General features: G+C 41.8%; 1 long non-coding RNA gene across 1 annotated transcript; it reads right to left on the bottom strand.

The window, feature by feature from the left end:
* Nucleotides 1–38,683: 38,683 nt before the first annotated feature.
* Nucleotides 38,684–65,053, bottom strand: LOC130146434 (uncharacterized). Its single transcript, XR_008820910.1, has 4 exons — nucleotides 64,942–65,053; nucleotides 63,164–63,238; nucleotides 41,608–41,730; nucleotides 38,684–39,475 (listed from the first exon to the last, which is right to left on the bottom strand). It is a non-coding gene; the product is annotated as an uncharacterized LOC130146434 (long non-coding RNA).
* Nucleotides 65,054–72,089: the final 7,036 nt, after the last annotated feature.

Raw genomic sequence — 72,089 nt, 5'->3', positions numbered from 1 at the left:
GAGTTTTCCCAGGAGGGCAGTTCAGATGGACAGGCACACGCAGCTCTACAAGCACACAGGCAGTAGTTTTGGCTCATTTCTTTAGGAAATCCAGAAGGAGAATAAATCCAAGCTTAAAGATAGGCTGAGAGTCCTCTGCTAAATTGGCCTGAGAGCATTAAATGGTCGGATCATTAAAGAAGATGTGGCCAAGGTTTATGTAACCCAGCCATGTAATGGCATTTGACCTACTACTTAGCTGAGCACCAGCTCTACTGATGGCAGGAACAACAACCAGGAAACAGGCAGGTGGGAGGAGACAAGGAACAAAAGGAAAGAAAAGAAGAAAAAAAAAAAAAAAGGCTTTGCTAGCTGATCTGGTTGATTGATGTGATTAATTGCCACCCACACAGGTAGGTGTTGCTACTGTTTATTTAGTATTCTGCCAGCAACAAATGGTTGGGATTCCTTCTGGTTGCTCCATAGACTTTGCCTACCCAGAAGTCAAAACCAGTTGTATCTTATGCATCACCACTGACTAAACAAACTAAAAGCATAAGATAAACGATCCTAAACAGCTGGATGGCAGGGACACTATATGCTTTCCTCACCTGACAGGGAGCCATGAGTGGTGGGATCCAGCCAGCTCTCCCTACAAGGCTCCTTCTCTTCTGCTATACCTCCTTCCTCAGAAAGATGCTAGTATAGCACTGGGGAACTCATAGCTATGTATACTGTTGGAAACTTGTGGGCTTGAAGATTTAAAGGCATCTGCTTTGTGTGCTGTTATGGTTGGCAAAGGCAAAGTGATGGGGGAGGGCAAAGGAGAAAAAAATTACATATCAGGACTGTTCTACCGGGGAAGGAAGCTTAAATTCAAGAACATATAGATCACGCAAAAGATGTTTGGAGCAGGAACTGCTTTGATTTTGTTTTCTGGTTCTGTACTCATACATCCTGCTCAGACTGAGTTTAATAGGAACTACGGCATTTACAAAGAATAGTTAAAAAGGAAGACTGTAAAATACTCTACCTTAGAATAAACATATGCATTTTCACCCCACAAAGAGAGATTTCAAGAAATCTTTTTCAACTTTAGTCACATTTGAGAAATACATTTTGGATACATCCATGTGAATGTGCAAAGGTTGAATGATGGTTCTCTTTTACCCACCGGCATATGCAAAGATAAGTTACTGCTCCTCTGTCAATTAGAGCACTTAGCATTTCAAGTATGAGTAATCTTGCTAGCGATCTGATTTATTCTTGCCAGTTTCCACATATTAAACATAGCAACAGTATGCACCAAGGAAACAATAATCGCTAGAGACATGTCAAACATTTTCCTAAGGTTTCATTTTCAGTCTAGCTAGCAACATTTTGTCATCATGTCAGGACTTCCCAACTTCTCACCAAGTCTGTGAACACATAGCTCCTTTAGTAACACGCACAGCTCCATGTCTTCTCAAGAAGCAATCAGTACATAGATACTCAGCTAGTGCAAAAGAAGAATCTACAGACTATAGGAAAACACACTTTCAGTCAACAGTCAATGCTTTGGAAGAGGGAAGACATGGGAGAAAAAAAGGTAAGTTGATCAGCAGATCTGTTGAAAAAGAAAAGCCATGGACAGAGCTTGGAGCACTTTGTGTCATGCTGCTTCAGTGCTTTGTCTTGGCCAGGGAACATACCGAGTGTGGCTTTCCCAGCTGAAAATAGGTGTCTATTGTTTTCACTTTTGGTAAGAAGCCAGTTAGTTGTCAAATGGGGTCATCACAAAATTGTTAGTGTGCATGGCAAAGTAAAAAAATACTTTACTTACACATTCACTTTGTCAGAAACAAATTATAATGCAAGAATTTCCAGTGAGGATAGAACAAGGATTATATCCTTGATCACAGGGTAATCAAGATGCAAACTTTTATGTTAAGGTAGGCTTGAACTGATGAGGAAAATGGGTGAGGATTTATAGAAGACTGGTCTGTAACATGCAGAATAGGCATTACACAGAGTGTTTTAAATACTACAGGACAACTCCTCTTACATAATTACACCAGCTCTTGATCAGATACATAGTACTTGGGATCCAATATAGTCAGACAATAAGATTTTTCTTTTTGTTCTCAATGGTATTTGAAGAGGACATGAAGAAAACCACATTGTCACAGGTGCATGAAGCCAAAGTTGCGCAGTGTCCGAAAGGATAGATCTGCACTAGGGCTGAGCAGCAACAACAGATTTGAGATATATCACATGCCTGTTTCCACCTATTAGCATTGCAGCATTCTTTCAGTACATAATTAACACTGCTTCCCCCTCTTAGTCAATAGCTCTCTGCCTAATATGTGGCATTAAAACTAATCACCCAGGCACTGCAGATGCCACGTTTCCAGTTCAGGGATGTACACTGCTCAACCACCGCATCCTTCAAACCAGCCAAAACGACAGTGAGCAGAACAGTTTTCAGTAAGAACACTCACAGCACCTCCAAGCCTAATGAGCAGCTGTTTGGGCAGGGCTTTCCAGGCTGCCCTTGGAGTCCAGCTGAGCAAGCTCAGGCTGTGTCCAGCCTGCCAAGACCTATCATGCCTGGGGCCTCCAAGACTGGTCACTGTATGTGTGCGGTATGGTGAAGGATGATGAACAGCTGATGCACGGCTGACCTTTCTTAATATTGCTTAAATTCTTAACCACTTGCTCTGCCCGGACACAGCAAAGCTAACCATTCGTACCAGAAACAATGGCTACTGAAGGCACAGGAGGTTAGCAAAGGCCAGCAAGCATTGCGGTCTACCAGCTTGTCGTGGTTTAAGCCCGGTAGGCAACCCAGCCCCACACAGCTACAGTGGAACAGGGCAGAGAATCGGAAGGGTAAAAGGGCAAGAACTCATGGGTTGAGATAAAGAAAATTTAATAAGTAAAGCAAAAGCTGCGTGCACAAGCAATGCAAAGTGAGGAATTAATTCACTCCTTCCCATCAGCCATCTCCACGAAACAGGGCTCCATCACACATAACAGTTACTTGGGAAGACAAATGCCATAACCCCGAACATCCCCCACCTTTCTCACAGCTTTTATTGTTGGGCATGGTGTCACATGGTATGAGATATCCCTTTGGTCACTTGGGGTCAGCTGTCCTGGCTGTGCCCCCTTCCCAGCTTCTTCATCCCCCCAGCCTCGTCACTGGTGGGACAGTACGCAAAGCGGGAAAGGCCTTGGCACTGTGTAAGGACTGCTTAGCAATAAGTAAAACATCCATGTGCTATTGAGGCTGTTTGCATCACAAATCCAAAACAGGACACCATGCAAGCTACTACGAACAAAGTTAACTCTATCCCAGCCAAAACCAGCGTGTAGCTGAAGAACAGAGTTCAGGAAGACCATGTAATTTGCCTATGATGAACAGATAAACCCATGGCTACATCAAACCTGGATCTGATTCTTCCTCTCCAGTGTTGTATATATCATACCGCGGATAAAAACTTCTTTCATCTATAGCATCAACTTTTGATCCTAGACAGACTTTCATTTCCTGAGACTGCCATGTCTGTACAAGGCAATGCCTGCTCTACTAAACCCTTGGAAGGTCCAAAATCTTACCCTGTTCATTGGGCTGCTGTGCCTGCTGACCAGGCAGCAAGCCCCGGGTGAGACAAACCTGCCTGAGATTTTTGTATTCAGCCACAACCCCTAGGCACTGCTGAACTAGGCCCTTCCACCAAGGTAACAACAAATCACTGAACGCTGATGGAAGGAAGAGCTAGCACAGTAAGGGCTTGTTCTTACCACAGGTACCGCACATGAAATTAGGCTGAGGGATACTCCACCTCTTGGCCAGGTTTGGCTGGAGAGACCCAAACCAAATTATCTTTTCCTTGTACACATCTCTTTTATGTTTACCACAAGCATATGTGGCACATACGTTTACATTCTCTTTACAGTGGTAGGTACCATGTCTAATGCTCCATTCCCACCATGTGCATGGCTGAATGTGTATAATATACAAGGCACGCCATCCAAGTTTATTTTCAATTACTTAAGAGTATGTTTCTCCCTGAGGCACAGTTTCTGTTTAGCTTGTTTAGATGCCACAAATCCAAACACTTAAAAAAGAAAAAAAGATATAGTTGAAGAGCATTAAAAAAGCTCTGTGAAAGACTGCCCCTGGGAGGGAGCAGATGCATTGCAATTTTAAAAACTAAAACTCCTGCAACCAGTTTGCCAGTTCCTTTGATGATGAAAGCAAATTTCATTAAAGTGATAGCAGTCAATTTCCCGCAACTGCATCAATGTCTTCCTGCAAAGCCAGGCCAATAAATAAGTACATATTTAAAGGTGGATGGAACTGACATGCCAATACAGCATTAAGAAAGGCATCAGGAGTCTCTGCCTCTCCTTCCTCAAACATTCCTGTGTCAAGGCTTCCTTCCTGCAGCAGGCTCACCTTCACTAATATCCTCCTGCCTTTGCTTTTCTCCCAACAGCAGGTCAGAGGAAGGGACAGTCTCCTCTAGTGCGGTGGGTTACTTGCTCTCATGTACCAAAATAGTAACTTGTTCAACTGACACAAAAGAAAGAAAACATCCTCGCATCCTGTCCTGCTGCCAACTTTCAAAAGGTAATTAAACATCCCCCTTTTTCAAAGAGCAGAGTTCTCCAGGATCATGGTGTTTGAGCTCTGATGTTGTCAAACAACAGGGGGTTGCTTAAGCTTTGACTGACCTTTCTAAAGACCTACAAGCAATTTAATGGGAGCCCTCCTTAGTGGTGACAGAAACGTCCCATTATCTGCTTCCTATTTTCTAGACTGCTTGGGGTAATGGGGAACTTTGAGTCTCGTGGCCATGAAGGCAAAACCAAACCACTTCAGGCAGATTCACATTAATCTGTATTTCCAGGGCAAAGAAAAAAATTTCTATGCATAACTTTGTGACGTCTTGATCATAGTAATTTTATTTCCCCCCAGTTCTGTTCTCTTTGCCTACTGTTTCTTTCTTACACTCAAAAAATTGTAATAACTAAGAGCTATAAAGATCCAATCCCACTCCCAAACTAGAAAGCCATGTTCCCCATGTGTTCCAAGATCATCTGTCCATCTCAGAGCTGCTGAGAGGTGGGAATGGCTCTGAAAGACCTGACTGACAGCCATGTTCTGTTGGTATCCAGCTTACCATGTACCAGCTGCACCCACTTCTTCCCTATCCTATACAGGAGATGCTGCAGAGATGGAGGTAGTAGAAGAAGAGTCAAATAGGCTGATGCTATGCTGGGCAAGAAATCCTTACACCAGGAAAGTTTCCTTGTTCCTTCACAATCATCTAGGAAAAATCAAAAAAACACTAGGGAGCAGAATTCAGTTCAAAATTCACTCTGCCATTTATATTTCTTTTCTTTCCATTTTTCCTTCAGAGAAAATAGGAGGCCAAAATCAAACGTTGGGTCAAATTCTCTGGGCTGTAAAGCAGTAAACAACACACTTATTCCAAGGGAGACCTGCTCAATTAAGACCCATTAAGTCTAGCTCTGTTTCATGGTTTTATTGTTTGCTGAAAAGTCCCTGGAAGGCAGTCTCCCAGAGAATCAAACCTCCACCAGCCAACAGGAGATGAAGAAGTTATACTTCTGCTGTTCCTGGACTCACTCAGGCAGGACCCTTTAATTTGCAAAGTGGAAACAAGGGCCTCTCCATGCCATCCAACGTTCAGCCAGTTGCTTTGTCTCAAATCAAAGGGGAGAAGTACAGCAGGCTCCTTTTCAGCTGGAGAGAGCCCTACAGCAGGCCAGCTAAGGGGCCAGCTGGCTCCAAGCAAGGCTCTGGCTTCTGCATTTTGTCTTTGCCTCAGTGAGATCATTCTTCGCACTGCCTTCCCCTCCTTCAAGTTTTCCTCTGCTTAGCCTATGTCAAATAATTACTGGCAGGAAACCTGGCTCTGTTTTCTTCCCCTCTCCCCAGTTATCTGAAGGGCAACAACCTTCTGGGGCAATCTAGAAGTTTGAAAAAAGAATAAGAATCATTGCATTTTGCTCCTTCTGCAGCATGGTCCCTACACAAGCCTCCCCTTCGCTCCCCCCGTGAGGTACGGGAGAGGACATGGGGTTACCAAAGCGTCTGGAGCAGGATGCAGTCATATTAAGCAACATAACTTGCCCAAGCCTTTTCAAGACATCCGTGGTGTGGTGAGGGTTGGCGAGTGTTTTGACTCAGCCCAGGTAATAAAGGGAGATGCTTAAGGCAGCAGACTCCCTGCTGCTGCCCGCACCAGAGCCTGGGAAAGCCAAGCTCGCTGCTGTGCGTAGGGAGAGGGGGTGCAGCGGAGTACGAACGATCATCACACAGGGGTGATGGGGGGGGAAAGAGCAGCCTTCCTAAAACAGCTATTACTGCCTCCAGATGTCTCATCACACAAAAGAAGCAGCAGCAGCCAGCCTGGGTTTTCTTCAGGGCACTTCCCCAGCTTGGTGGCAGGAGCAGACAGGCATTAGCTCTTTTACCTTGGTCCAGCAAGTTTAATTCTGCCAGATGTAACAAAAAGATGCCTGAACTGGCCGTGCTCAAACACAGGTCAGGGTCATCCCTTGGGAGCTTCGAAAATATCATAGCAACCGTAATGGCCACAACAAATTAAAGCAATGCGTCAAACAGTCGCCGGCATTTCTGGAAAGTACCTTTGGATTATGCTTCTAGCAAAACACATCCTCACCAAAAACACACAAGTTCTGCAGTCATATGGGGTGAAGAGGTGTTGGGTCTGTTGGTTTTGTTTTGTTTTTTTTTATACCAGCTGTTGTAAATTTGTAAAGGAAAATAGTGAGATAATCTAAAAATTACTAATGTAAATACTATTTTTTTTTTACCAGTCCAAAGCACATTATTAAGTAGAGGGCTGCTTCGTAAGCTACCTGAGTGCATCCAAAGGTAATACCAACTCTGAAAAGGATTTGTGAATGCATCAATGATTTATTGATGTGGCCTCAAATTGGGCAGTTGTCAGTGCTCACATCACACCGAGGTAACTCCATCAAGTATGGTAGAGTAGCTTCATATCAGTCCCGGGATAAACAAAGAGCACTGGGCCAGCTCCATTCCCTGGAAACACCTTTTGACTTTTTATGACAACTGCAGGGGATGTATTTCTTTTCCACTTCTCTGAAAGAAAGAAGGGTTACGTGCTTTTTGTTATGTCTCATGGACTCCTCCTTTTCACCCATGACTGTGGGCAGTGCTACCCTAGCTGCAACAGAGCCCCAAAATAACACAGTTAAGACACCCCAAGTTCTGTGACCCCCTCTGGAACATAGTATGAATCTCTGTAGCATGCACGCATTTGCCTGGCTTCCTTCTTCACTCTGTGCCTGCATCCTAGATCCCATTGGAGTAAAAGCATGCAGAGGGCCTCAAGGGAGTTTCTGAGTCCGGTTAAGATGACAAAAAATTTCTGGTGTGTCTTCTTCTCTAATTAGTGTGGGCAAACAACAAGATGGAAGCCAGTGTGAATCTCTACCATCACCCCAAAACAGCTTCCTCTGAAATGGCAAAAGAACTCAGAGTTTTCACAAGCCTCGTAATGAAATTATCTAGATCCCACACTTTGTGGATTTCAAGTCTTTTAGTTTCTTAGATGCTTTTGAAAAATTTGACTTGCACTTCCATGAAGATGGAGGCAATGTAAAACATACAGAAACTGAGATACAACTTGCACAAATACAAATGAAATCAATTGAGCTGAGCTCATTCATGTAATGTTGATTTGGCACAGGGCAAAAGTATAACCCAACATAAAGAAATAACTACTTCTTCCTTGTAAGCAACTCTCAGGGAAGTTATCCATACATCATTTTGGTTAATCAATATCCTTAACATCCTTCAGACAGTAGCTCCAAAAAGTTGATTTCTCTGCCATCCAGTATTTATCATCTTCATGCATTGGCTTATCTTATAATAATCCTCCTTTATATGTCTGAAATCTCTGTTTACCTGCTCATCTTGATTTGTTATTGTGGGATTTCTTTTTTAATTTATCATCGTGCAAAGTAACTCATTAAAGCCAGAAGCTGGCAGCTAGACTGTTGGGGTTTTTGTTGGCATTGTTATTGTTTTTTGTTGGTTTGTTGTTGGGGGGGGGGGGGAAGGTGGGTGTGCACTTTATTTTTTCTTTTTTTGGGGGTGGAGAGGGGGAAAGAAGAAAAAGGGAATTAGCTATGGAAAACATTAGATTCTTAACCCTTCTCACCTGGTGTATGAAACTGTATTTTGTATATCCAGCTAGTTTTGACTGAGTAAATTTGTTAATGTTCAGGAGACAGGCTCTATCACTGTTGTCTTGATCATGTATCAGTCTACAATGCACAATGGATTAGCTTAATATACTCTCGAAAATTAGACCTACTTTTCTCTACCCTGACCTATTTTTAATAGCTGTAGCAGGAGGAGTTCAAAGAAAAGTTGCTCTGCCTGGAGCTGCACCTTCCCAACACAATTGCATCACCAACAGCCACAAGAACTCTACAGTCAAAGCAGCGAACTCTCATACAAGCTGTGAAATACATTCTCACACTCAAATTCAGAAGCAACAACATTAGCAGGCCAGGCTTTGTAGATGGGGTGAAGTGATAAACAACCCCCTCCCTTCCCAATTGAGAACAAAAGAGTCAGATTCTCCACCACACCTACCGAAGGCAAAAACCCCTCTTGCTTACAGGTGTGAAAGCGGTAGGACAAGAGAGTAAAAAAAAAAAAAAAAAAAAAAAAAAAAAAAAAAAACCCACAAAACAAAAAAAAAAAAGCTTCCACTTAAATGAATCTGAACACTAAGCTGAGTTTCTCACTCAAACACACCTCACCTTTACAACCAAAATATCTCCCTCACCTTTAATTTGCCATTGTGGATGCCCTGCTGTTGGAAGTCAAAATCTGGAGCTGGTAAGGTACAGAAACATGGCATTATCCTACAACGAGAACACTTTGTCTTGTTCAGATGGGAAAGGAGAGACCATGGCAAGCACATGAGAGGAAAAGGCAAGTACAATCAGCAAGCACAATCCTTTGAAACCTCAGGAGAAACCACAGGAGGTGCCACAGACAAACCCTTCAGTCCATGTAAGTCACCTGAGCTCCAGCAAAATCAGTTTAGCATCTGCATCAGATCACACCTGATAAAGAACAGCTGCACAACGTGACATGCACGCTTCCACCCAGGCTTGCCTCTGAAATAACTAGTTAGTAGTATTGAAATTTATTGCTCCTGAGTTGCCGCATCTTGTGTATTTTAATTTAAGCAGGCAAAGGATGTCTTCGCTTTCAAAACATGGAGTCCTCCCCCCTCCAGTAAATCCACTCAAAGCACAGTAATCAAAACTCCAAGCACCAAAAAGACAGATTCAAAGGAACTTTCGTGTCCTGAGTAAAACCCACAGGCAAAATTCTCTACAGGGACAAACAGGTGAGATCCCATTAAAGTCCACAACACAAGTCAATTCAAGCAGAAGTACAGTGATGAGCATCCAGGCAGTGACTGGGACACCCCTAAATGTAAAGTATGCTGCAAATGTTGTTGGTTATGAAAAGCACACTACTGTAACGAGATTCCAGATAGTGATATCCCGTTTGATTCAAGTAGGAGAGTCAATTTTGTCCTGTCAAGTAAGCTCCATTTGTAAAACTTCTCCTGAGGCACTTGCTTCCATCCAAAGGCTCAGCATTTTTTTAATATATTCTCTTCCTTGAAGATGTATTTTTGTGAAAGTGATGAGAGTGTACAGCACCACTCCCACCTTTTCTAAGATTGCTTTTGGTGTTATTTTGATGCCTCAGGAGTCTCATTTCAGCCTTATAATAACCCACTTACATATGAACAACTCGTAACTGTCACTGAGTGATGTTTCATATCTTCAGGCTTCCCATACCAAAAAAAGCTTGAGGCTTATTCTCTGTTTATGTTTCTCTGATGTGGGGCAGTGGTGCTTTCCTGTACACTGCTTAGAACTTTCCTTTCTAATAAACTGAATTTGGCAGGTCCTTGCAGTTGTCTATCATGGGAAAAGTAAAGGCTTATAAGTGAGTGACTCAGTGATTCGAGAGAAGTGCTGGCTGGATCAAAGCTACTGTACATACAAGTCCTGTCACCTCAGGAGTCCACTTGTGCAACAGATACTGTAGCGATGCTGCAGTATCAAGAGGCACAACTTGCAAGCACAAGCATGCCTGCAGCTCTCCTCAACACAACGGGAGAAAAGGAGCTCTCTGCAGCTGCAGAGAGTCTCCAGGGCCTCTCACATGGTCCCCATCCACACTCTGGGGGAAGGGGGTCATCATCTGGATAACCACAATGAACTTAAGATCCCTGGGTGGAGCTCTGCTACTAGTCCTGGTTTTTGTAAGGGGCTGGAAGAGTTGATCTTGCCATTAACCATTATTTGGACTGATATTAAACTAGAATATGTCTGTCATTGCAAAGAATGCACCCTGCTGTTTGATGGATGCTGTTTATCTAATGCTACACCTCTGCATTTCAAATTGCCTGAATAATAACTGGGAGCTTAATGGATGGTACAAGACATGTAACAAGGACATATTTTTACTCATATAGCCTCGGATCCAGCTAAAAAACAAAGAAACTTCACAGATTTCAAGCAGGAATGTGGGTAATACAATTTCATTTTTACTTCTCAACCTGGATTTGATTTTCCTCTTATTTTGTTTAGCTTCGGTCTGCCTAAGACCTAAGAAATTTCATTCACAGATGCACAGCCCTTATGTCTAAAAAAACCTTCTAGATTACTACTTTTTCCCCCCAGTATTTCATAAATCATTACATTTCATACTATTATTAAATTAAAAGTTCACATGTAACTTGTGTTTTCTAGAAGGGCTTCTGATCTAGATTGAAGGAACCAAGAATTGACCAGTGTACCTCCAGTTCGTTCCAGGGTTCAGTCCACCACTTATAACTGAAGCGTTTTCTCCTTTGTATGTTAAAAGCACCTGGATACAACTTTCAGACACTGACAGCTGCTAGGCTATTGATTCCTCCAGAGACAAACAACCTAATAAACAATTTCTTCATCTTTTGAAGGCATTTATCCACTGTATTTTATTGCCTCATACTCAACTTAGTAAAATGTTACTAGAAGTCCTTCCAATTCTTCTCTCATTTACACAGAAAATGAAGGATAACTTCAAAGCAGTGGCATTAAATTTGGCATGAAAACAGGGATAACTGAGTTCCAGAGTTTTTGACTGCTCAAGTTTAGAAATGCTGCCATGTGCTACTCAGATTGATTTACTCAGGTTATTTTTCCTCTTCACCACCACAGATGTTCCATTGACAGAAAGACGTTTGGGTTTTGAAGTAAACTGCTGTGGAGAAGTCTCACATACCACCTGTTACATAACAAGCACCCGCCTTGCCACCACTCACAAATAACCTGAAAAATCAGAGAGGTTTTGGCATGTTCTTGCACAACTGATGTGAAAGAGATGCTGTCCTGCCCTCACAGGACCCGCTCTGCAGTGCAGCGGGCAGGGGGAAGGCACCTCTTGTGGCTGTCAGCAGCACCCACTACAAGAAGGATTTCAGATCAAACTGGGGGAGTGAGAAACACAAACTACGGGGTTCAAGGTTGATGGGACATTTTTCCCTCATCTCCTTGGGCCACAGGAGACCACACTGTGCCCAGATGCAGAGAAGACCCTGTGTACACAGGTGTGCTGGGTACAGAGCACGCTGGCCTTTGGCGGGGCAGAAAGACATTTCCCAGCTTCTCCCAGTAACAGCCAAGTTACAGGGGGTAGAGGGGAGAAATGCTGTCTTTGCAGTTTTGTTTGGATTTTCATTTCCTCCTTCTCTCTTGGGCCCTGGCTTTTAAGAAACAGGGGTTAAATCGTCGAGACAAATCTATCTCCAGCAGTTCCGTATCCCCTCTGGCAATAAGGAAAAGGACTAGCCCCTTACCCTTTCCTAAGAGGAAAGGGGACGCACACACAAGCACAGGAATGAAAGTCTCAGGTTTTATCCTGAGCTGTTGTATTGGAAAACATAATTACTACAACTCCTTGGATACAGCACAGCTTCTAGCACCTCTTCCCTGCTCCCCTCCTCATCCCCATCTTCTTAGTTCTTGTTTTGGATTTCCAGTAATCAAATACGATAAATTTTCAAAGCAGTCCTGTGCCGATGGGAAGGAGTGCACGTAGCTGCTCACCTGATCACCTTTTCCATACCCCTCTGGTAACTCCAAATCAGCTGACATACCTCAGTAAACTCTGTTCTCAACCAGAGCAATCCAGCTTTACTGGGTTTGATGAAATTCCTCAGGTATAACTGCTCATCATGGTCCTTCATATTAAGAAAAACACTTACACAGATGTTTACAAGTTCATTTAATGTTCCTCTCAGAATACCAAAGTTCAGTGATTTACCACTCCTGCTTTCCTATCTTTCTATCTGACCCTGCTGTCCAAGTAACACCATATAAGCTACAGATGTTACACAGACTTCAGCCATCCACCCTCCACTCCTTTCAAGATTTCTAAACAACCTCCTGATGCAGCGAGTGGAGTGTACATACCAGAATGGGATTTGTTCACATACCCAGCTCCCCAGCAAAACGCTTTGGCCCTCTCAAGTGACTAGTATGGTAATAAATACTCCTTATGCTTGCTGTGGCACTCACAGATGAATACTTGGGCCTCTCTGCTCCAACAGAGACAAATGCCACAGATCTCACTGCAATCATGAGAGCTTGATGTGCTCGTGGTCCGTGTGCCAACGTGCTTTCCCTGGCATACTGACGTGTTGCCAGTGACAGTGGGAAACAAAATGTTTCTGAGTAGCCCAATATATGCAGATGTGAGATGCAGAACAGGTATGAAGAGAAGCATATTCCAAAAGCCAACACTCCCTTGCTACAAGAAAAAAAAAAAAACCAAAAACCAAAAAAACCCACAAAAACCAGAACTCCCCTGCAGATCCCAAAGCAGTCACTCCCAATTCATGTGCTTTCAGGGACCTTTTCTACCGGTTACTTTGCCTTCCAAATCCGCCCCACAACTCTCCACCCTGGCAAAACTGAGCGAGCAACCCAAGAGCAAACAATAAACTGTGACCTCTTTTACTCCATCCGCTTAATATGTAACAGACTTTGCATTCTTGTAAGGCTGTCTGGGGAGTTATTGGGTTTGGTTTGCATCTACCGGGGTCGCCTATAGCTTAGCTCAAAAAGCCGCAAATACATGCACATGTATATCTGTGTACATACACCATATATATGTTTGGATGCACAGATTTTTAGCTCTGTTTCTATATAAAAATAAGCTAGCAATGCATAAATATCACACAGGAAATTTCCAACTGTGCGGTGGTGGGTGGGAGCCTAACAAAAAACTAAGGAGCTGACCCTTTTGACCCCTGGCATACCTGCCTTTTGTCGGAGGGCGATGTTTATTTAAGGAGATGTTTTGCAGATTATTGTATCTTTGGGAGGCACAACTACACATGCATGCACACACTGCTGGCTTTGAGCAGGCTACAATGCAAAAGCGAAGGCGGCAAGGGGTGGGAGGTCTGGGGGGAGTGAAGGAGAGAAAAAAGACTTGTTCTAACACAAAGCCGGTACACTCTATTATGCTTTACCAGCTTTACAGGCCTATTTTTCAAAGCACAGCTTTTCAAAGGAGCTGGGGTGGGGGGAAAGAAACACAACAAAACAACAAAAACAATCTGTGTATGCAACTTCAGTGTAAACTTCCTTTAAGAGCCCTGGAGATTACAGATGGTGGAGCACACAGGAAAGCACCTGTCCACCAGCACTCTATCACCTGATTAGAGGCTTTGTTACCCCTTGGTCACCACAGAGCAGATGCTTTTTCACTGCCAGAGACCAGATACACCCATTTGACCCAACATGATGAACTACACAACCATCCAAACACGAACAAAAGTCTTCATCACTGCAAGGAAAAGCTGACTTCAGATTCCTATCTGATTTGTCAGTAGATCATCTATCACCTTTCAAAGAACCATTTGTAAAAGAAAGATCACCATCCTCCCTGCCTGCCCAAGTCAGACAAACATACTGGAAGCCTTTTCATCCAGGACCAGAAGTTAAGGAAAATTTCCCAGGCAATTCCTGAGAAAACAGAAACAATTCATTTTCTGGAGTCTCTTCATTTCACCAAGTCTTTACATACAGTCTTAAAAAATCTCATTGAGTGAGTTTAGGGTTTGGGTTTGTAACTTTATTAACGTCCGTGCTTTGGTGTGTTTAGTGTGCTCACAGCAATCTCAAATCACTTTGTAGAAGGTAGCAAATAACATTACCCCCCTCAGCAGACAAGACGACCAAGGTACACAAAATCTAGAGGTGCGCTGAGAATGCAAGATGGTTCAACACCCTGTAGTGTGAATGTTCAATGTATTCAATATGTTTTATAGTATTCCAAATTTTTTGAATTATAAACACCATGAAGAGCCTTTGCAGGAAAATCTACAAAGCCACTGCAACTCTTTTGAAAAGATATGCTCTGAAGGGTGCTTCTTTTCTCAGTAGTTTCATTCAGAGATCAGACATTTATTCAAAATGGGAACATTCAACATGCTGAAAAATGCTGTAACAGTTTATGGAAAACATAAAAAAGAAAAAGGAAGACAAGAACACAAGCACTCTTGTCTTGCCTTAGGGCTCATTGTTTATCCGACCTGAATTTAACCATCCCATGTAACAATCAGCCCAGCCCAGCCTATCTCTTAAAGACAATACTCTTCAGCATTAATGGCAGCCAACCTGATTGCAATCGCTAACCTGGATTCAGACGCAGTTTATGGAAATGGCAAACTGAATTTTACCAGAAGCAGAATGAGCTAACACAAACACTGTCGTGAAGCCCTGCCCTTTGTCAACACTTCACTCCTGTCTCCAATCCTCTGTAATGGATTTGTTATACGTGTTCCCACATAACTTCTAACTGTGCTAAAGAAATTATCACTTCATTGCGTCATACCAGCACTGAAATGCCAGAAAAAAAGAACTGCAGCTTGACTGTTAGAATGCAAGAGGGAGACTTTAGACTCCAGGTATTATAAAAGATTTGCACAGAAATCAAGACAGGAAGATTTTGGGTGGGGGTGAAAGTTACAGATGATTGTGGCCAACTAACAGAAGGGGGTTGAATGAAAACAGTCAGCCTTGAAGGTAGTGGTTGCAGTAAATCATGAAGGATGCACTCTGTGTGCAATCAACACCATAGCTTTTAAAATTACTGATGGAGTTTTTTATTTGACATATTTGTGAACTGGTTGCCTTTACATATTTGCACTAGCCCATTGTCCCAGGAAAATCAGACTAAAAGAGCAGTTCTGCCATGAATGCAAAAAGATGGCCACTCTGCTAATTCAGTGCTGCTGAAAGAATAAGCTGACTCACAGACAGAACTGCAATGAATGAAGAAAAAGGAAACACTGGTTATATGATGATATTTGTCATTCCAGCCAAAGACAGTTAAAGGTTTTCTGTCAAACCTTAACAAAAAAGCGGACTCCCCCTAGCCCCTTAAAAGATTTTCCATATTTAAATAGCTGAAGAAACTGTAGTTAAAAGAGAAGACTTGAGAAAAGGGAATTATCAGAGAAAAAAATTCCTCTTTTTTTTTCTCCCTTGCTGGAAAATTGATGTTGGAAAATTTTAGGAAAATGTAAGAAATGTGGGAAATTGTTTTTTCTCCCCTCAAATTATTTTGCCACCTTTAAAAAAAAAGGATGAATCTTTTTAAACACATCTCAAAGGAGGAATGAGAAAGTATCAAATTCCCAAATCCTTCTTTCAACAGAAAAAAAAGCCTTTTTTTAATATTAATTTTTTCCCATCAGAAATAAAAATGTGATGCCATTGCTTGGAGTTATATTTTTTCATTCTTTTTAAAGAAATGTTCCTTCATGCCTAACCATGCTTCTGACAATTTGCTTTGGTGGCCTCAGTTAGCACATGCTAATTCCCTCCTCCTCGCCCCAGGGAGAGCAGAGCCATCGTTGCATCCTTGACACCTTGTGGTGCTGTACATGAGGAGGAGGAGAGAAGACAGGGCTATTCACAGCAGCAGCTTGGAAATCCTGCTTAAATCTCTCTTCCCATTGACTCTTGTCGAGCTCCCGACTGCACAGCTCATGTCTCTGCTTCTCAGATGGAACAAACACCACCCTGATTCTCCAACTGGATCTCCATCAGGCTGTAAGCTCACCTGTGTAGATGGCATCTCACAGGATTTAGGGCTGCTGGTGCTGCGTTTCTTGGCTTCTGTTGGGCTACACGTAGGTACTACCTTTCTTTGAAAGCAGTAGCATTCGCTGAGGAGTGTGGCGCTACTCACCAGGAGGAAGAGGCCTGGAAACCAGCCTGGAGTTACATGGCAACTGGTGCATCTAGGGAAGAACAGAGCTCCCCGTATATGTGCAGAGCACTCCATACTTCCCCCTTCCTTTTCTTTTCCCAAACTTGACTAGGATCCTGGTTCAAAGGCAGTAGAAATCTGACTTAATCCTGCCCACATAACCCAAATTCACAGTAACACTCACTTGCTGTGTTTGCTAAGCCTGGGGTGACCAGCTAAGAAGTGCAGAAAGAAGCAGCTCGGCAACAGGTAGGAACAGCCCTAACATTTCACACAGGGTGGAAATTTCAACCTGCACCCTGCTGGAGAATTGGAAGGAAATAATATAACTCCTTTTAAACTGGCATGCCTCCAAAGGGCAATAACTGAGCTTTACTCTTTCAGTTATTCCCATTAAAAAAATAAAATTATCAGAAATGTTTATTCAACAGTGAATAAAACGTTCGAATCAGATAGGCTTTATCTGATAATAAGGTAATGACTGACTACCGAATCACATGGAAGCAAAACATTTTTCATGGATGTGGTAATGTGCCCTTACCTGAAAACCTCTGATTAAACAACAGGGGAGGGTGGGGGGCACCACAGATAAGAGCAGAGAAGTCACGTAACATAGAAATAATCGCAACACAGAGGAAGCCTCTTGGAGGGAGGAAAACCTTTGGGCATTTCTGCCTCTGCCCTGCCCTGTGGTCTGATTGCCTTTCAATTAATTGCCCCCTGACTCCGTTCACCTGGACAAATGAGTATGATCAGGTATTTCTGCATTTTATTTCTGTAGCTCCTATTGCAGGCAATGACAGCTTCCATAAGACTTCTACTATGTACATAAAACTCATAAATAACAAACCTATTTGTTGCCTTATATAACTGGTATCATGTAATTTACCCAGAAGTTTCAGTTTAGCTCCCAGAAAAAGGAGAAAGAAAAAAACACACCACTAAAACCCTCTATGTTCTCAGGGGACATTCTTAAAAAATTGTTAGACAATTACACAGCAGTAAAGTTTACAAGAAGCAATTTACTTTCTCTAAATTCAATATACACTAAGTTGCTGGCAATTTTCAATCCTATTGTATTGCAGCTGCTTTAATACTCTGTGGAAGTAGCAATTTCATTGCTAACCATTAATCTTCGAACATGTTTAGAAGCTCATAAGAGTAAGCCTTGAAAGCTGCAGTACCAGAGAGCACAGGGAGGAAATAGCCCCCAAAAAGTCATCTAAGCAGGATCAGCAATGCCTAAACCACTCCTGGCAGATGTTTGTCTAACCTGTTTGTTAGAAGCTGTGGCAATGAAGGGAAAAACACACAGCAAATCACTGAGACCAAAGACTTCAAACCGAGAAATATTCCAAAACATACCTTCCTCACATGGATAAATTTCCCTGTTAACCTCAGTATAAACGTGTTTACGGAGCGGAAGGTATTTGAGCTATTAGCCACCAAACAGTACGAATCCCACGAGATGAGTAAATTACACCTTATTTTGAATGTTCCTCCCTAGATATTGCCAATCGCTGCAACTGAATCAGACATGACACAAGTGCCAGGGGAAAGCCTGACAGTCTGAGGCACAGGCTGTTTGCAGAAGAGGGAGCTTAAAAAAGCTGAAGAAGTTTCCAGAAGAAATAAAGTCTTGATAAGACTTTCTTGGCACTTTCTAGGCCAAAAATTTCACCACGCGCTGTTCAGATGTCAGTGCTTTTTAAAAAGGTTCCCCTTTGCCCGCAACCAATGTCCTACATGGTTTGCAGACAGAAGGATCACTCACAGGAGAGATCTAAAATCCCAGTGCAGTGATCCAAGAGTGAACATGGAGAAATCAAAAAGCTGCTGTTCCTGTAGCACCTTCTTCATGGCGACCAGCTTCCTCTCATCTTAAAGCGCTAGTATGTCCCACACAGGTTACTTTGCCTTCACACACTCTGAGGGTAGACCTTATTGCTCTCTTCAACTATGTGAAAGGAGGTTGTAGTGAGGTGGGTGTTAGTCTCTTTTCCCAGGTAGTAAGTGATAGGATGAGAGAAAATGCCCTCAAGTTGCACCAGGGGATGTTTAGATTGGAAATTAGGAAAAATTTCTTCACTGAAAGCATTGTCAAGCACTGGAACCAGCTGCCCAGGGAAGTGGTTAGGTCACCAGCCCTGGAGGTATCTAAAGGACATGTAGATGTGGGCTTAGGGACATGGTTTAGTGGTGGACTTGCCAGTGCTAGGTTAACAGTTGAACTCAATGATCTTAAGGTTCTTTTCCAACCTAAATGATTTTATGATTAGGTAATTCCCTAATAGTCCCTTTCAAGATAACCCAATGTGTGGTTAAACCCCAGCCAGCAACGAAGTATCACGCAGTCGCTTGCTCATTCCCCCCATCCTCCCAGAGGAACAGGGAGGAGAATCAGGAAAAGGTAAAACTTGAGGGTTGAGATAAGAACAATTTAATTACCGAAATAGAATAAAATTAATAATAGCAACAACTGTAATGAAAAGGAAGGAGAAGGAGAGGGGAATAAATTACAAAGGGAAGGGGAAAAAAACCCCAAGTGATGCACAGTACAGTGGCTCACCACCTGGTGACCAATGCCCAGCCAGTCCCTGAGCAGCAGTTGGCAGGCCCTGCCACCCACACACACACACCTTATATACTGAGTATGACGTTCTATGGTATGGAATATCCCTTTGGCTAGTTCAGGTCAATTGTCCCTGCTATCCCCCCTCCCAGTTTCTGGTGCCCCTCCAGCCCTCTCACTGGCAGAGCCTGAGAAATGAAAAGTCCTTGACATGGTATAAACATCACTCAGCAACAGCTACAAACATCAGCACATTATCAACACTGTTCTCACACCAAATCCAAAACACAGCACTGCACCAGCTACTAAGAAGAAAATTAACTCTATCCCAGTTGAACCCAGGACACCCAAATACATCTGCAGACATCACTCACTCAAAGGCAATAGTTATATCAAGATAAGCATTTGTATTCAACACCACATGTTGGTAACATCTGGAGCACCTTTGTCACAAATCACTCCTTACATAATTCTTGGTCAATGTGGTATCCATATGGAGGAGGCTACTCTTTAACAGTGTTTTCAGGTGAGATATGGTGCTACTGGATGAAGAAAACCAGCTCAACAGCCAACTAAAAGTTCCTTTGCCCAGTGCACCTACACCTTTGCTATAGCTCCACCACACCTGTGCCCAGCTGTTTCCACTTCCATGACAGGCTCTTCAGGAAGCCTACTCTGCCCTAACTGCTGAGTATTTTGCATGCTAGCTGAGCCTGTGTCCCTGAGGAAGGACAGGGAACGGTTGGCTGTTTATCTCCTACTGCATCAAGGCACAGAGTAAACAGCCCTACAACCTGCAAGGCAGGTCCCCAAAATGGAGCTCCAGCCTGTGCAGCTGCAGGGGCTGATGTAGCTTCCCTGAGACCTTCTGCACAGGGCATCTCTTGAGAAGGCCATTGTAACAACCCAGAGTCTTGTCATATGGATCCAATTTTCCAACTGTCAGATTATTTCCAAACTCTTAATAATAAACCTGAATGTTGCTGCCATCATCTTGACCATCACCCTCATAATCCTCCTCAGGTTCACCGAGGTGAAGCCACGAAGAGGGATTCTATTTTACTGTTCAAATAACGGATCCGAAGAGAAGCTGGATATTATTACAGTTACACATTGCACAAGTATCTGTTCCGCTGCAGAATGCAATTGATGTTACATAAATGCATTAGCAGTATTGCAGTTATATAACAGCGAAGAAAATGAAGAATGACCCTAGCAAGGAAAATATGAATCAGCTTGCCCTATCAAGCAAGTAACATTAAAACAAACTATAGCAGCCTACAGATGCCTTTTAGTCAACCAAGAATTGCTCACCAGAACACAAATAACTGATAATTGAGTCAGAAATTTCATTGAAATGAACATTTTAATATTGAGATTTAAAGAATCTCAAGACATTTCTGTAATTTTAATAAGAAAAAAAGAACACTTGGGATTTGAGAAAGATATTCCCGGGAATTAACTTATCCTTTGCTTTAAAGAAAGATTGCTTTTTTGGAAGCACATTGTGTTCTCATCCCCAACTGGTTCCACGTGCTGCTGCTCCAAATGCTAAATATCTATAGAACAGCTCCAGCTTTGAACTACATTAACGACCATACATCAAGCAATTTTCTCTGGGTATGAAAACAATTTCACTCTTGGACCGAGTTACCCAAAGGAGACATTTTGTATGCAAAAGATTGCTGTGTTTGCTATCTGGAACAGTTCAGTGCAGCACTAGAGGACTCCAAAGAAAATAATTTTGGCAAAACTACATGGCTTATGGAAGACACTGCTTTCCCTTCGAGCTGGCCTTAGAACCCAAACGTTTGTAGTAGGCTGAAGTATGCCTGTTCTTTGATGCAGTGAGGATTAACCTCCTGCTTTGTACACTCAGCTGATGAAGTACACAATTAAAAAAAAAAACAAAAAACAAAAAACACTCTTACAAGTGACCCAGAAAAGTCTGAGTACAATTTGGCTAAGTCAAGGATTACAGCACACAACACTTGCCTGTTACGCTTAGAAACGCTAACGTAGACAGCATGATGTCTGTTAAAGATATGCTAAACCTATTCTCACAAGCACAGAAGAAACCGCAATGTCCTCAATGGTTAAAATTCTTACTAGCTTGTAGAGGACACCAAATGCCTAAGGAAAAGAAGTCCAGTGATACTTTCTGGATTCTTAACGCTAACACCATCAGGTTTCAATACCACAAAGACTGTTTCATGGGTAGTTTCTCAGGCAATAGTGTTTCCTTATTGCATGTGGATTATTGTAACACTTCTAGCATAGACTCGGAGGGGGGGAAAATGCTTTCCACAAGGCTTGGTTGTATTCCAAAGTAGAGAGAAAGAAAAACACTCACTGGCCTACTTGAGTATTGAAACGGCTCCTTAGCAACTGGAGCCAACATGACCTGGAGTTTGTCAGTGCTGAACGCAAGCACGCGAGTTCCAGTGGGCTTACACGCTTGCTGTTCCTCTTGTACCTAGGAATAGTTTTTGGCCTGCTCACTTAAACCCTTGCGACATAGCTTGGCAATGGATTCCAGGCACCGAAACTTCAATGGCATTTTAGAAACAGGTTTAATTTGGTTTGGCTTGGCCTAAGTTTTAGACACCTGCCTGCCATGCAGTTTGACGGCAGATCCCTGCTCAGCACACAGCCGTACCTCCTAGCCCCTAATGCTCCTTCTACTGAGAATTCAGCTGAACACAAACACCAATGATTATTATCTGTGAGAAAAAAAATTTAATATAGCACATAAGCAGAACGCTCAGGTGGCTGATTCGCAAGGAAATGAAACTGAGTTTCTCCAAATCAAATGATTAGCGCAAACTGCTTACCCCACAACGTCAAACATGCTGACAAGACATTGGCACCATTTATTTATTTATTTATTGCGCAGCTAAAATACAGGAGTGACCTGCCAAACCAGGGGATGGAATTAGCAGTTACAGTGTCACTTGGCTTCACTGTTCAATACACATACATGAAGAGGCACGACAACAGATCTAGATGGATAGCATGAGGAAACAGTCAGTACCTGGTGGGATCAGTATGTTGTGCAATTTAAACAAACAGTGTCTAATATCAAGCAGGATGAGTCACGAGCATGCATATGATCTCCAAGGTTTTGCAGTGAGCAGATGCAGATCCCCATGCTTCTTTCACAAGTGTGCAAATATCTTTAAATGCAAAACTTCATTTTTTGTGACATGTTGAACACCGGCTAGTGGTACAGCCCTTCATAGATGCGGTACTAGGCACCCTGTGATGACATTTGACTTTCTGCAGCGTTATCAGAAATGAAGCAGAACTTGCCAGAAAGTAGAGCTGCTCTATTTCAGGGCAGCAGTATTTCCACTGCTAGTTCAATGCATGAAGTTACAGAGTAGGAAGAAACACAAGGTAGATAGGAAACTAACTCAAAATGACAGCTAATAACTGCTCCTTCCTATCAATTTAATCCCTACAAATTACACTTTGTGGATGATGATACGCAATTCTCGTTAACTCAAACCAGAAGGAAGACTGTTAACACTTACAGTAGGGCAGAATGAGAGTCTGAACTCCCAGAATATTTCAAACCCTTGAACAAACAGTTCAAACTCAGTTGCTCAGTCCTCAAAAAAAAAAGCAGCAATGCCTCTAATTTCACAGTTTGATTAGGGAGTATCTGAGTTCACTAATGCATCCAATACTTATTTCAAGGTACGCTTTATGAAGGTTTCCAGAAAAGCTGGCCCATCATTACTGCAATAAACTCCTTATGTTCTGGTTTGGCATTCTGCAGGATAATACCCACACGTATGTGTGTGTGCACGTGGATTTACTCCTCAGTGTACAAAGATCCTGTGTTTGTACCTAAGTACCATGCAAGCAATTAAGAAGAGAAAATCACGTAATTGATAATGAGGGACAGTCATCTAAATCCCTAAATTCACTGCCTGAAACATCTCTGCTTAGCCATCCATCATGTGCTCTAGAGTCATGTTGCATCAGTGTTCAAAAGTCCACATCACAAGATTGTCTGGAGGAACTTTTTCTCTTCAGCCTGAGAACACACACAATATTTCCATGCACGGTATTTCACCATCCACAGAAACAAAAATGCTACCATTGGCTGCCCTGGTAGAAAAGCCATCTTCTGATTTTCAGCAGCAGAGGTTTCAAAGGAATTGTAAAAATTTGAAAATCTTTATTAATTTCTAGACTCATCTAGGAGAAAAGTGTTTGTAACCTGCCAGAAAGAACTGAAGAAATACAACAGGTTTCTGTATGGCATTAATTCTTCTGTATATTTCACAGCTTTCTAATCTCTGCAACACAAGCACCTGGACTTGCACAGTCTGACAATTTATTTGGTCAGCTATGATATATGCAAAAGAATTAACTTCAGTTTGTGGTATACAGATACCTAATCATCCATGGGCTACTTCAAAGGTGCACTCCACCAAATACAGCTCATACAAGTGGTTGTTCTAGCTGTGGAACAACACAACTCTTTCCAAAAAGAAAAACACTGTTGGAAAACTGGAGTAACGGCATTAGGCATGGCAGGCTAGGAGTCCAAAACTATGAATTCATATCAACACTCAGTCCAAAGACTGGATCTGCAATCTAGACAACACAGAGGAGGTATAGTAAGGTTGAGGGGGAGAAAAGAAATAAACGAACAAGCACACATGTGTAAATTATACATATAAATGCTTCTAATATATTATAATTGCCTAAGAGACCATGTCCACTTAGAAGCGACATATGATTCTGCACTTCTTTCTTGGAGCACAAGTTCCCAAGTAAGTGGGTGGAAGCTTGGGGACTGGGCTCTGCAGAGCAATATCTATGTCCCTGGTAGGAATCCCACTCCCCTAGAGAGCACATCAAACACAGCATGTTCTGCGACTGAAACTTCACTGTAACCTTTACCTTCCTAACTCTGGACTTCAGAAAACACAAACCCTTCCTCAAGGGTGGCTGCACTACACTTACCAGAATCCTTGGGTTAAGTTCTGCCCAATGCCCCAAAAAATCCTCTATCTTCCCCACACAGGGAAACAGAAGGCAAGTTGTTGTCTTGAAGGCTTTTAGCATTTATTGCCCGGTTTCTTTGCCTCTTTTAATATTACAAAGACAGTAACAAGTGGCCATGTGCATCTGAAGCCTGGCCATTCTCCCTTTCTGAGCTGTGATGAATAAATAATCATGTAATAAAAAAGGGAGAAATTTAGATTCAATTTTACCTTGTACACTGGTCTGCCCACAAGTTACTCATGGGTATTCCCTGCCCTGTTCAAAGCAGTTTGCTGTGACTAGCTGGTATTTGTAATTCAAGATCACCTGGAATATAACGCTTCTCTTCCCTGATGAATTAACTCCCAGAAGCTGGCTTCTGGTGGGAATACTCATGGTTCTGCATTTGCCACCTGCGCTAAACACACAGCCTTCTTAAACATTCCTGCCAGTAAACACACACTGGAGAGCAGGAACGCAAAGAAAGAATTTGTTGAAATTTTCTAATGAGTCTTTGAAACAGGGAAAGTCATTTGCTTCATGTTTATGATTAGCACACTGAGTTCCTGACCTGGTCAGACCTCAAGGTGGTACCACAGAGTAGATGTTAATTTGCAACAAATAATACAGAAGAAAACTGGTCTAGTTTGACTCACTCAAATGTCACAAGAAAGGGCTGGTGCTGAGGCTCTTCCCCAGGGCAGCAAGCCAAGAAACCCACTGCTGTGACTCGTTTACCCATATTTCCCTCTGCATCTTCAGTCCAACTACAAACTTAGTATAACGCCCTTCCCTATAACCCTGCATGAAATCTTAGTACAAAAACATTTGCTGATCAGAAGATACCCCATCCCTCAAGCCAGTCCATTCCCCACTCTCTAGCTGCCTGCTTTTTGACTAAATGGATTCCCCCCAGAAATACGGGGAGAGACCCAGGTGAGGTTAATAGCTGGACTCATCTCACCTAACTTTAGCCATTTAAAAGATGTCTGGTTTAAACTAGCTGCCCAGGCTCTCTCTCTGGTCAGTGCAAAGAGCTATCTCTAGGAGCAGATTCAATCCTTGTACACTACAAAGCCACAAGACTGCTCCCATCCCTTTTCTGTAGCTCTGATCGAGCTTCCCGATCAGACTAGGTCTTAGATGTGGAGGTATCACTCTGCGTATTGGCAAAAGTAGCCTAAAAAGTGCCTGATCCACCCAAGAGAACAGGAATGCCAACTCCCAAGCTACAAAAGCCCAGTGGGCAATCCCCTTCTCAACAAGTACAACAATTCTAGAAAACCTAAATGGAATACAGAACATCTTTCATGAAGGGAAAAAGAAAAACCAAACCAAAAGGGGGGATGGGGGGGGTGGGCAAAGAACCAGCAACAATTTTCTATAAGACAACACCTCCAACAGAGATTCAGTCATCATACCGTTGCAAGCCTGAGTGTGCCTTTTATCCAGCATTGCTATAGAGTGATAGCACTTTCAGCCTGCTTCTCCCTAGAGTCTCAGGAGGAAAGCAAAGATTTTTTTGCCAAGTCGCCTGTTGCTATTTTTTATCCTGACTGTTGGCTTTCATCATTACAGAATGGGAATTCTGCCACTGATTTCAAAGACTCCCTGATCATAATTGTAACTTTAACTTTATATTAATGTACATGTGTTTAATTTAATTGCTTTGTTTAAAGATAAAAGGAAAAATGGATTTCAAATCTCTCAACTGATTTCACTGCACATGTTCATAGTTCTGTAGTTAAAAAAGAACTTGTGCAGCTTTTTCCTCCCCCCACGGGGAAACAGCACTATAAGAACCACACCTATCTGTGTAATGAAAGTAGCTATTAAATATTTACATTTTCTCCATTGTAATGGAAATTTCACACTGTTCTAGTGTAAAATTGATTTCTCAAGCCTTTATAATCTAATGTTTTAAGGGTAATTTTATGAAAATCTGTCTGGAGAGTAGGCTAGAGGCTTAATCACCTAAAAAAAAAATAAATAAAGAATGCTTTAAGGCCATAGCACTGCAGGTATAAATCAGTGCAGTTCTGTTACTGGCATTACATTAATTTACACTTGCATAATTTGTTTCAGAGACTTAGTCATTCTGAGGCAATATGTGACAATCTGTAGCCAATTTTATAGAAGAAAGCAATACGTCCATCTTCACATTTACATACACATTACACATTTCCATTGGGAGTAGGTGAGCAGGTTATGCTCATGTGTGCAAAGGAGCATTCACCTCTGAACTCAGGTCAATAGGGAAATTTTCTCTCAACAGCAGTCCTCTTCAGATCAAGAGAGGCTGCACAGAAACATTTACTATAACTTCTGAAGGCAGCAGCAAGCTTGGGGTGCTGTGCAGCAGTAAGCATGCTCCCCACCCTGGCTGGTGGCCAGGAGAGCAGGGATGATCTGGAAAAATCCACACCCACCTTCCCCTACAAGAAAAAAAGAGGTGATTTTATTTTCTGTAGTTAGTAGACATTTGTGGTGGGGGCAGAGGAAAGGGTAGGTTTTCTGTTGGGTTGTGGTGTTTTGTTCTTTTATTCTAATTCAGTGTAAAGGATTTGAGAATTTGGTCTAAAAGGCTGTGGTGATCTCCGTGAGTTTACACAGTCTAATGCCTTGTTCCTAAACCCCGAGACTAAGATCTAAAGGGTTTTATAAATGTTCTTCTTTTAATTACACCACCACATCCATGGGGGTTTTTTGTTGGGGTTTGGGGGCTGGGTGTTTGTTTTTAATGTGAATAGCTAGCTTCCCTTTTACTTTGTTTTTTAAACCAGGCCTTCACTTATGTATTCAACTGAAGTCAGAGATAAATTCATGGTGATTCCATTACTCTTATCTTGAAGCATTCTCTTTAAATCATATTTAATGGTTTGATCTACCGGAAAGATACGTACGTGAGAAAAATTGCTTTGTACTTTAATGGCAGCAGCTGTGGATGTTAGCCTGAACCCAGGCAGAGCAGGTAAAGGAAGTCTGACAAAGTTCACATCATCTGCCCAACTGGAAAAGGGCTTCTCCACATGTGCTCCTGCACCTAAACCAGAGATCTTGTTTCTTGCCACTCATGTAGGGTATTACACAGAGAAAGCATATTTGGTATATGCTAAAACACACTGCTAATGGAACAAGTGGGGCTGAAAGATCAGGAGAATCTGATTCTAGTCACAACATTAACAGTGTATTAAAATAATTGTCGGTGTTTAATTTATTATGCATTTTTTATTTTTAAAAGATGTCTTATGGCCAGAGTGAGCCAGAATACAGTCTGCATACAGGACCTAATATAGTTACAGCAGAGAAAGATGAAATAGTCCCAACAACAAAACTGCCTGTTTTCTACATACTCTGTTCTCAACAGTTCAAGGGTTGCTGCAAACCATGATAATGACCATCAAACCTGCATTTTCACATTGCTTTAAGCAGGTATCAAGGTAGAGCCAGGTTTAAGTAACTGGAAGTCAAACAGCATGTTACAAGCTCACATCAAAACTGCCTTAAAAATTAACATTCCTGTAAATGGTTATCCAGATACTCAAGAATCAAAGGTAGCCTGAGCTGGTCCTGGCCACATCTCTTCATTTGGCTCCTTTGTTTGCTGAATATCATACACCTTATCTACCTGTGAACTGGTTAGATGCAAATGAACCTGTGATTCTTTTCTCTCAACCTCTAGTGATCTTCTAAGTTTTGCCATCAGCAAGTAATGGAAGTAAGCCTCCAATGTCTGAGCCAACAATTATAAAAAAAAATGTTTTAAAAGCCAAAGGTTCCAAATATTACTGAAAACGACTGTTCTTGTGCTAGCACACAGGTGGGCAGCCTGTCATTACCTGGTGCAACACAAGACATTATTCGTGTGGATGCAAAGTGTTTCAGAGTGACAAAAGTGTCCCCATTGGCACTCACCTGGCTGTAATGACCACCAAATGGCAGGTGGAACTACCTTTGAAATATGTTACCTTTTCCCTATTTCTGACTTAAGTCATATTCAATCATCTGCTCTTCTCTGGCATTTAAAAGATTTATAGGAAAAAGCCTCCTTTCTCCTTTCTTTTTATTTCAGAGGAAATCCTGGAGCAAAATCACTGTTCTGTCCACAGGCACTTTCCCTGAAAAAGGGGGAGACCACCATCATTTCCTGGCCACCCCGCCTCCCTATGTACACCTTCCATTTAAAAGTCATAAAGCCAGAAGTAACGCTACTTGTGTCCAAGCTTTCACAGCTAACTTCACCCGGCCCTCCCATCCTTTCTGGTTGCCAGTATGTGTGTGGGTCAGCTGGGAACCCCATGCCAAGAGTCACATGCTCTCCCTCCTGGACCAGCGTGTCCTTAGCACGAGGAAAGCATTCAGTGCCTGGGCAGCTGCTGCCTGGGCAGAGGATCCTTCTCCAAGGGTCATCCCTCCCATTTTCTGACCTCATACCAGGCACAACCTGAAGGCAAAGAAAATGCAGGGTATTGGGCTGTTAATACCTGCTCTGTGGGTGCTGTGGAGGGGCTGCAGGAGGTGGAGACAAAGCGGGTGAATCTCATGATTAAGGCTAAGAGTTGGCAGCTCTGTTTACAGGGAAAATGGTGGGGAAAGGTTAATAATACGATATAGCCTGAAGCCATTAAAACTTTCTGCACTGCAGAATCCTTTTCCTGTAAAACAGTGAATGCATTCAGGGCTGCTGTAATCAGAAGCAACAAGAACAGAAACCACTGGGAGGCTCTTCTCACTTCAGAGCAGATGCAAGAGTGCTTTTATATTGTGGTGGCCATTAAGTGACATCTACTCTACTCATCATAGACCCCAACCCCTAATAAAGTCACAGCACCCTCCCCTAAACCCGCTCGGACTCAAAGCAAAACCAAAGTTAACGTAGTGTGACTGACAAGCACAGAAGTCAGAAGACATTAGTCTAAGTGGTTGCACCTAACCACCTTCGTTCTTCCTGGTTCTTCAACAAGAGAGTCTTGTTGAGTTGGTTTCTGTATCCAAAATCATAACACCTACTTACACATAAGGAAATCTTACTGTACTTACGGAGCCTGACTCAGCCATCTCTTAAAAATACGCTCATAATTTTTCTTCATGTTTATTTCTTGAAGGCCATAAACCTCATTGCCTAAGGAGTCATCACCATTTAGGTAACAAAATTACTACAAGAGTTAAAATTATCAGTGTGAGGTACAGTCTAAAAATGATGGACCCTGATAGATAGGATGATTCCTTGACCCAGCCCTGTTATCAGAACTTCATTTAATGTCACAGTGATCCCTTTCAATGCAGTCATACAACAAGTGACACCTAGAGATACACATTGTTCAACATTCTTAACACGTTAACACATTGTTCAAATTCTTTTTGCTCATCGGGCTGTGGGTAAGATGTAAGCTCAGTGATGCAGTTCACTTTCCAGTACTTCTCCTCAGGTAGCTGGGCATGCTCTAAGCCAACCCCCCTTCCTGCTAAACACCAGCACATTCTTAGACAACTCGTCATCCTGAAAAGCAGCTGAAGCAAATAAACAGTCTGACTGAGAAGCAGAAAATAGTAAACTATGGGTCAAATAGCAATAGGTGTTTCCGGCTCTCTGCATACTGAAAGTTGTGGAGTTTTCTCCTTACTTGGGTTTTGCCAGCTGCTCTAGAGGAGAAACTGATCTCTGCTGTCCACATGTTCCGTGCTTTCATGTTAGCCATTTCAGTTCCACATACCTGTTTCCACACCTGTAGAACATGGTGAAAAATCCTTACCATTTTCCTTCACAAATTGTTGATACATGTTAACAGTGACCTATTATCAGTAAGTAATTAGCCTCCACTTATCTGTCCCAGGTAGAGCTTTAGCCCAAAGAGGTTTCCTCATGATAAACTAGAAAGGTGACCTAAGACTCCCTTCAAGGACTTCTCTTAAGTGATGTGGCAAGAACCTGTCATAATGTGGGACTGGACCAGGCACTACAGTGTACCTTCATGGCCACTCAGTTCCTTGTGGATTGCAGAGGGGAAAGCCAAAGGCTTCCACAGCTCGTCCATGCCACCCCCTCACATGCTGAGAGTCCACACGGAAAGGGTAACCCACCTTCAGTGGGATTCAACTCAGGGCACAGGCAATGGAAGAGTACTCCTTCCATCTGAATAATCCTTCCACATCCATCTTATGCTGGTAGAATATATACCTATATAGCTTTTAGGGGTCTGGTAGCTGTTCCATATACATGGGCCAAGACCAAAGTTTCTCATTCAACCCGAGCATATTGATGGTTTGTTAGGACCTATGAATTACAGGTTAGGTTTGGAACAGAGTATTTTGGAGGGCTGCACCAACTCTCTGTGCTTGTCTCCTAGCACCTCATATTAAGTCCTATTTAACTGTTTTAGTCAGTGCCCAAGCCCTACAATCATTGCTTCTGGTTTCAGTTTTCCAAAAGATCTGAGAGTCACATCCTGCCTCTCCTATAAGGGCTCATGGCGTGGTGCTGCTTCCAGGCTGCAGGACCAGCCTGCTACACCAGGTACACACTTCCTCACACGGGATCACCCCTCCAGGGAACACTGGTTTCTTTCTCTCATCCTCTTGGGCACCTGTTGCCTTGCTGAATAAGTTTGCCTTAGAGAGAAGCATTTTGTTGCATGGACTATGTATTTGGGAGGAGAAGGAGGCCGAGTGCTAAGACTGAAATTACCTATATTCGCTACTACCCCTCTAATCTTTTTCTCCATGTTACTTAGGAGTTGGGAAGAACTTGATGATTTCCTCAGTGCACTGACAGGCAGCCCTGCAAAAACATGTGATGTTACTTAATGTTCTTCCTTGCTCAGGTGTGTTTGGAGTAGTTGTACACAGATGGAAGAAAAGCTGTATGACATTCAGCTGCTATCTTCTATCTGATAGCATAGGATATCAGAGCACTGCATCTCATAGCCACTGGCAGTTACTTGTGAAAGAACATAAGAACAAAGCAAACGTACAGTAACGTATATCCTACCTGTTATCCTTCTGGATTTTGGAAATCTACGGTTTAGACACTGCAAACCCAGGGGCTGTATGTGGTCTTTGGGGTTAAGTAGTCTCTGACTACTTAACTCTTATCTCATCATCTGAGATATCCCAATCATTTTAAATTGAATGACAAAAATACATAAGCACTAAAATGATGTTATAACAAATACACCCTCTTCACACTAGCATGGCTTTGGTATAATGGTGGTTTGCTGTGGAAGACAGTGTGAAATACCTGCTCTGTACTTTAATTAAGATGAAAGGGGGGGTGTAAAGGAGAAGAAGGGATGAGTGATGTCTCTGCAGATGAGTTAATATAAGCCAAGCATCTTCAGACTTCCTTTTTTAAGAAATACAAAACAGGTAAACAAAATAAAATCTTTCCAAATTACACTGACATTCATAAGTGAAGCTAATTAAACATCCAACTTAAATCAGCAGTTCAGAAAAGCGGTACGTTGCATACTATTTCTGGTTTTAGTTTTCTAAGGCTAAATCCTCATTTCTCAGCTCTTGCAAAAAGCAAACAAGTGCCAGCACTGATCCATGTGTCCAATTTAACTTTCTGACAGCCTTATTCCCTTTATTCAGATCCCTGCACTGAAACTTTTATGCTTCACAGTCTGATCATGGCCAGAGCAAACCTATTTTTTGTTTATACCCCTATAGCCTCCCGAGACAAACCTTCACCACCTGATGTTTTGGTTAGCACTGCATCTTTTGTCTGACCTTGCCTACCTTTACTCCTACCTCAGTCTGTGCTCCAAATAGGCCAAAACAGTTGCCCAGGTCACTTCCTCAGCTCTGCCCATGCCATTCCTCTGCTCACCTAGCACTCTCCACCCACCTGTCACACACAATTTCCTTGCCTTGACTCCTAACTTGAAAAGTCCCTGACAAATTAACTTTACACTGTCTGCTCTATTAAAACCTTTTTGTGTGCTTCCAGTCAGGAGTATTCTCCTGCCACCCCCTTGTCACTTCCTTCCAAATGCTGATAAGCACAATGTTTTCATGCAACTCATTCTAGAAAATCCATAAATCTAATGCTTCCTCTTCCTTCAGAGCTTAGTCCATGACAAATGGGTACGGCAGATGGTAAGCTAGGGTCTCAGCTAATAATCTGCTGTCATTTTTGTCAGTGTCTGCATGTACATGATGTTCACATCACTAGTTCAGGAGAATATATTCTCATGTCACCATTGATGGCTTCATTCCAAACACATCAAAGACCTTCTGTATCAGAACAACAACAACTGAGCTGCTCTGGGACAACCAGGAACAAAAGGCCAAGCATAAACTATGCAAGAGCTGTATACAAATTCCCTTGAGAGGAACATGAGCAACAAGGACAGTGTTCCAGAGATGATTAGACAGTTCTTAAGCCTGATCATTTTCAGAGATCTCCATAAAGCCATTGCTTTAAGAGACCCTGTTCATCTGACAGTTCACTTTTTGTTCAAAATGGCTTAGGGCTAACAGCAATGCTTAAACTATCTCAAAGGTCAGCGTAGATTACGACACCGATACCAGTTTTACATAGGGCATGCTGACATACAGTATCCATGACCAGCAGAATAAGAATTGAAAAAAATCACTAATAACTATCAGCAGCATCTTACCCTCTTTTGCACCCCAATTAATCTTGCTTCTTCATGTCAACCACCTATTACCTCCTGTGACATGCTGAAATCAAGACTTCATCAAGATAAACACATGCCCTCTCTTTTTGAGGTTTTAGTTTTATTGTCTCCCCCAGAAAGGCTCAAAAAGCAGAACTTTCACACATTCCTGTAGGATCACAGCAGAAGGCCACAAGGAATACAGAAACAGTCTTAGAGTTTTGGGGTTAAGGTTGTTTGGCTGCTATGAATGCTCCTATGAGTAAATAAATAGCAAGGACAAGAATTTTCACAGCAAAATGCAAAATTCTGCCTGTAATTTGCAGGTTAAGCCATGCAAGGTTTCCATAAGTTCTATGTAATGAGGAATTCCCAATGAGCGTTTTTCAAGAAAGACCCCATTTTAGAGAATCTCAGATCTAAACACCTCCCAGGCTTTGAAGCAAATCCAGGTATCTATGATCCAGAAATGAATGAGATCACTGGAAACCATCACTGTATTACCTTTAAAGTTACTCAAAAAGAACAAATACTACATGATAGACAAGTGTCATAATAGCTTAGTATAGGAGAAGAAATACAAGGCTGCCCTTGCAGAGGGGACAAAGTCTGCACAGACATTACCTTCGATCATACTTCTTAGCCTGCATACGATAAAACTGGGGCAGGGAGGAAGACATATCAGAAACAGGAGCCAGGCACAGAGATCTAAGAGTAGCTGAAAATGGAAATAAGTCTTGATGTAGAGTTTGGTATTTCTAATTCTGTCAACAAAAACCCTGCCTCAGGAATCAGGCAAGTTTGATCTTGCTAGGTGTATGGGCAACATCTCTGTGCCCATAAAAAAGGTCACCTGCACACAGTTGAGATAGACTTGTTAGTCAAACACAAAAACTGCCCACATCTTCACACATAATTTCACCTGAATTACTTTAGCAGCAAAGAAGCATTCTTACATTTTTCCCCTTTTCCACACACTGTAAATACCTGCTGCTGGACAGGGTGAAATGCAAAGGTGCTAAAACTAAATAAATAGCCAAATAAAGCTGTCCCCATCTCCCACCACCTACCCATTCCTGAGGTATGACTGGCTGTTTCATAATCAGGAAATGTGTGAATGCTTGGGGAAGGGAACAAACAAGATCTCATGAAATAGCAAGCCTCTTCCAAAGGCTTAAATACACTCCAGATAAGAATCTAAACAGACAGGAGAGCTCCAGACATCTTGAGCTTTACCCTTCAGTAGTTTCTGACTCAACTGGTTTAGGTGCTCTTTTCAAAAAGAGGAAGAGAATGCACCCATGTGGACAACTCAATTCCATTACGTGCCATGTTTCAGCTTGAAAATTATTTTTTTTCTTGCTGCAGAACATCTCAGTTGGCATTTCCCTGCTTCACAAATCTAATTAAAACAACCCTATAGCAAACTACATGTAAGCCAACTCAACTATGTGTGTTTAGGGTTTTTTTAGTATTATTATTTTTCCTCTGAACTGACATTTACTTCTTTCATTATTCCCTAGTCACAAAATCTTCTTCTACCTTTTTTTAATGAGTCAGACGCTGCTGCTCTTACTCTGGCAAAACTTTCCTCCATTTCACAGAACCCTGGAAGATCGCTGCTAAACCTTTTCAAAAGGCATTAATTTATATCTCTATTCAAACTTGCCTGAGCTACACTTTTTTGCTCACACCCCATGAGTGCTTGTGTGCCCGACATAGCACAAGCCCCATGCCAAAGGCACTAACGTGTGTGAATGCTCAGTTCTCCCATTTGCCTCCCACCTTGCAATCCAAATAACTCAATAATTAGCATTCTGCTTGCAGCATCAGGGAGCAGAAATACTTATGGGCTATAAACAGCTGCGCAAAACACATCAGATGCAAAGACGCAGAGCAAGAGATCATTTCCACAAGAGAACTCGCCTGGTAACAAATCAGCTTGAAAGGGAGCAAACCATCTGAAGGACACGTGAGATACATTATCCACCCTTTCTGCCTCACATTTCATGCTTGTACTGCCTGCGTAAGATGCTCATTAATCCCAGGATCCCGAGTTTGGCAATTTTAGCTGATAGGTGAATTGTCATAAAGTCTCCTGTCAGCTGCTATTTGTAGTGATTGCGCTATGAGCCTGACATGCATTGCATTGTTCAGGCTGGTTTTGTTCTTTTATTTTGCTTGGGCTGGCTGCCTCCTGGAACCTCTACTCTGCCTACTTCCTGAGGATTAAAGCATGTCTTCTGGGCAAGGAGATGCAGGGACCACCTGCAGATTCTGTTTATACATCCAGCCTTGTAGCCTGATTGATCTCACAATAGGACTGCATAATGTAAACACTTCATTATTCCACTAAAGGATATGTGCTGTACCACCTAAGGTCCCCCCAACCAAGAGTCAGTTTTAGATGGTTAAAATCTGCTAAGCCACACCAAAAGAAGCTAAACAAAGGAAAATTCATCCTAGCAACATTTTAAAGTCTCTAAGTTAAAGTAATTAAATGCTATTAAGTTTGAAACTTTACCCTCCCCTTTATTCCAGGATTTTGCCATCAAGCCTCAGCAGTGCTCTGACCCATTGAAACAGCACATCAGAAGCAATGTGGCCAGTAACAACCAAAACCCAGATTATCAATGGGATTTATTCCCACTCTGGGACTAAGACACCACAAATTCAACCTTGGGAACTCCTTCGTCAACACAGGGGACCCGCAGGAGAGAGAGAGGCCCAGCTTTGGCATTGCCTGGGATCCACCTAGCAAGAAATGGGAGCCAGAGGAGACACCTCTCCTTGACTGATTTCACCATGGCACCTAACAACTGTGCCACCTCCCAGCCTGGCGCAGCAGAAAGGCAAGGGGTGAAGGCGAGTCACTGGGGACCCTTCTGTTCCTCCCAAACCACAGGAGCAAAGAGCATCAATGCTTCCAATTATTTCCTACAGGAATTTTGTATTGGTATTTCCTTTTGCCAGATGAGAAACTGAGGAAAAAAAAAAAAAAAAAAAAAGAGGTCAATGCCCACTCCCAGATTTTTGGAGGACAGTCACAGTTTATACCTGAACCAGCACCAAGCAGCTCTCGCTGCTTCCAACACTGAGCCCTGTATCACCTTTCCACCCCTGCTTGGGAACAGACACCTCCTCTTAGTGCAAAAGGACAAGTCAAGGGCAGAGTCGTGGCCATAACATTGTATCTCCTGGGACTCAGAGTTTAGCTCTTATGAGTATTTCAACATCGTTCTTGTGGTTTATTTCCCTTCAGGATTTGTTTGTTGGTTGTTTTGTTTATTTAACAGTGTTAATTAAAAACTAAAGACACACCCATCTAAAGCAAGGAGCAGTAATCTGAGGAACTGCCCAAGTTCCTCAAGAGGGAGGAGAAGTTTACCCTGAATTTATCTAGGTAGCTATAAATAATAAAAGAACAGAAAAATATGGAGTACGTCAAGGTCTGTAACGCACGCACCCTGCACACATCTCAGGCTGCTTCTGAAAGCATAAACCAAAACAATAGAATTTAATTCCGCTTTAAACAAAACAGCCTATTTTGATTAGTAAACAAGGCATGAACATGCACAGATTGTCAGTGTATCTGTTGAATTGGGCATTCATAGCTTGAGTACAAAAAGCAACCATAAGGTCTTGATTGAATAAGACATAAGCTAGGCATGTAAGCACTTACTAAGGTCAATGACACTTCAAACACATACATACTTACATGCTTTACAGAATCAGAGCTTAATTGTTCAGCAAATTTCAATAGCTTGGTGTTTACAGCAAGGTGATTATCAACTGAAATACATTTTAAAAAAAAACAACTAAACTCTTCTGCTTTGGATCATGCTGTAGGCCTTCAAGAAGATGATGTGTGAAACTCTAGAGTGCTTCAATCTGTCTAAAAAATTTACATCATTACCCTGCTGGCTAGCGCTGACCCTCATATTTTAGGATGGACACCTAAATTTAATTCCCTAAATTCACATATAGATTAGTAAACAGAAATAGTTTAAACTCTGAGAATTCTCAAAATCTCTGAAATTGTACTAAGATCATTACAGTCCTAGAGGTAGGTTCTGGTCCTTCCAATCTAGGCTCATAAGAAGAAAAAGAAAAAGACACTTCAGAATGGGTGGGGTGTGCGAAGAAAAAAGAAAAATAAAGACAAGCTCAGAGTCTATCAGAGTCTATGTAGAAGCACCTACACATTAGAAGAAAAAAATTAATTATTTACATTTGACAGAGGACAGATAGAGCCAATACTTTGAAGATGGAACTTGCATTGGTCCAGGAAGGATTTCTGCCTACAAGCTTTGATAGATAAAGCAGCTTTAAAAAATGCTCTGGGCTAGAATTTTCTCTGAATCTCTCTTAGTAAATTTCATCTTTGGATGTTTATTTTTTCTATACGAAACTATACAGTTTATCCCATCTTTACCAGCAGCTTATTGGAGGAACAGCTTCTTACTGTGTGAATTGTTCCATGATTTTATTTGAAAGAAAGTCCTTATTGTAAGAAAGGAAATTGAAGCTGACTCTGAACTCCTATATGCATTGTGCTGACTCTCCCTCCTTTAAATCAATGGAAGTTTAAAACTATTTAAACCAAAAGCAGGATAAATCCATTATTTTTAACAAAACTCACCAAATTGTGCAAAAAAACAACTTTCTCACAGCTCAGTTCCTCACTAGGTCAGGCCTGCTCCTGCAATTGCACGCAGCTATTAACACACCCGATTATGACTTACCTCCGTCACCACAGGAGCAAGGTGCTCTCTCCTGAACCCTGCTAGCACCCAAGATAATAACTCTCCTTGAAAACTTTGCTAGCCCCATCCTTACACAACAGAACACGCTTGATGCTTTAAAAGGCACATGTGTCACCTGCAAAGAGCAGCACTGCTGTGTGGAGACATCAGAGCAGTCTGCAGGAGAAGCAGGCTCTTCCCCCTGCACCAGCCCCAGCAGGGCTCCGCAGGTGAACCTCATCAAGTCATTTGAGCTCCCCAGGGCCCTGGTGTCTTCCTCTGCGAGCAGATGGGCAAACCCCTCAGCACCACAGAGGAGACTGACAAGGCTACGTTTTATACTCTCCCTAACACAACCCGAAACAATAAATAAAAAACAAAACCCAAAATAAAAAGTCCTGCACAATAGAAATTCCTCTTAGCGAATAGGTCTGTAGAGCTTAATAGAGATTTATTTATTTTTAAGACTAGCATAGCTATAATTCAATTCATTCTAATGCGTCCAGACTTGTTCTTCGTGGTCTTTTCTTATGCCCAGTAGCTTTTCGTTAAACCTGCTTTCTCTTTAAAAACTTTCCCACCATCTTAGGTAGGGCCTGTCTTGCAATCCCAAAGCAGAGAAATTTTGGTTTATGATCTCTCCTAAGTTTGCAGCAGCAGAGAGTAAAAAAAAAAGGTATTTTCTCTATCAAGCAAAGCAATCCTGGCTTATTTCTTCACCCTCTCTCCCCCAACACAGAGCGCCAGCAGAGCCAGCCAGCAAAGCTGCTGTCGGCCCCTGCACGACGTGCAGCAGGAGCAGGGCCGCCAGGCTGGCCGCCTCCACGGGAACAGCATCCCTCTTACAGCACCTCTGCGGAGGAACGGCTGGAAACCCAAATCTGTGGAACATCAGTGTTGTTAGAGATGAAGCTAAGCAACAGGTTTGGAACCCAAATCTGAATTTATTTCAGAACTGAAGAACTGGGGACTTTTTTCCATGCTTTATAGAAACAAAGAGCCATGAGGTTTTGATCTGAATCAGAAAAACTCCGGCATGTTCAGAGCCTGGCTTTTGGTTTGGGCCCTGTGCCTAATCACAGCTGGTTATAAAGTGATTACTCAGCACTGCTTGTCCAGTTCATTCATCTTGCAGCCTCTGTACTACTGTGCTGTTATGCATACTTGGCATCCTTTACCTGTTTATGTCCGTGATCGGGTAAAGCTAAATGTATTTTTGCTTTCACACAAAGGAGGTAAAATGTTGGAGGGAGGGGTTGGGGGGATCACATCAAACATTTAACTTTCTCATTTCTGACATCCACACAGAGCCACAAACTGTAGGTGTTCTGTGCAAAAGCAGAGTTCTTAAGTTACCTGAAGTGAGCTGCTACTGGTATGTACCATGCAGATTTTTTCTTTGTTGGTGCTACCGCTTTATAGTGTTCAAAAATAACCCAAACAGGTTAGGTGGTAACTGAGATATTATCTGAGTAAATTTTACCTCAGGGGATTCCTTCAGAGTCAAAAATGTTTTAGTCTGTCTGCACAAATATGGCCCCAAGGAAGATTTTACAAGCAAACAAGTAGAACAGCACAAAAAAGCAGGCAAACATAGAAAGGGTTGGGGGGGAAGGAACAGAAAAAATTGCGACACATTTTAGTAGCTACGTTTTTTAATACCTTAGTACTGATATTTGTCTGTCTTTGCAAAAAACGAAAATACATCTGGGCTTTTGTAAAAAATGACAGCTTGCTTGTTTTGGTTTTGTAAGAGGCACAGGCAGGTCCAAACAAAAATCCCAGAACCAAACACCATTTGTGGTAGGAAGAATCAAACTCCCAGAATACAAGCACTCCTTTAATTTGAGTACTTTACAATCCAAATCCTCTTGTGTCTCTGGATTACACTGCTGGGCATTGTCTGACCATAAAGCCAATTTAATTTTCCAGGGCACAGATAATCTTTCAGTGCTTTTGAGTTGACCTAGAGAATTTTACACCGCTTACTTCTTCCACTGCCAGTTTAATAAGGAAAATAACTGAAGCCAGAGGTGTCTATGTCCCTTGGTAACCTTGATCTGCATATATAGCCTCTTATATTCACAGCAGCCTGGTTTAGAGAGAAGAGACACAGCCAGCTGTCTTCTGACCTGCACCTTTCCATATCTGCAGATCCCACCTTCTTCCCCTGCAACAAGCAAGAACAAAACTTTAGGACACTCATACACACGCAAACTACATGAGTACTCATATACTTATTATGCTGAATTACCCAGCCATGTCTCTCTATAGTAATAGAACAGAGCAAGAAACCTACCTATGAACCCAGACCCAATATTACACCAGCAGATTTGGATCACGTTATATATAGACTACCTAATAAGTGCATTGTAGCTACTATTTTCCCAACAGCACAAAATAAAAATTAATAAATATAGAACACATTTTGGCATGACTCCCTTCATATCTTCTCTTCACGTGCATGCTGATATTAAGTATTTTTTCCTTCACCTGTATATTTGCACAAATGCTCATATACAGGCAAGTGGGCAAATAAGTATCTGTTGTGTCTGTTTATATACAATTTATAATTGCTGTTATATCACACATATATATTAAATACCTTCAATAGGTACTACAAATATGTAACATATGTTTATATATTTCTCCACAAAAGAATATATGGTGTAGTAGTATGTTTAAACATATCTAGATGTGCCATGCTAAAAATATTTTGCCTACTGTCCTACTGTCTCTTTCAGAATGTAACAAATCAAAGGGGGAAATGGAAGAAAAAGAGTGTTTTACCATAAATCCTCCAACACTTTACTAGCCAACCAGGGCAGACGAACAAAGCCACAGGATTTGGATGATCAGCTGTACAGCTCTGGCTGCACTAATGTCACTACAAACTGATGTTAGGCACAGTTTTATAGCCAAATCGTTTCCACTCTCCCCATTGGGTTTAGTATCATGCATAGGGTACACCAGCTCTTGCAAGGAACTTCTGGACCAAATATGCCACTGACACTAGACAGACAGCCAGAGAAACTCAGCATGCAGTACTATCAGAATTACTTGTGAGTAGCCATTCACAGATAAAAAATTTTGAAAAATATTTGTTCCTGATAAGCACTGACCAACATGATAAGCAAACCTGTTAAAAATCTTGGTCTTCACTGCATTTCTCCAGATCAGTGACTTCAGCAGGCCCACACCAAAGCTGAACTGTATTGAGATATTTGTGAATCAAGCCCAAAATGAGTTCAGAGGGAGATAAGCAGAGGCAATGAAGTCAGGACTCTAGCCAGGGACTCATCCCAGAGAGTCCTAGCTGGGTGGCATGAAGAAGGGAGCTGCATGGGTGATCCGCAGCCCAGAGCTCCCTCCCTGACCCCTGTTTTGGTCACAGCAGTCACAGCCTGTGAGCAGCACTCTAACCCCTGCACAACTGGGATACTGGCGCTATTCTAGGACATTACTCCAAGCTCTCAGGGAAGTGCTGTAAATGTCCCCATTGTATAGATGAGGAAATAAAGTGTGCAAGGACAAGATGTTTTACCATGAGGCCAGGAGATGTAAAGATTAAAAGAAAAAGGGTCATGTCACTACCTTAGATTGAGATTTTCCAGTACTGAAAAGATCAGTGGACTACTCTGCTACTAGTTAGAGAGGAACAGACCTTCTGGGGATACCCAGAAATTATATCAGCCATTTCAGTACCCCAGAGTGGTGCCATTTCCTAGAGGTATTTCTCTATGTCTATTCCCAAAGGCCTCCAAATATGCCCCACAGACAAACCTGTTTCGGTACATCACGACAGTTTATTCTTTGTGGTAAGTACATTTGCAAATTTTGCATTTGCTTCAATTTCTAACTTTCTTTCAAAAGGTTTATCTCTTCCCAGGGGCTGGTTTTGTATCCCTTAGAACAGAACAAATAACAGACAGATGAGCAGAGGTGAGCAGGACCAAAAAGAAGAAAACAACCCAGCTCTTTGTGAATTACACAAACTAATTTCTTCATTGTCTAAAGATATTCTTGCCCTTTTACTCTTAAACTTCACCCATCAGTCATTCTTCTCCCTGAAAATAATTAGTCTGAGAATTTCTGTATATCAAGGACAGCGTGCTTTTGTTATTTTTAATTTTTCATGGTACCTAAAGGGATGGTAAATTCTTAGTTGTTTAACTGGGTTTCATAATAATAAGATCAGAACAACAGATGCAGAGAGCAATGAGTATGGGCTCATTCGTTATCCTGTCCTTTTTAGTACAAGCATCTTTTTCAGATGAAAGCATCCTGAGACAAATCCATTACCTGGATATGAGATGCAGGCTGATTCCCCAGCAGTATTGAAGCTACTTCAGATTTTCATCCAGGGAAACAACAGAAACTGGGCTCTAGTTTCAAGCTGGTGTCTACCCCCATCCATGATGCTAACTGCAAGAGAAACATTACTAAATTACATCAATACTTCCCAGTGTGTAGAGGATTCCTCGGTGTGAATTAGAGCTACGCACTCATCAGAGGAGAAGCCTCGTTTGGAGATTAGAGTAATGCATTGAAAACTGCTGCAAAGCAAAATACTACTGCCATTCAGAGTGGGAAACTACTATGGCATCTCTACCCCATTAACAGAGAAAACTTGCAGACATTGGCACCATGACGGAACTTCTCCTTAGAGCTCAGAAAGGACATCTTCACCCCTACCTCATTCCTCTGTACTTCTTCTGTAACAATGAAGTAATACTTTGAAGTTATACTAAACCTGGAAAGGCTTTGGGTCCCCCAAGCAGCCCTTGGAAGACCCTCAGAGCTACAATGGGGTCAGCTCCTTTCTTCTCACATAGAATATCTGCCTGGCAAAAACCTCTTACTTCTGCTTCTCAATCCAATTAAAGCTTTCAGGGACACTGGCAGCAGGTCCAGTGACAAAGGTCCCTGTAGCACATAATCTGCACTGGCTCCAGACAATAAGGTATGGAGGCAGAGATGCTCTGAAAGCCTCACAACTGAGACTCAACAACCACCTCCATGGAGCCAAAGCTTGCTGAACTGATTTGAAAAAGCGTAGGGCTGTTGTTGAGGACAGCTGTCAGGCAGCAGAGTCTGCAGGCAAATAAGGCCTTTTGTATTTGCAAAGCCTCACGTGTGAACTCTTTCATTCATCTGGGATAAAGTTAAATAGGTGCTGGCTTATGTTTGAAATACGTCCAAGGTGGTTTACCTGAATGGTATTCATGTCAACAGAGTTTTATCACCTTTAAATTGTTTTTATTTGCCTACTCATAAACCATTCCAGGGAGTGTTTATGGTTTATTTAAAGCCTGGTGGTATTGGGACAAGTTGTATAGCATTACTGTTTTTTGCATTTCCTTGATCAGCCTCACCTACTGCACAGAATGGGGAAGGTCTGCCTAGCTTTGGCCAACGGTAACAGAAATGCTTCTTCTCCAGTGTTTGACTAGCAGAGCTACAAGGCCAGTAAATACTTTCAGGCTGCTTTTGCAAAAGACACAGCCTCACACAGCTAACATAAACAATTTTACTAGCTCCATCTATAGATCTGGCATATTCTTGAGCCAAAAATATTTATTGCCAATGGTATTATGTAGAAAATATTGAGAAGGTTTGCTCTGCTGCCACTGAGCTAAGTTTTAGTGCTGTGTTCAACTATGTCTCTCGGAAGACAGCTGGTCTCATCACCTTGATTTGGCCATCTCTAGAGGTGAAATGTTCAGCACTGTCCTGAGAATTTTTGGTCATCAGACTACCTCAACCACAGAGGAATATGAAAAAAAAATCTTTCCCAGGTATTCCCCACTTCCCAATCCCAAGAAGTATTTTCTTTGTCTTCACTGTCCCCATCCTGTTTTTCAGTTTTCGTTTGGACTGTGAATTGCAGAAGACATCACATTCCATATGGTCTTCACCAGTAAAACACTCTTCACCCAGGTAAAAATAAGCCTTAGGCTCCTGTTTACTGCTTTTGCCTGTTTTTTTACACTCAAAGGCTGCCTTAATCCTTTTGGCCATGATACCAGCCTAGGAATGCCTCTGAAGTTAGTTGCCCACTGATCCTGCAGAATCACTGACCTCCAGGATACGTGTCACCCCTTCTTATGACACCAGACCCCTTCCACAGGCATGGCCTAGCACTCCTTGTTCCCAGGTGCGTCCATTTGCATTCAGGTGCAAACTGTTTCCCAAGAGATCTCACTGTTGCATGCACCTTGTCCTCCTGAAAACAAAGCCACAGCTTCCTCTATTGCACTACACACTCACAGCCTGCACAACAGCTGCCTTGTCTTTTTGGAAATGGCTGGTTTATTTCACATTTAGACTAAATATCTAAGCCAGCACAGGCCTCCATTACACTGGAGCAACAGCTCCAATGTCCCAACAAAATCAAGCTATAGCTTACTATCGTTCCGACTCGGTAAACATCGGAGCCAATGCTTGTGTGCAGGGGAATGTATTCGCTCAAAACAGAGCCTCCTGCATACATCATACGTATTTTACTAACTCATCACCACGGAACTTAGTCTCACATGGACATTCCCAAGTAACATTGCTCTTCTCTCACTGGCCTATTTGCATGGGTACCTTTTTGGTTTCAAAGTTTCATTAGAAACACAGAAGGAAGTTTTGGAACACTTCACATGTCACTGTGAATGCAAGCAGCAGCTACACTTGCTGATTTCAAAGCAGAAAAGCTACCGGCTGCTGACCACTGGACCAGCAGCAGCGTAGCCAGCACAGGTGCAAGGGGGAGGCTGTGGCTGCCATCCCACCTGCTCTTCCTGCACTCTGCTGCCAGGTCCTGAAACGGCACAGAGGGCCACGATCGTGGAAACACGATGGCAAAGAGAATTTGAAATGAAATTACCCAGTTCTGAACCAAAATTCTGAAATTTTCTAGGATAGTTTAAATAAATCACCCTCTCATTTTGATTAATTATTTTCCCCACCTGGAAAATTCCTTGAAAGATATCCCATTTTTCAGGTTACCAGAAGGAACCCGTTTCAGTGAGTTTTCTAGTATCCTCTCACTGAAGTAGAGGCCAGGCACACTCCAGTTACACTTAGTGCTTCTCTGTGCCAATTGCTCTACACAACAGATCTCAGTCGATCCCTTCTACCTTTACAGAGCATCTATTCACATCCTTGGACACAAAAATGAAATGAAAAGGATTGGAACATGGTTCCGTGAAGACAACTTTTAAGGATCTCACAAGATTATTATTTTTTTTAATAACACTCTAAACTCCATTAAGAAAAAAAAAATCCAAATGTAAGTGGTTTTGTCAATGGTGGGAGTTGGCAGGGAAGACAAGGAGCTCAGCTTTAGCCAGGTTACACAATAACTTGCTACTATTTGTGGCTGGCTCCCAGAGGGCCAAAGAAATTAACTCGTGGTTAGTTAAATAATAGTTTTATTAAAACAACGATCAGATCAAATAACTGGCATGTATGTGCAGGAAGTCTTTCAAAATACTCAGGTCCTGCAAAAAAGTTAGATCAAGAAAATGTCTTTTAAATGTCTGAACCCTGAAGTAACTGAAACCCTTGGAAACTGGATGCCTTAAAAAGAAAAAGATTTTTTTAAACCTTAATCCCAACATTCTCTCCTAAGAATAACACAGTTCTCTACTTTCAGTGTTTTCGTGCAGATGTTTTTGTTCCCTTGTTACAGTAGAGAAATTATTTTTCTGTGACCACAGCTCTCTTTTAACCTTTTATTTTATTTTTTTGAAAGAGAAATAAATGGAAGAGATCTAAAGCTGTGTGGTTTCACATCCCCCCATTGAGTTGTCCAGCGAAAGGAGCAAGTAACTAGAGAAGAGGATCGCTGACTGAAGGACAAGCCTCCAGATACCCCACAAGCTGCAGACAACCACAGCTGCAGAAGCACAGGTGGGAGCCACCACAGGTACAGCTCCCTAAGGGTACCTACTCCCCTTTTTGTGCTACTGTGCATTCACGAGCCACCTTCACACGTTCACGTGTTTGCAGGCGAGAAGAGCAAATTCAGTCCCAAGTTCTGGTACTGCATCTGGACAACAAGACTGGACCGGGAGCACCATGGCTCCCTCGGTCCCCCACCTGTGGCGAGGAGCGCTGCCGGGGGCTTGGCGACTGCAGAGTCAGGTCTATGGTGAAATCGCTGTCAGCAAAGTTACCAGCTTCGGTATGAGAGGATCGCGGTGTACAGAGCAGGCTGCACCTGAAAAGGGCCATATTACCTCACAGGGTTCAACGAGAGTGCACACAGGCAGGGTGCCTGCAGGCAGTCTTTGGCCCCTATTCTCTGGGCTTCTGATCCGTGAGACTAATTGCCCAGTGGATGCTTTGTGACTTTTGGGGTTTGGGAAGGTGGCTGGAGGTACTGAGAGTTGTTTATACAATCCACAGTGCAAATGGATGCTGTCAGCAAAACAACACATGTTCAAAGGGAGCACCAACATAAAGCGTGTCTGATTTCTTCAAAACAGAGAATGAGTTTTCTTAAGTGTAAACACATGCACACACTTGTGGCAGATATCCATCTAAAGGTGAATTGCTGCCCCTAACCTGTGCTTGCATCTATCAGTTTGCATTACACTCAGGTAGCGGTGAACACTGCCTTTTGGGTGGGTGTAGAGTACTTGGTGAGCTTTTTGGATGAAGGGCAGGTAAAAACTTGCTATGTCTTGTATCCAAGATTCGAGTATTTACCTGTTGGAGCCCTGCATATTAAGGCCCACGCATTTACCCTGCAACACAACGTGGAATTTTAATGAATTCACGGACTCTGAAGGCCCGCACCCACCTCTTCTCAAACAACTGAAATCCTTTGCATTCCTCTCAGCTATGCCTACTCTGCATGCAATGGCAGCAGATCAGACTGGGAACAAACAAGCCTGCTACTGAACATAGAGAAAGTGACAGACATTTCCAGGTGCCACCTCAACCAAAGCAGAAAGTGTCCCTCTTCTCTCGAAGCACAAGGGGATCAAAAATTAACTTCTGAGTACTCCCCTCCCATGACGGTCCTGTATGGCACTAAGGTATACATCATCACAAGCCAGGCCTGATCACTTTAATCTTCCTGCTGGGAGAAACCACACTTGCTCAAACACAGAATGTTTATGGTAGACATAATCAACTGGTTATCTAAACGAAAAATCCAAACCAGCAGTGAGGTAGACCCTTGCAGAGCCTTGACCGGATTCACCATGCTGCACATCATCCCCATCCAGGGGAAAAAGGGGTGCAAATGGAAGACAACTCCCAGTACGTGGCAGAATCTGTTACTCCAGATATAAAGCACCATCTTAGCCCAAGGGGAGGGACTGTGCTGCCCACCAGAGACAGAGAGAGGCAGAGACAGTTTCTATTCCAGCATCTCAAAATGCAATGAAACACTGAAAAGATAAACTTCAGATCAATCTCGCATGTTATCTTGACAACTACTACTGACAAGGAAGTAAAAAAAAACATGTTCTATGAAGAGAGGACAGCAAAGAAGAATGGGTAGCTGGGATGGAGAAAAAAGATAAAGGAAACAATATTAAAGCTGATCAATCCTTATCTGTCTCTAGCTGGAGCCCAAGGGATTCCTCTCCATAGGCAGTAGTGGTACATCTTCTCATGCCAAGACATCCTGAGTGAATTGGTTTGACAAATCCCATAGCAGGTAAGAGGATTTCAATTAGGATAATATTTGACATTTCAAAGAAGGCATCTTAAAAATACAACCTGCCAATGACAGTCAATACCAAATTTTGGATTAAGAAACATTGGACAGCTCTGTGCTCTTCTAAATCCCAGGCTCAGCATCAAAGGAGAAGAAACAGGGTGAGTAATGCATGCAAATGGCTGTATTCATATTTGAACACAAATCAGAAATGCCTGTCATTAAAGAAATCCCTCAGCTGGTATCTCACCCTCGGAATCAGACTGCAGAACTGAGCACAACAGCACTTACACATGTGCATACTGAAAATAGTCTGCCTGCTACACCCCACGACCTAGATGGCTGTTTCACTGACTCGTGCAGTGATGGAGACCTTCAGTTATAGTGTATCTACCATGTCAGTGTTTTCCTCCTCATCAGTTACTCCTGACTGGTGAACCCCTCACTTATAGCAGAAATTCTTTTAGTAAGAGCCTTGCATTCACCTTTACTATAACCGTTCTCACATCTACTTCTCTCTGTGTCTCTCATTTTATGCCTTGATATATTGTCCAGGTATTTGGTCCTTCTGACATTACCTCCCGACTCTGTCGCAGCCAGTTTCACTAGCACACTTCCACTTTCTGCATGATAGTCCCTAGTAAAATTAGCACAGAAGAGTGGTCCCAAGATCAGTCATTAAGAGATCTCAATAACAACTTCCCTCCAGTCTGAAATGGCTCTTTTCACTTAAATCTGCCCTTCAGCTCACCTATTAGTCACAATTTTTTGCCATTACCCAGCCTGTCTCAACTTCACCTACTACACCATACTCAAAGCTAAGCAAGAAGGACTGCGCTTCTGTGGCTAGAAATACCAGTGCTTTTATCAGAGGGAGAGATTAGGTTTACCTAGACCATGCTAGATCTAGCCTCCTATGTTTTCTTTGCTTTTTTCCGTTACCATATGCCCTACTCTTTCTTTCAGACTGGTAGAACAGTTGCTACAAAGAACATGCACTCTAACGGGCTGATCTTGCCCTTCATCAAAGACAGACCTACATTCTCCAGTTGAATAGCGTCCCCCTCCCTCTGTTGAGTCCTATCAAAAATATTGTTCTTGAGCCTACAATTATATGTATCAGCTCCTTCCAGATAGCAAGATGACAATGATCCAGCCTTCTTCCAATATTGAATTCCTTGAGCTTTTTCTCCCACTTTGGCCAAAGCCATTTTGATTTCCAGGTTTTCGTTGCCACTAAAAACCTGTGATGCCTGCATATTCAGAATCAGCATCCTAACTGAAACAGAAGCAAAGTATCTGGTAAATTATTGGGCCATGCCCAACTACTTTCTTTTTTCCCTTTTATTTATGTGGCTGAATAATTTTTTGTTATTTGTTTGAATTTCCTTTGCAGAATCAAACTCATCTTGACTCCTGCCAATTCTCATTTTAGCTATACATTTCCTGACCTCTTGCATGTGGCTTTCTTTGCTGATCTGTTCTTTTTTCTACTCCTTATCCAGTCATATCTGATAACTTTTTTTCTATGTTTTTCACTTTGCAAGATACACCTGTTTGAGACATTTTTTGCACCTTTGACTCCAAGAAGGGCCTGCACTGCTTTACAATCCAGTCCTCTTGAGCTCTTCAGGCTTTAGCTAGTTCCCTAAACGTATCAAATGCCATCCATCTGGAACTGAGAAGCTTAGCTACAGATCTGGAGTTGTTTATCTTCCATTTTAATTGAAACTGAAATCACTCAAACCAAGGTTATTTTCTATTTCATTCTACAACTTAACAGTGTCAGATCTCAAAAAGTATTGCCTGTTGCTTTTTCAGTGACTGGCAAGGAACTCTGTTGATTATTGCATTCAGAATTTAGCTATTTGTTCCCCCATCTAGTCTGGGAAGTCAAAGCCTCCCATAGCGACAGACCTCTAACAAGCAAGATCTCTTATCTACCAAATCCAGTTCTTGAGGTCATTTGCAGATATAACCACACTGCCTCAGCAATCATACTTCCACAGAATATCTTTGGCTCTGTTAGGTTGGTTATTTAACTCATATTATCTCTCCTTATTTATCTTTTTAAAGGCTCACAGTAACATCACGCTGTTTACCTTTACTTCTGCCTTTCACAAGTTATGTGCGCTCCAGTACCTGCACTCCTGCTATTCCTCTCCTCTCCTACCCTCTCCCTTCAGTAACCATTTCCAGAACTACAAATACATATGTAGCCCCCTGCCCCACCTCCTTTGTCTATATCTTCAATTATTCACTTAAACTCCTCCCACCATTTCCAAATGAAACTGAAGTTGCATGATTTACTCTTCAGGGACCTCCGTTCAGTAACACGTCATACCTGAACAGTTCACGTGAAGTATCTACTCAGTGATAACATGCAACCAACAACCTTCTTAGTTATATCTCCACAATTGCTTTACCATCTCTGTTGCACCTCAGTAGTCATCCTCACCTATCATTCCTTGTCAGAGTATCTAGTAAAAAAAAAAAAAAAAAAAAGGAAGTATCCTTCTCTGCCTCTCTCCCCCAGGTATCCAACCTTTAATTCCATATCTGTAGGATCTCCTTTTGCTCCTGGCTGTGGGCTATTCAAACTCATTCCTCATCTAGTACGAACTTAGCCCCTCATTTAAGCATGAGGTCTATAAGACTGACTCTGCCACTACAAACTATAATTTATTTTGGCCAGATTTTATTTCTGTTTAATATATTTATTTATTTCAATATGGCTAGTTAACTATTCATATTTTGATCTCCACCTCATGCTTTATTTTCTCCTTAGTTTTCACAGGTATTACTATAATGAAATATAAACTGCCCAGAGAGTGGAGTCTTTTGTGTTATGACCTAACAGATACAGTTCAAGTTGCTCAGGATATCTTCACAGAGGGATAATATTTCTTACATAATATCCTTAAGCTATAATCTTCCTTATTCCTACCTTAAATCAAACATAAAGTACTCAGGCTCTATCAAATTTCTCCCTTTAACACAAATAAAAATAACTGTGTTTGGCAAACAGGTTGTCTATTCTCATTCTCTCTGCTTGCTGGAATTTCACCTTGCGGGAGCTCATGCAAACCATTTTTTATTGGCTCTGGTTAACATAAGTTCAAATAAACTCAATAGTCAAAGCCAAACTTTCAAAAGGTGTCATATATTTTGCCTGCTTTGAACTCAAGGATTTTGCAGGCTTTCCCTGTAGATCTGCCAAGGTTAGCAAAGTTCAGAGAACCTAGCCCAAACTGCAAGGCTGCAATAAAACCTGAAATGGAGATTCATCTAGTTTGAATGTTTATGACAATTGCTTCATGCTGCTACCTGCTTGGTCCTTCTGATATCCCAAAGAAAAGCACCAGGAGTGGATTTTCCAATATTGTCACCTGGAGAAAACTTTGTTGGGACTTTTAAAGAGCTGTATGTTATACTATTGTTATTGTCATAGCCATCCCTGTTTCTGTTTTACAAGGAACTGGTTTGAAATGAGCTACAAACTCAGATTCTGAATTCCAGCTCTTTGAAATCCCATGTGACTCAGTTTCATACCTGCTCTAACGACATTGTTTCCAACATGGGTCTGACTGCTCCCTCTATTTCCAGAGCCATATTAAAACATTATATCCTGCTCATGTGGCTGGCCTCACGGCATACTGACATCATTCAAGAGATCAGTCACCTCATAAAATCACACAATGATCAAATCTTTTCCCCACAACAAGTCTCAATCAATTACACTGTTCCTGGACTGCCTACAGATTGGAGGTCAAGAAGTGATGCATGCGTATATATATATTTATATACATATATACACACACAAAAAATAATGGTTCCCTCAAAGCTCTACACTGAAAAGAAGCTGAAAGACAGAATTCATGTACATGTTATGTCCCACACCTGATTCTGAAAACAAAGATGATTACAAACCATAACCAGAAGCATCGCTAAGGATGTATACATATTATAGACATTTCTTCCCTGCTCTCTCTTTCCTGCACTCTATATTGGCCATCTTTGCCTGCAGTGGATGTACAATACTACACACTGACCCAGCCTATGGGTACATCTGGACTTGCCATATTATGTACTGCCATTAATAACGCAATATAAAAGGACTGACTGAAGAACAAAATTATCAGTTACTACAGAAATATTACTCCAGGGAATATAAAATAATGTAAGCTGCAAGGGCCATAATATGTGAGTGCCTAGATGCTTTTACAACATATGCACAGGCGTTTCACATGTGTCCTGTTACTGACATTTAGTCAGAATCACATAGATCATCACATCTTTACCCTGTGTCTGTTTCCACCAAGGACAGACACAGTGAGTTAATTCTATAAAGTAACAGCCCAGCACTTCAACCTGTCCATCATATCCTCAGTAAAACTAAGGCCAAAGAGCCTCAAAAATCCCCACGCTGCTTCTGGGATCTCCATTTCCAGGTAGCACCTCTGTCACACAGCAGGCTCACTTTGCCCTCTGCACCATTTAACAAGGACAAAGCAGTTTAAAGAGGACAGGAAACCACCAAGATACTGGTTAATCAAATCTCAGGCCACTGCCACTGCGGTACATTTGCTAATCTCTTAAAAACCGAGATGGGTGAGGAGCAAAACCAAACAAGCAATAAACTCTCCTGTTGGAACATAGCTTCAGATCATAAGCTGCTGACTGCTCTGAGTTTACAGGAGCTGAGGCCCTTAGCTAGGTTCTTAAATATGGACACATGTGAATGAAGAAAGTATGTAGAAATCCTCTGCTAAAGGTGCGTGCCTTTGCCAATCCATTGATCTCCAAATCCTTTCCGTAAAAAATACTTGCTCACTCTCTCTCTTCTCACAGATTAGTTCTGTCTGCTCCTGGGCGCCTACTCTCTCTTTCTATAATGTGATTAAATAAGCTCCCTGTCTCTCCAGGCTTGTGCAACTGCCTCTCGCTTAGTCACCTAAGCGCTCTACAACACCCCAAAGGAGTGGAGTCAGCTGAAACAGGAGCGTTCCCAGCTCTGACATGTAAAGTACTTGCACTCGGTACTAAATAAACTTGGAAAAATGTTCACAATGCAGCTGTGTGCACAAGATGCTGCAACCTCAGGGCAAGAATAATTACACACAAACAAGATACTTAGGATTTATGTTCCCCTCAAATAAAAATGTGCACTGCTCATGCCAATCTCAGCACTTCATGGTATGCCTGCAATCTGAGGCAGAGGAACAGATTCTCTCTTAAGGTTAACAGATTAGATACCATCGGTGCTTTATTTTCCAATAAACTTTACAGGCATTCTGAGCATTGTGGGTACACATTGATATGCTTTTCACCATAGGAGGCTGAGGATTCATGGGAGGTCTTTTAAATGCCCTGTTGCCTTAATGGTATTTATTCAGGCAATTTTCTATTGGCATACATTGGGGATTCCTTTTCAGAAGTTACAGGGTTAAAGCTGAAGCCCACAGGCATGCCAGACCAAATGAAAACTGAAAACATTTCAGGAAATAGGGACAAGTACCCCTAGACTGTATCAAGCAAAGGTTTATCTAACTTGCTCCTTAAATTCTTTCATGAGGGAGAATGCCAACTGCTTGTGCAAGTAGCCAGTTGCAATGCTTAAGCATCTCTCGGAAGATGACTATTTCTCCTAGCAGCCAGTGTCAATTAACTTCATTGTTAAAGTCAATCTCTTCTTTTCTCGGTGAACACAGCTAACGATTGATCACTGTCCTCTTCGTAATGACTTTTTAATCATGGTCATATGTATCTTCTCTTCCTAACAAAAACGTAAAGCCAGTTCCCTGATCCCTTGTGTTTTTGAAACCTCTAAACAATCTCCTTGTGCTTCGGATCGGTAAGTGTCTGAATGTACCACATCAATAAGCAAGGCCCAAAAAAAAAAAAAAAACCCAAACACCCCCCCCCCCAGAAACAAAGAAACGTGGAAAGAAGTCTTGACTGCAAGATTTCTCAGTAGCCATTCTCCTGGACCAGACCTCAGCACCTCAGCAACGAACACATGCAGTGATACTTAGTTATACCCCCATGCCCTAATTAATCTCACTCTAAAAATCAAGCGAGACTCTCTTAATGTTGCTTTTATACTTATGTAGCTCTGTGCAGTGGAACTTGAAATGGTATGACTTACAGAGTTGAAAGGAGACTTTACAAGCTTTGTTAAAGTTGCTGCAAACAAGGAAAACTCAACAAACAACTTTCAGGAGTACTTTAGTAAGCAGTTGCTTGCTGGCTGGAATGCAAGTTACACCACGTTAGACCCGCTTCATATTTTGCCCCAAGGAGCCAGCAAGCTGGGTGGGAGACTGACGGGCATTCCCACCAGCCTGTCAGGCTGGATGAGCTGCAAGAAGCAGCAGTCAGTCTGATATTTCTGCCTTCCCTTTCTTGACCACAACAGGGAGGAAAAAGTTAATTCAGCTTCCAGCTTTTATATTTAGGTCAAGTTCAGTTAAAATTGTAAGAGAAAAAGGTTCAAGAGTTCACCATTTTCTTAGCCAAGTAACAATGAAAACAGAATTTGCATTCCTCAAGAAGAAGACTTACACAAAGCGAAGAGCTAGGCTATGCAAGTGATATGTGAGCAGCAGGTGGCACTTCACAGGAATTTTCTGGAACCAAGGGAGAGAGGCATAGGAAATGCCTGCCACACTACCAACTGTAGATAGACAGGAGATAGCTCTCACCATCTCTTCTTCAATGTTCTGTCCACAGGTGGCCTCTATTTCCATGGTCCAGTCCAGCTCCTTGCCATACCCTTTGCTGCATGAAAAAAAGAAATATATTAACCAGGCTTGGGAAAAAGATGCTAGTCCCAAAACCCATGGCATAGAGGAAAATGTTATTTTTCCTGCTGGCAATTTTGTTTGGGCTGGCAGAACATGTCATTTTTAACTGTGAAAAGGAGCACATGTACTGAGAGCTCTGTGAGCTCACCTTGGTATCCCTGCCAGTGCCAACCAGTAGCAATTCAGAGCTCAGCTTGTTATTGAAGATGAGTCTATTACAGCTTCAGGCACCTGCCAATTTAAACCTTAGTCAAAACTGGTCAGAAATTGAGTGACTTTAGAAACCAATACATTTCTGCTTGTTTCAGAGGCTCAAATGGCTACATGCAAAAGATACTAACTTCCAGTAGACCATTTTGCAATTGATTAGAAATTAAATCCTTTGTGCTTGAATCAGGGTGGGGAAAATATTTTGAGACTGCAGTTTGATCTAAATGTTGCTTTTACTTGTGGTTTGGCAAAAGACTCTGAAATGCTGTTAAATCAAAAAGGCAAAGAAAACCTGCAATTGCTGTGTCTCTGCTTATAAAAAAAACATTTTAAAATAACCACATGCATCACTCACTACACAGATGCCACATTCTTCCCTACCCTTATTTAATAGCTAGCTGTCAATCTACATTGAAGAGCAGTTACCTGACATTACCATAATAATGCTTCAAAGCTTAATATTAAAGATGGGTATCTTCCTAGGCAAGCCCATAGGGGGAAAGAAAAAAAGAAAAAAGCCTTTTCTCTCTAGAGTTGCAAAAATGCACTTCTCTAAGAGATGATAGAGTGTAACCAGGCAGGAATGATGATCACAGATACTCCTGACTTCTCTTTACTGTAATTAAGCAGAGAGATCAGCAAATCTGGGTCTGTATAAGACAGGTTTCTCATCTCTAATTCTATTAGCTGTGGCAGAGAGGAACCTAAATGTGAACTGAGACCTCTGGCCATTAACATAACATAAACACTTCTGCCATCTTCTAGGATAAGCATTATGCTTCTCAGGACAGCTCACCGACAGCCAACTTTGATGTTTAGCCATTCCCAAAATGCACTCTTTTCACATGCTTCTGCTGTGAGCAAACACTGCGATGGAAACTCGCCTGTGTCACAGGTTTGGGAGATGCTGCTATGTGCACAAGCCAAAAATACTGATCAAAATCTTCCAAGCTGAGTTAATTTGACATTGAGTATGGGGAACTGGAACTGACATCAAAAGCACCTTTTTCTGAGCAGGATTAGGAGGAGATGGTGGGAGCCAAAGACCTGCTGAACCTCTGGGACACACAACTACCTCCTATAAGTGTGAGGAATGATAAGAAATCAAAGCATGGAAATCTGTGAAAAAGGAACCAGGTGCTAAGGTGAAAGGCAAATATAACTAAGCAGTAGCTTACCAACATATATAGCACCTTCATTCCCTCTGCAAGAGAGTAGATAAGCCCAGGACCAGAGGGAAAGCAGCAGGCAACAGGTGTACCAAGCATGTCCTCTCTCCTCCCAGCATGTACTGAGACCCCATCTGATGAGTCCTAAGTAGAGACTTTCCTTAGGAGCTGCCATCAAGAAAGCTACTGACACCAACCTCCATGATCTGCAAACCCCACACGCAACCTCTTGCTGACTAAGCCTTCCAAATCTCAGCTTTTCACTGACCAGAAACTAAACGTTGCAGGAATGCAGCTATGCCAGTCTTCAGTGTTATGAGACAAGATTACACAGACCTCTGACACACAAGACTACATTAGGGAAGCCATTAGGAAACGGGACAAAACCCCAAGTGTTTATGAGAGAAAAAGGAAGGGTAAAGATAAATTTCCTTCCTGAACTCACTCCCTCCCTCCCTCCCTCCCAAGAGAGAAAACCTGCCACTTGCACGATTTACCCTGAGAAGAACATGCTCCTGAGAACCATCTTCAAGTAGTCCACCATGGAAGGATTTGTCACCCTAATGAATATCCTTTAACTTTTCTTTCTCTGAACACAGACATAATATCAGCTAAGGATGGACAGCAGTGACATCTCTCAGCACCTTCCCCCCATATCCCACAGCTGATAAAACTACCTACAGGAGAGGAATGGCACCTACTCAGCACTCCAGGACACAGCATCTACTCAAGGCAGGGAAGGTCCTTATTCAAGCACAGAACTGTTGTGGGCAAGGCAGAATATTTATAAATTTGTACGCAATGTTGTTTACTCCGATACAGTTGGATTGCTTCATACAAGCTTTTTGATTGAAACAAGATGAGATAATGGGAACCCTGACTGCTGGAAGCCAGCTCGGTTTCAACTTGAATGTATGTATTTATTTAAGCCTTCGCAAGGTTTCCCATCGACTCTGCACATAACAGGAGCTAAGTCAATGAAGAAAGAGAGCCTCAAGAGCTCAGAATGGTATTTGTGAGCTCGTGCCATGACAGCAGAAAAAGCAAACACCACAAACTGTTTTGGATGTCACGAGCTTCTTTCATAGCAGTTCACATCTGTGTTTCCCTCTTACTCTGAAAGACTTTTTTCTGGTGTAGAAGAACGGGAAAGAGGGGGGGAAACAGTTTAAGAATGCAAAGAAGATCTCTTACTTCTTCACATCACGTTTCCTATTAGCATATAGAAAAGTTTCTATATCGGAAAAATGAGAAAATATAAAGTTTTTAATAAATAATAGTAAAATAATAAATTAAAAATAAAAATAAATAAAAATCTTTAAAAAATAAAAATATAACTAAGCAGTAGCTTACCAACATATATAGCACCTTCATTCCCTCTGCAAGAGAGCAGATAAGCCCAGGACCAGAGGGCTTATCTGGTCCTGGGCTTATCTATTATATTAAAATATAACGTTTTTAATAAATAATGATAAAATAATAAATTAAAAATAAAAATAAATTAAAATTTAAAAAATTAATAAATAAAATAAAAAGCTTTTGCTGTGAATTGGCGCAAGACCCGTCACATAAGCAATGTGTTTTCACAGGCAAACATGAACACGTACACAAACACACAGACTCATACACATATGCACGTGCCCAGAGGCAGTGACTACCACTCTTTCTAGGGGAGTTTCACCTGTACTTTTGAGAACAGCACTTTTCAGTAAGAACATCCCACTTTTGAATCTGTTTTCAAGTAAATTAACGATGGGCCTAAGCAGCAAATCTGAATTCAGGTTCAATCCTCTCCTGCGTTTGACCACGAAAGGTACCACATCTGGATTTTCTATGGATCTGTCATAGATCAAAACACATCAATAGTAACTCATCAAAGTTGTGGACCAAAACAGCATTAACACAGCTGTGAAGAATTAAATTCTTCAGTCACGAAAAATCAACAAAGTATGTCTGTATTCTACGTATTGCAACAGTGCTTTTCATTAAATGTTTGCACAAAGTATAGCAACCATGACAAAATAATTTCTGGTTTATGCATGTATATAGCTACATTAGACAGTACAGGCCATTTAAATAGTGTTAGCAATCATCGTTAGTAACCCTATGTTAAGAAGTGTGGGCAGACACTTCATTACTGTGTACATAGGTTGCCAGGATATTGTGCTGTCTCCTTGCTGCAAAAATATAAAATACAGTAGCAAGATTGAGTGGGATGATGAAGTCATCTGGCATATCTCCACTGGATGATGCACCCAAGAGCAAATGACATAGCATATTCACACCACCCACTGGATACACCACTGGACTGGAATTCAGGTGCAGACAGACATTTCAGTGATTCCCATTGCCCAAGCACGGACAAGCCACAAATCAAACCGAATGTGTTACATTTTTGGAGGAAGGGACGCTATCGCTATCTTTCTTAACTTTAAATTCTAGCAGAGAAAAAGTACTGGTAAAGCTACCAAAAGACAGTGTTGCTCAACATCTCCCATTCCAAGTACTTGATTTTTGGTCAACTAAAAGTTGGTTAAACTTCAGCTATCAAGGATGAAATTTCCATGGCCGGGTCTGCTTCCACCTATTATTTTTTTCACTTTGAAATTAAAATGGTAAACAAGAATAATAAAAAAAATAATCAACTGCTTTCTTGGGAAATGGAGATTCCCACTTTGTGAAAAAGTCCTGCATAAGCTAGTGAACAATAGTCTGCTTTGGTTCTTAGCTCACAATCTACAGATATGGAAATGATAAATTCGCTAGTAACTGAAGCACTCACATTACACCAGGAAAATATGAAGGCAAATTCAAGAACTCTTGCTTTTAGGGTCATGTCACCTAAACTTTGTTTAACAGCTATTACTGCAAAAGCTTAAGAACAAAACACTGGTGTCACAGAAGCAATACTAAAAATCATTTAAGGACACAGAGCTGGGAACTCAAGCTTCAAAAAAAGAACCTGTCACAAGTGAGAAGAAAGAAAAGGTTAATAAGACTGTAACCTGCAAAGCCCACTCAGAAAGCTTTTTTATTAAGAGGCAAGTATTAACAAAAGCAAGCAGGAACTTCTCACAGAGTGCTGTTTCTTGGCCCTTTTCTAAAGAATTTATCAGATTGTGGAGGACATCACAAAACTCCACATCTCTTTAGCAAAAAGGTTCATTTAAATAGCTATATTTTGTGGTCAAAATAAAGCATCATGATGCATTGAGGATAAAAGAAGATATTCACTAACAAGCCAGAATAGAAAAGGAACAAGCAAGTAATGTATTTATTTCACCAGCTACTTTTTTTCCACTACACTTTTTCTTTTCTAAGAAAATGCTTGGTTTATGCTCTTTCTGCAATTACTTTTCAGATCAGTTCTTTCCTGGCTGTTCTCCCTTTCCCTCCTCCTGCAAATCTATCCCCTCTGCCACGAGGGGAGGCCAAGCCCTGCCACGTTTGAGTGGAATGTTGACACCCACAGTGGGTGGGTGCAGAATTAGCCAAAACAAGTCCCTGCATTCCTTAGGATGTCAGCCCCCTCCTACTGGCTCTTTCCTAATATCTTATTAATAAGTAAAATCTCTTTCCCAAATCAGCCTTCCCCATTCTTTCACAGTGGAAAAAGTAGAGACAAAAAACTTCCCTAAAAACAAACAAAAAACTTCCTTAAACAGGTGCCCAGGCATATTTATAGCAAAGCATTATGCTAGTTAGACAATTACAGTTTTTCAGTTGCCCAATTTAAATTCCTATAGGTACCTAATAAACCATCAAATGAAGAAGAATTACCAGTAAATAGCAATTACCTTGAAAGAACAGTACTTTAAATATTAAAGTGACACTTCATTAGTTATGCTGGCAAACAGGTCAGTTTGAATCAAATGGCTATTTTAAATTAGTGGTCCTATTGCAGACGTGGGGTGTAATTTTTATTACCAAATACCCAGCCAAGCTAGTGACCTTAAAAACATTACTCATTAAATGGTTGAGAGTTAATTAGAATATTGTGCCAGGGGAAAAAAAAAAGAATAGTCTTGAACATCTCTGAATTCTTTCCAGGAAGGTGTTTTTAATAATGACAGTAGTTTACTCCATTTAAAGGTCCATATCCTCAAGTCAAAGTGAAGGCTTTTATGAAACCAGCAAAATATAGGACTAGAAAAATATTTCCATCCCTTTTCTCCAACTGCAGTGAAATATTTTCTTAAAGAAACAAAATTAAGAGCCTCCAAACCACCTATGACTTTAGAACTGCATCTCTACTACTCAACATTGACTAGAAACTGACTCCCAATAGACACTTGTACTGATATTTCCTTTTGCTGTGCAAGCTGAAATGAGGGCAGCAGGGAAACCTACAGGTAAATGTGATTTGACATTTATCGCTTTTCTTTTTTAGCAATCTATGGTATTAGAACTCATCACAAAATCAGTTGTGTACATTTTCTTAGTTGCAATCTCTCTTTTCTATAACATACACCAGCGCAAAGAGTTTTCAGACTGATAATTCAAACAACTGCTACCTGTAACGCCACTGCAAGACTCATTACATAGAGAAATTCTGTATAGTCATTGCTCCTGAAAATTGTTTCTAACCTTCCTCAGTAGAAATAATAAATAAGTTGGCACAATGCGAAAGAAATAGAAGTCCCACCATGGATTGTTTCTTTTAGACTCCTGTACAGGTATTTTTGCTCCCCACTGTCCTTTTCATCCCTTCTATTCATCTACTTTCATCCTAGTTTCTAGCCAACCTTGTCATCAGGTATTCCTCTTTACACAGTCCCATCCAGCGTATTCTGTGATGGCAGTAACCTCAGTCACAAGCAGCTGTGGTTCATAAGTTCTGCCCAGCTTAAGTACAGCATTTAAGCTTTTCTTTTTATGCCATAGCTGGGGAGAATTGCCAACTACTTACTAGACACAAAAGAAAGAACACGATACTATGAGTCATAACAGAAGACCCATGAGAACTGCCATAACTACACTAGAGTTCAACATAACAGTTAATTCCCTCTGAGGTAGAATGACTTCACACAGAACCCAAAGGAAGATTCAAAAGGAAGGTTGAATTTGGGTAGAAAAATGTAGATAATTTTTCTGTCCAAAGATGTACTCCATTAATTTCCAGGAGGTATACCCAGCCAAAGCACAGGGAAGATCCACAGCCTTGAGAAAAACCTTTGAATTCCAAAACTGTTACAGATCAATAAAGAATTTGGGTATCAAAGGTGGGACTTAGAAGGAATTTACTTACCTGAGAAGGGGAGCCCTGAGATCTGGCCTTTGCTCCTCTGAGCTTTACATCAAGCAATAAAACGCGTGAACAGCCCTAGAAACAGGGATCAAAATCCTGTATTCCTCCTCTTTGGCTGAGTTCCCTAACCATGAGGCTACAAACTTCACTACATGCTCTCTGTGGCACTCTCGAATTATTGCCTTACTAGTGGAATAGTTTTTGCAGGAGCAGTGGAGAACATTCCCACACCTCCCTTGGAGACAGGAGACAATGGTAAGAACACTTCAAGCAAAGTGGAAAACAGGACTTGGATCTGCCAGATCTTGGATGAACTCCAGCCACTAAGGTGTTGTATAAAATGTGAGAACAAATTGACTGAAAGAGGTGTGTAAGAGAGAGGAGTGAGTCTTGTTCAGCAGTTTGGGACCAAAGCTGAGGATACCCATCAGCAGGAGAACTTCAGGACCTATTTCTTCAGGATATCAGGTGGGTGCATGGAGCCATGAATGGAGTACTGTGTGTGGTGCCCTAGCCCAAAAAATGGCCAGATTTCAGATATATTCTTGTTTTCAGTATTTCTTTTAGCTGGTACCTGGCACTTCTTGAGCCTGCTGGCTGTTTTGTATCTCATTCTGAAGTGTCTAACTGTCCTTAATTACTGTACAGGCCTCTAAAGCGCCAGACACCAAAGGTCTGGATTGCACTCAAGGTGGTTCAAGGCAGACAATTGCGGAATATAGGTCCTCCCTCAAATCCAGACCTATGTGCCTGATCCTGCACTCCATTGAGAGCTTTACCACAGATTTGAATGGGCATGGAATCAAATTCATTCCAGTCTCAATGGAGCTCTGAGTATGCACCACAGAGGTCGGCATAACCACCAAGGGAGGACCTACGACTGACTGTGCATGATTATTTTCCCTTGTAGTCATGTCTACTGAAAGCTGTCCAGTAGCATTTGAGATCGGTGAAAACAGATGCTATAGCCAAATCGGCAAACCCTGGAATGCTTGTGAGCACCAAGGTCTCAGCTGCAGCCTTGTCCTGGCCCCATACAGGAATGATACTCACCACCTCACACCATCTTCACTGCTTCACAGAAAAAGAAATTTGGTTCACACGCTGGACAGTCAGAAGAACAAGGTACCAGAGCATGTCATGCTGTGCACTCAGCTTCATCTTACCCAGACAGGGCAAGAGGATGGAGCCAGCCAGTGCCCCATTCCAAAAGGCTCTCACCACGCTGCATGGACCCAGTGACTTGGATTCATTAGCACAGCCCTCAGAAAAACCAGGCTGCAGAGTCAACATGCAGTATTGCTCAGTTGTGCAACTGCCCAGATCACTTGGAGGGAAAAAAAAAAAGCCAATTATTTCAGATTAATTGTGGACTTAGCAGTCTGATTTTAAGCATTCGCACTGGAAAATGAACTGCAAAGTACAGCTGTAGGAAACAAGGCCCTTATAATCGAAGAAGTTAATTTGTTCATTTCAGCTGAGTAGTCATTGAAATGCCTATCTCATACAAATATTTGCCTGATATATTGATATACAAATATAATTTCAGTATATTAGATGAAACGCTAATTAGGTTAATAGCTATATTTGCTTTGAAAGGTCTCCCTTGCTGAAATCAATTAAAAGTGCATGATGAAATTTCATTAAGCTCTACAATATGTTTCTCCATCAAGTGCAAAATTACTATCTTCCAGCTATCTTATTATAACAGTGCATGATAGGACTCCCAAACAGATTCAGAAATCATTGTGCCAACACTGTTTTGTACTTCTTTATCAGTAAGCACGGATATGGGGTTTTTTTCCCCACCTCCTGAGGAAACATATTTGCCTTGCCTGTAAACAGCACTGAACTCATGAATGCAGAATTAAATTTACTGAGGAATATACCTGTGGTAATCTCAGCTTTGCACTGCCATGGAGGGTTCCCTTGTACAAAGCTGAGGGGCTCAGAAGCCAGAGAATATACATGCCTCCTTCCCCAGAACAATCACTAAATTTGTGGCTGGGCAGAGGAGGGTTGTGAAAGGAGGCAAATGGACGCACAAAGAGAGGAGACGTGGAAATGCCATTCCTAGAGCCAAGGACAGTGCCAACAGTTGCACACAGACAACGATCTGTGGCCATCCCTCTGCCCGGCACTCTTCCCGTCTCACTTCCGCGAGCCTCAGTCTAAACTACCCAACTGGTTTGTCGCAATCACATGGTTTGAGAAACTACATCAGCTCTTTGCTCTCGAGCTTCCTCCTGGGTCTTGTCCCTCTGTTTCTTCAGATTGCAAACACACAGATCAGTATCTGTGGTGAGCACAGAACAAAACCTTTCAATAAGCTAGACCAGCCCTGCTGAACAGCTACAAGTTTCATTCTAGGCTTATACACCTAGGGGAACGAGGTCCCAATCCCAGGTATTCTGTGCTTCCGTAATAATTTTTCCTGCTATTACTCTGGCTGTCTCCAATGCCTGACACCCAGATAGGGTTCTCCTACCCCAATAGGGTAGGAAAAGACAGACACAAAAGGAGTGCCAGCAGAAATGTGGCCCAGAGATGCTGAAAGAGGTACACCTGTGCTACAGATGCGTGCTCTTCCTGAGAAGAGGCAACAGAAAGCACCTGGTAAAAGCAGGATCCTTACGAACATAAAGGGTGTAAAGTGAGGTAAGACAGTTGAAGAGTTCTGGAATCAAGAGTCTAATCACACCACTGAAATGCAAGGAGCTGCTTCGCATGGGAAAAATTAAGCAGGTGCCTTAGTACTTACTCTGAAGAATTGATGCACGCTGTAAGTTTGCAGTTCTCAGCTCATACATGGAATAGAACCACTAAGTGAGAGACCCTAAAAAGAAGCCAAGTATTTTACTAGGGACACAAAAATATATTTAATGTATTTTTCTAATATAAACAAGAACTTGCCCTTTTATAAAGCCAGCAAAATATAAGTTAGGTTTTTCAGATAGTATATGTATTTTCCCAGTGGGAAAAACTTCACTACTTGTTTTATTCCATCAACGGCACTACCACCCACTTAAGTCTGTCCATGTGTTGGTGTGGAAGAGTGCCGCGTCTTCCTGCAACACTCATGTCAGAATTAAAATACCTTGCATTGTAGACACATTAGGAGTGCTTTATCATGCTCAGCTGTTGCACGCAGTAGGTCATTATGATTGGGTAACTGAGCCATTAAGCTCTACAATAAGCCCACGCGGAATCCTAAAAAGGGAGCCATATATAGGCTATGGAGCTGTTGAGTAAGAGATTTACTGTGCTCTACATAATTAATTTTGCCTTCTATCTTTCCTGCATTTTTAGCAAAGCCGCTAGCTGAACACACTGAATAATTATATCCCTGGTGCAATTTCATCAGGTATCTTCCACGTCAGTGAAGCCCTATTGTGTTCACACTGTTCATGCCCTTGCCCCACAGCACAACTGAAAATCCTTCAGCCTCGGTACATGGGAAAAATACAGAGGTTTTTTTTTCTCCACAGCTGAGGTTCCTGGTTACCCTGGACCAGGGTTAGGCATTGCAACAGAGTGCATCCTCTACCACCCATGTTCCCAGTTGCCCACTTTCTCACTCCCAGGTAGTATGGAAGAAGCAGCTTTTGGATAAGAACATGGGGGGGAGCAGCCAAGAAAGAAAAAAAAAAAAAAGGGGGAAGGAAATAAATAGTAAATGAGTGAAAAAATGAGTGAAAGAATGGGAGACTGGGGCCATTTTGAGCAAACAGACTGGAGTTGGAAGCCAGTAAAGAAGGCCTCACCAGAATCAGGTTAGCTGGGAGAAGGAATACACTACACCAAAGACAAGGGAAGAGGAGAGTTCACGGCCCCTGGTCAGAGGCCAGAAAGAGGAGCCAGGCAGTGGTGTAGAAAGGGAGGAGATGTGGGATATTGTTCTAGCCCTACTGGGAGACCAGAACACATGCGTGCCCCAGTGGCAAAAGCCAGGATATGGAATTACCCTGAATTAGCTGCATGGGGGTATCATTCTAGTGTCACATTATAGCATTTTTGTTTCTCTATTTTACCTCAAAATACAAACCAACTTTTTGCCATTATTATTTATGTTTTAAAAAAATTCAGTTGACAAAGTCAAGGTTAAAGACCTTAAAAAACTAGGAGCACAATTTTAATCTGTCCCGCTTGTACACTAGCCATACTAATATAACCTGTATTAAGATGACTACTTGCTATTCTTTTCTCCTACTTGTTTTCGTATGCATGTGTTTTCTTTCATGGCTGTGGTATGAATCTTTCCAGCACACGTCTTTAATTCATAAATATTAGGCAGGGCTGTTTCTTCCCTCACTGATGAATGCATTTGAAAAAAATACATGTAATTGAAGTTGTTAATATTCATTACCAGTGCCATCCAGGGCTCTAGACTGCAGCTCAGACTCATGTACACCTGCTACTTACAGTTTCTCAGAGACCATTTTTTAATGGGATCCTTCCTCTGTTTAAAGATTGACCAACTATCACAACAAGTAAATCCGTTTAAACTTCATCATACTGAATGACATATTTTGAACCTACCTGGAGACCTTGGAAGACTTCAAAGAAGTAGAGGAATGAAGAGGACAGCAGGGCTACTCATAGGCTTTTTGCAGCTTGCAATGGGTACTTAAAGCTGTGCTTTTACCTAAAACTGAAAGAAAAAACAAAGATAGGCCTGTATAAATGGAGAATCTTATGAGTTTCATAGTTTTAAGCCTAACTAACCAAAAAGCAAACTCATAGCTTCACTAGGAAGAAAAGAGATGAGAATGCTATGAAGTGAAGCATGAAGCCCAGTACAAATTGTGTGACTGCATCCATTATATAAGCAAAAAATGATACTCTATTAGAGACAAAGCATGGTTTATGTAAGGGACAGGGGCTCTGTCTGACAAAAACACTTGCACACGTTAGCAAGAGGGCTATTCAGACAAATGGGAGCCATAGACCTAATCAACTAAAAACACTGAAATGTAGCAACCTATACTATTTTCATTACCCATAACCTTGTAGGGGAACAAAAAAAAAAATCCCAAAAAAAACCCTACAAAAGCCCACAACCTCTTGGGGACTGACGTTCCACTGACGTTACCCACCACTGAAGGGAAATTTTGGTCACCACCAGCAATCCACTGGATACTGACAAAGGGAGACAGCTGGGGAAGCGTTGGCTGAATTTATCACCAAAATATATCTTCTACAAGGCTTAAGCAAGTAAACAGATAAATCAGGTCTTGGGTAAATAAACACCTCATCATTTGTCATCTCCATTTGTCAGCAGTTTGCTTTGTGTTTCTCTCACATGCTTTTACATAACTCAGATAACTGACGCACATTAAGAAGCTTGTATGTATTCTAGACTTATGACCCATTTATTTCTTTTCTAGGCACTAATTTCCCCCAACTGTGCATCAAACTCAACAGCTCCCCAGCAGCCTCTGTATAGATTTTGTTTCAGTATTGATTACAAAAGGACAAAAGCCGAACTTGACTTGAGGAGGAACCAGGAAGATTAAATTCCCTTCACAAGATTATTTGGAATGGAGACTTATTTAAAGTACTCAGGAAGAGAATGGAGTGGAAAAGAAATCCTGCAGGGTATGGCTGCTCAGAGCTTTTGATAGGTGAAAAAAAAAAATGTATAAATCAGTAACAGCTTTCCAAATATGGATGAATAGTCTATTAAAAGTAGTAGTCCTCCACTTCTTGGGATGCTGAAGAGCCTTCACCTTTATGTTGCAAATCAGTCCTGATTTCAGCAACTGATAACCACAATTGGTTTGGTCCCATGTGACCTCAGACTGCAAACAGGCAAAAACTCTGGGGACCTTTACAAGTTAAGTTTGTCTGAATACACCCCAAGGAGCGAAGGGGATGAGTCCCCCCACTTCTGTGGAAAGAGCTCTAGCACCCCACAGAGTAAGGACAAAAGCAGGGGACACGGTGGTCCTTCAGCAGCCTGGTTCAGCCCAGGGATAATGACAGGCAGTAAAAGGACCCTTGGATGACATAGCTAGAGGAGAACGTTCAACATAATGGACCACATAAAAGCTGATCACAGCAACATTTCTCAAACTGCTAATTGTCATCACAAGTTATCAACAGTAACTGCACTTCAGGAATTTTCTTCACAATCCTTTTCAAACTCCTCCAAATCAATCTTCCTGGCACATCCCCAAATGTTCTTTTCAAAAGCATACCAGTTGCTAAAAAAATTATAAAAATAGTTCATCTGAGCCAAGAAAAAGTCCATCCAGACCTTAGTCCGTCTTAGATAATGGTCAACAGGTACAAGAGGAAGACTTGGTGATACAGTTGGAAGACTGTCACTGCTGATTAATCCAGCTAATATGATCGAGCAAGCAGGGCTCTGTCTTATTGGGTGAAATGCCTGAAGCACAACAGGCAAGATGAGTTTCACCCTCAAATTCCAGGAAAGCATTGTGCACATGCTCTGCGTGGGAAGGCTGTCTTCACATGGCCCATATGACTGGGTAGAGTAAAAATGTCCCAAGTCTCCCCCTGGTGTAATTGCATCGCACCCAGTGGGGTTACACCAGAAACAAACTGGCTTACAAACCTAATGGTCCTCCATGAAGGAATAGTCAATAGGGTGGTAGCAAGAAAGGGATAGGGAGAGAGGAGCTGAAACTGAAGTGATGCTTTTTGTCCAGATCCATGCTCTGACACCTCAGGCCTGATTCAGCTCTTGTACCCATTAACCTCACATCACTGTAACCCCAATGACATTAGTAAATTCATCCTGAGTAAGCTAAATGTAAGACCTGTGACAGATGTGACTGACCACCCAAAGCTGGCAACATCTGAGCCTTTTATTTATTTCACATAAAGCACCACGTAGGAGCTCATCTAAAGCCCTAATAGCACAAATGGCACAGCTGCCAATGACCTGAAAAAATGGCATTTCAAAGCAGCAACATCCTCAACTTTATTACTAATCTGATGAGTTATCTACCTTTAGATTAGGTTGTTCCAAAATAGTGCTTCAATACCTATGAGTAACTGTGCCACTGATGAATAAACACCTTTCAGGGGTTGGGGGAGGAATCCATAAAGCATCTCTATATTCCACAGGATACCCTCCTGGGCAAATGTTCACAGATGAGAAGTTAGGTTGGGTGTTCTGTGTCTTTTCCCCTCAAAAAAAAAATCAATATATTAAGTTGTAAACTACCAGCTACCAACATTTCTCACAAACCACCATATAAATCTTCTCAGCTGACCTTCTCAATTGGAAAGGTTAAATGCTGCTAATAGCTCCAAGACTTCCTTGGCTTTTTCCCATCTTGGAGGTCTTGCTACAAGACACTCCGGATTTTTTTGTTAGCCTCCTGTTGCATCTGGATGAGATGCTGGCACTAGATGAACAACAGAGGAATGACACAAACAATGAAACAAAATAGAAGTATCTCTTCCAAAAAGCCTTTCAAATACAATCCAGTGAAAAGAGCTCAGTAGAAAGTCAACAATATTATTCATTCATACACTCCCCCAAAGACATACATGGAACATAAAGCTGAGGGGGGGGGGGTGGTTTTGGTTTGGTGTTTGTGCTTTTTTTAAAGCATGTAGTATAACGCACGCACACACTAACAGGAACTGCTTTGTCTGATTTGGCGCTTGACTGTGTATTCCTGCTCTGTGGATTGCATACGGGAATAAAAATGACAAATGCAGAAAACAAGCAGTGCTCTGACTTCTGCAACTCTTTGCTGTAAAAAGACAAAAATGGTACTCCAGTGAACTGCAGGTTTTAAGGCTGTCATGGCTGCTAGGTAAATCAAAAAGTAAAGAGAGGAATCCTACCTTACCCATTTCTTCAGCCAAGAGAGCTGTCTGGCAATGCTGCATCACCTGACACAGAATTTTGTCCCAAATTCATCAGTGAGAGACAAAGCTCCATGGTACTCGGGAGAACAGTTGTACCTCAAGGGCACCTCAAAGCTACAGGTCTATAAGTAAACTGAAGCACGAATTACACTTCTCTTTTTGGTATGTTATCCCAACCACATTCAGTAAACAAATACCAGCACATCTTGAAATCTCTAACCAAATGCAGTCCGAAAGGCCTATAAGACATGGGTTAATGAACTGGCCAACTATAAGATGATGTCTAACTTTAATTTCACATCTGCTAACATCTGCACATCAGTGGGCATGTTGATGGTAAACACAAACTTCTTAGCAGAGATACTGATGATTAATTCTTTATTCCCACTAAATTAAGAAAGATCCCTGACGCAGTTGAATAGTACACTCATTAGACAAGTATAATAGATATGCTGCAGGGGTAAGATGAAGGAATAATTATCCTCATTTGGTCAAGATTATTTGAATATCTTGCCTTTAGAGAGTAAAGAAGCCTAAGGGAATTTGGTCCCAAATCCCACATCTAAATTCTTTAGACTTATTTTAAAATCTAGTTCATGAACCTTGGAGTAAGACTCCTAAATGTCTTTTGAGACACCTGTCTGAGTGTCTGAGGGCTTAGTACCCGGCCACTTTGTGGATGCTCAGCATACCTGAGCAAAACTGGCCTCCCAAATAAGGAAAATGTGGAGGACACAGTCAACAGTGATTCACTGGGTTGACATTCTCCCTATTGTTCTTTGAGTCCTCACAGAAGGGGGTGGAGGATTAAGGAACTAATAGGCATAAAGTCAATGAGCTGATTTATGAGCAACACAACTGATGAAGCTGAGTTACCTGCAGATGTATGCCCTACATCCCCCGATTACACCTACTTTCCTTTGTAATCTTGGTACTTCTCAGTTCCCTTCCACGTGCTGATCTGTCAGCCTGCTCGAGCAATGGGGCACACTGCATCTGGTTTGGTCCTACGTGTGCTGACTAGTCAGGGGGCTTTGGTGTTAGGCTGGGTAAGGGGCGGATCGTTAACGCTAGTCCTTCAACTTCAATAGGAGGGAATAGAGCATTATAATAGGAACAAGGCATTAACAGGAGTACTTTTCCACCCAGCCATTGACAGTCATTAAAACTGTAGACACCTAAAATCTTCTTGTCTTTCACTCCACGACTCTATCCCCTATCCAATTTGACCAAGGATTTAAAAAATTATATAGAGGGAATAAAGATAAGCCTTTTGTCATAAAGTCTTGATTCCTAGGAACCAGGCATTGTGTAAGCTGAAGAAGCAGTATTGTGGAATGGACAAAAAAAAACCAAAGTCAAAGGGCCATTCAGAGAAGCCCATTTTCCTGTTCTTAAAGCTAATTTGATTAGTTGCCCTAGAGGTAGGGTTGGTTACTTACTGTCAATAAAAATTATCATAAATACTTTTCATTTTTAAGTCTCTGAGTTAATTCAGTGCCATCTGAGCCACCCCCACAGAGAACATGGATTCTGGCAACAAGGGTTTCTTGTTGCCAACTCCCTGCCAAGTGTTACAGAAAAAAATGCAGTTTTTTTCTGCCTGAGCATCATGCACAGCACATTCCAGATGGCAAGGGAAGAAATGGAGAAGACCTAGTCAGCAAGGATTTAACTGGGGAAAGTGCTTTGCACCCACAAATTTGTCAGGATCCAACAGGAGCCGCTTCACCCATCAGAAACTCCACAGATCAAGTTTCTTTAAAAGAAACTTGAGACTATCTTGCTAGAATATCTCCTATGGAAAGTATAAAAATGGAAGGTGACAAACAGGAATTTTAGCAATCAGCAGCAGAAAGATACTTTAAGGATTTCATTTATTACCTTCTGGGTTTTTTTTATCTATACAGTGTCCAGCACAATGTGATCCGGAACGCTACTCAGTATTTCTAGATACTACTGTATTACATGCAGCATATACATCATCAGGGAAGAGCACAGAATGGCTACACTCTAAGACCATCAAAGCATACAGCCATCTCCACCAGAGTACGAAGTTCTCCTTCAGTTTGTCAGATTATGGGCGTTTGCATTACACTCGTGAACCTTTGTGGCAATAAATGTTTCCTACACCTAGCAGTGTTGTTGCAATGGCAAATCTTGACTTAATCCTGCCCCTGATGCCCACAACCTCAGGTAGAAGCTCTGAAGGCTGAAATAAGCTTAGTGTGTTTTCAAGCATCTAGTTCACCACAGTTTGGATGCTCTGTCTCTCTGTATTAGCTGCTGGTTGTCCTAATAAGAAGTAATGCAATGTTGGCTAGTTGTTTTCCACTATTCCAATGCCAGCAATGAAATGCAGAGACAACTTTAAGAAAAGTCAACACAAAGATAGTTTCGATTCCTAGCTGCAGAGTATGGGTAAGAGGAGAGAAAGGCTTTTATATTTTCATTGCAACCATCCAATCTTGTGGCTGAATTCCCAATACAGAATTAAGTCACTTGAACGGCCAATAAAGTTACTGCTACTCCAGCATATAAGCACCATTGGAGCATAAAGGCTGTGACTGTCTTCTCTGTATCTCCTGAAATGCTCCACACATATGGAATATATATCTACATCCATCTGTGCAGGAATAATTTTTCATTAGCCAACTTCACATTGTCTTTCACAGTGCCATGAGGTGACAAAACTGGAAGAGAGAACAGTGCCTAATGTTGGTAATCCCTAGCAAAAGTATCAAGAAACAAAATCTGACCAGCCTGTTATATTAAACAACTCAAGGATAAGATTAATTCAAGTGACATGGCTATAAAACACAAGACAGTAAAATACAATAGATAATTTGCCTTAGAGTCTGACAGGGTACTCACTACAGTCATGGATGTGAAGATATATGCTACTGATGGATTTAAGAAAGGGATGAATCATTCTATGGATGGGACCTCCAGGGGGTATTTAAGCTTCTTATCCAAGAGTGTAAAGCCATCTTTCCCCCCCCTCCCCCCCCCAAAAAAAAAGCTTAGGAAGAGCTGTTCCTCATGTCCACAGCCATGAACAATTACATTGCACATTCTTTCCCTTATACCCAGCAACATTTGAACCAGTATTCCCTGCACATTCAGTGACCAGGGTGGAGGGGAAAGCACAGGACAGAGCACTGGCAAAGTTAACCACAGCAGAGGTAGAAGCGTGGGGGATTGAACCAGTGGGACTTCAGCCATCTGTGAACCACAGTGCCTTAAATTTAGCTACAAGCAGGATACCAGGCTTGAAATCTTAATGATCTGCATTGACGTGGCAGATCTCACGTTGCTAGAGAAAACAAAGAGCAGGGCAGAGCTCCTTGAGGCAAAATGGGAATTCTCAACAACAGCAAATCCACCCTCATCCAAAAGAAAGTCCTATGTCCTATGGAGCTCTCACTTTCCCCAGAAGTAGCTGGCCACTCAGCTGGGGACCTTAGAAGACAAGAATTGCACATTGTGTAACTGTTGAAATTTCATTATACCATTAGAGCTGATGACAGAATTCACAATTTATTATAGGGCTAGGAAACCAATACAAGCTTTCTGTTATGAACAAAGCTAAAATCAGGCTGGAACTTTTCCCAGAGTATGGGATGAACAAGAGGAGCCTGAAGCTGAGTTGTCACCACCTTCAAATACAGATGACTTAATTAAAATAAAAAAGAATATATCTGATTTGACTGTTTTCCCCCCTTACCCCAAAGTCAGCACATTGGAAAGTGAACACAATTTATCTTACTGAAGAAGCACATGTCCAGGTGAATCTAAGGGAGGGGCTGGAGACATTTGTAATGAACCCCTCTTTG

This window comes from Falco biarmicus, chromosome 3 (genome assembly GCF_023638135.1).
Source record: "Falco biarmicus isolate bFalBia1 chromosome 3, bFalBia1.pri, whole genome shotgun sequence".
NCBI lineage: Eukaryota > Metazoa > Chordata > Aves > Falconiformes > Falconidae > Falco > Falco biarmicus.
Note: the sequence above shows the minus strand (reverse complement) of the source record. Positions and strands in the feature narration are given on the sequence as shown.